The sequence below is a fragment of the Mirounga angustirostris genome, unplaced genomic scaffold (assembly GCF_029215605.1).
Source record: "Mirounga angustirostris isolate CCGP_5_RB_7025 unplaced genomic scaffold, mMirAng1.0.hap1 SCAF_1, whole genome shotgun sequence".
In the NCBI taxonomy this organism is placed as follows: domain Eukaryota; kingdom Metazoa; phylum Chordata; class Mammalia; order Carnivora; family Phocidae; genus Mirounga; species Mirounga angustirostris.
In genome coordinates, this window is record NW_026991709.1 from 93,153,563 (window position 1) to 93,225,651 (window position 72,089).

A 72,089-nucleotide genomic window follows, 5' to 3' on the forward strand; every position below is an offset into this window, starting at 1 on the left:
ATAGGGTAGCTCTATTTTTAAATTTTTGAGCAAACTCCACACTATTTTCCAAAGTGGCTGTACCAACTTGCATTCCCACCAACAGTGTAAGAGGGTTCCCTTTTCTCCACAACCTCTCCAACATTTGTTGTTTCTTTCCCTGTCCATTTTTGCCATTCTAACTGGTGTAAGGTGGTATCTCAGTGTGGTTTTGATTTGGAGTTCCCTGATGGCTAATGATGATGAACATTTTTTCATGTATCTGTTAGCCATTTGTATGTCTTCTTCAGAGAAGTGTCTGTTCATCTCTTCTGCCCACTTTTTGACTTGATTATTTGTTTTTTGGGTGTTGAGTTTGAGAAATTCTTTATAGATTTTGGATACCAGCCCTTTATCTGTACTGTCATTTGCAAATATCTTCTCCCATTCTGTGGGTTGCCTCTTTGTTTTGTTGACTGCTTCCTTTGCTGTGCAGAAGCTTTTTATCTTGATGAAGTCCCAAAAGTTCATTTTTGCTTTTGTTTCACTAGCTTTTGGAGATGTATCTTGAAAGAAGTTGCTGTGGCCAATGTCAAAGAGGTTACTGCCTATGTTCTCCTCTAGGATTTGGATGGATTCCTGTCTCACATTGAGGTCTTTCATCCGCTTTGAGTTTATCTTTGTGAATGGTGTTAGAGAATGGTCGCGTTTCATTCTTCTGCATGTGGCTGTCCAACTTTCCCAGCACCATTTATTGAAGAGACTGTCTTTTTTCCATTGCATGTTTTTTCCTGCTTTGTCAAAGATTATTTGACCATAGAGTTGAGGGTCCATATCTGGGTTCTCTATTCTGTTCCATTGGTCTATATGTCTGTTTTTGTGCCAGTACCATGCTGTCTTGGTGATCACTGATTTGTAATATAGCTTGAAATCGGGCAACGTGATGCCCCCAGCTTTGTTTTTCTTTTTCAACATTTCCTTGGAGATTCTGGGTCTTTTCTGATTCCATACAAATTTTAGGATTGTGTTCCAGCACTTTGAAAAATGTCATTGGAATTTTGATTGGGATGGCATTGAAGGTATAGATTGCTCTGGGTAGCATAGACATTTTAACAATGTTTATTCTTCAGATCCATGAGCATGGAATATTTTCCCATCTTTTTGTGTCTTATTCAATTTCTTTCATGAGTGTTTTGTAGTTCCTAGAATATAGATCCTTTACCTCTTTGGTTAGGTTTATTCCAAGGTATCTTATGGTTTTTGGTGCTATTGTAAATGGAATCGTTTCTCTAATTTCTCTTTCTACAGTTGCACTGTTAGTGTATAAGAAAGCAACTGATTTCTGTGCATTGATTTTGTATCCTGCCACATTACTGAATTGCTGGATGAGTTCTAGTAATTTGGGGGTGGAGTCTTTTGGGTTTTCCACATAAAGTATCATGTCGTCTGCAAAAAGAGAGAGTTTGACTTCTTCTTTGCCAATTTGAATACCTTTTATTTCTTTTTGTTGTCTGATTGCTGTTGCTAGGACTTCTAGTACTATGTTGAACAACAGTGGTGAGAGTGGACACCCTTGACCTGTTCCTGATCTTTAGGGAAAGGCTCTCAGCTTTTCCCCATTGAGGATGATATTCGCTGTGGGTTTTTCATAGATGGATTTTATGAGCTTGAGGAATGTTCCCTCTATCCCTATACTCCGGAGAGTTTTAATCAGGAAAGGATGTTGTATTTTGTCAAATGCTTTTTCTGCATCAATTGAGAGGACCACATGGTTCTTCTACCTCCTCTTATTAATGTGTTCTATCACATTGGTCGATTTGCGAATGTTGAACCACCCTTGCATCCCGGGGATAAATCCCACTTGGTCGTGGTGGATGATCCTTTTAATGTATTGTTGAATCCTATTAGCTAGGATTTTGTTGAGGATTTTGGAATCCATATTCATCAGGGATATCGGTCTGAAATTCTTTTTGATGGGGTCTTTGCCTGGTTTGGGGATTAAGGTAATGCTGGCCTCATAGAATGAGTTAGGAAGTTTTCCTTCTGTTTCTATTTTTTGAAACAGCTTCAGTAGAATAGGTATTATTTCTTCTTTGAATGTTTGGTAGAACTCCCCAGGGAATCCATCAGGCCCTGGACTCTTGTTTTTTGGGAGGTTTTTGATCACTGTTTCAATCTCGTTACTGGTTATTGGCCTATTCAGGTTGTCAATTTCTTCCTGTTTCAGTCTTGGCAGCTTATAGGTTTCCAAGAAGGCCTCCATTTCATCCAGATTGCTCAGTTTATTGGCACATAGTTGTTGATAATAATTTCTAATTGTTTCTATTTCCTTGGTGTTAGTCGTGATCTCACCCCTTTCATTCATAATTTTATTACTTTGGGTCCTTTCTCTTTTCTTTTGGATAAGTCTGGCCAGTGGTTTATCAATCTTATTAATTCTTTCAAAGAACCAACTTCTAGTTTCGTTGATCTGATCTACTGTGTTTCTGGTTTCTAATTCATTGATTTCTGCTCTTTCAATTATTTCTCTTCGAATGCATGGTTTAGGAGTCGTTTGTTGCTTTTTCTCTAGTTCTTTAAGGTGTAGAGTTAGTTGGTGAATTCGGGATTTTTCTATTTTTTTGAGTGAGGCTTGGATGGCTATGTATTTCCCCCTTAGGACTGCCTTTGCAGTATCCCATAGGTTTTGGACCGATGTGTTCTCGTTCTCATTGATTTCCATGAATTGTTTAAGTTCTTCTTTGATTTCTTGGTTGACCCAAACATTCTTAAGCAGAGTGGTCTTTAGCTTTCAAGTGTTTGAATTTCTGCCAAATTTTTTTTTTTTTTGATTGAGTTCCAGTTTTAGAGCATTGTGGTCTGAGAATATGCAGGGAATAATCTCAATCTTTTGGTATCAGTTGAGACCTGATTTGTGACCCAGTATATGGTCTATTCTGGAGAAAGTTCCATGTGAACTTGAGAAGAATGAGTATTCTGTTGTTTTAGGGTGGAATACTCTGTAAATATCTATGAGGTCCATCTGGTCCAATGTATCATTCAAAGCTCTTGTTTCCTTGTTGATTTTCTGCTTAGATGATCTGTCCATTGCTGGGAGTGGAGTATTGAGGTCTCCTACAATTAACGTATTGTTATCAATATGACTCTTTATTTTGGTTAACAGTTGGCTTATGTAGATGGCTGCTCCCATGTTGGGGGCATAGATATTTACAATTGTTAGATCTTCTTGTTGGACAGACCCTTTAAGAATGATATAGTGTCCTTCTGTGTCTCTTATTACATACTTTAGTTTAAAATTTAATTTTTCTGATATAAGAATTGCTACCCCAGCTTTCTTTTGAGGTCCACTGGCATGGAAGATGGATCTCCATCCCTTCACTTTCAGTCTGGATGTATATTTAGGTTCAAAATGAGTCTCTTGTAGGCAGCATATGGATGGGTCCTGTCTTTTTATCCAATCTGCAACCCTGTGCCATTTTATGGGAGCATTTAGGCCATTCACGTTGAGAGTGATTATTGAAAGATATGAATTAATTGTCATCATGTTGCCTGTGAAGACGTTGTTTTTATAGATTGTCCCTGTAAATTTCTGTTGTAGATCACTCTTGGGATCTTTCTCCTTTTATAGAACCCCCCTTAATATTTCTTGCAGGGCAGGCTTAGTGGTCACATATTCTTTCAACTTCTGCGAGTCGTGGAAGCTCTGCATCTCTCCATCCATTCTAAATGAAAGCCTTGCCAGATAAAGTATTTTTGGCTGCCATGTTTTTCTCATTTAGTACCCTGAATATGTCTTGCCAGGCCTTTCTGGCTTGCCAGGTCTCTGTGGATAGGTCTGACGTTATTCTGATGTTCCTCCCTCTGTACGTAAGGAATCTCTTCCCCCAACTGCCCTTAAGATGGTTTCCTTGGTTCTAAGATTTGCAAGTTTCACTATTACATGCCGGGGTGTTGGCCTGTTTTCCTTGATCTTAAGAGGGGTCCTCTCTGCCTCTAGGACTTGAATGTTTGTTTCATTCCCCAGATTAGGGAAGTTCTCAGCTACGATTTGCTCAAATACATCTAGTCCTCTCTCTCTCTCCACTCCCTCCGGGATGCCAATTATTCTGACATTGGAACGCCTCATGGTGTCACTTATTTCTCTGATTCTATTTTTCATGGATTCTGAGTTGTTTTTTCCTGGCCTCCTCTTTTCCCTTTTTATCTATTATACTGTCTTCCAGATCGCTTATTCTCTCTTCTATCTCAGTTACCCTATCTGTTAGATTATCTAGATTGGATTGGATCTCATTGATAGCATTTTTAAGTTCTGCCAATTCACCTTTTATTTCTGCCCTTAGAGACTCTATGTTGCCATTAATTGATTTCTCCATTCTAGCCATTGTCTTCACAATTGCTAGCCTGAATTCCATCTCTGACATCTTGGTTATATCTGCATCCATTTGTAAATCTGCAGCATAAGTCATAACCTCTGAGTCTTTTCTATTTTGGGGATTCCTCCTCCTAGTCATTCTGTTGATGGGTGTTTGAGGCAATGTATAGAGTCCAAATTATTGACCAGAACCCAAACAAGATGCACCTGTTTTCTTGGGACTTTAGTGTTGCTGGCCTCTTGTTTTCTCAGCCTGTCTTCTCGGGGAGGGGCCTGCCACTCTGTTACTCAGGCAACCCTGTTTGGGCGGAGTTGCCCCGCGCCCCTGTGGTGGGGGATGGGCTCAGCAGGAATCAGTCTTTGGGGCTTTTGTTCTCTGGCGGCTTTCGCTGGCGGCTTTCCTTGTCTCTTCCACGAGTCAGAGCAGAAGAGACCGTTTCCAACCCTCTGCCTCAGAGCAGAGAGACTGCAGTCTGTTCTTCAGTGAGCTTTCTAGGCCACACCATCTCCGTTTCTGTGCATGCTGCTATAAACTGCAGCGGCCTGGGTTGTGCGCCCCTCTGCAGCGCTCCCAGTCCTGCCTCCAGGTCAGGGCACGTCTCTGCCCTTTGTGCTTCTAAAACCACCAGCTGCTCCCAATTCGTGCGCGTGAGACTCCGCGGCTTGGGGTTTCCACCCCCGGGGGCTGCAGTTCACCAGCGCGACCCCGGCGCACCGGGTTTCCATCTCAGAGGCTGCAGTTCGCGTGCGCGCGACCGTCGCTCCAGTTTCTGTCCCGGGGGCCTGCAGTTCCCGTGCGCGCGACCCCGTCTGGTTTTCCACCCGGGGAGCTGCCCTAAAGTTCTTTCCCGATGCTACCGGTCTGCGAGTCTGTGCCCCGTCCACAGCGCGCGAGGCTGTCACTCACCGGCGGTGTAGGATCCCCACGTCCAGGCACCCTCCTGCCTCCGTTTATCCTCCGATATCTGCCCACAGAATCATGGCTCTCCACTTCATACCTCAAAACCAACTGCCTGCAATATTCTGTTTGTAGAGATCCAGATCTTCTTACATCTCAGGCTGGTTTCCTGGGTGCTCAGAGTGGTCTGGTAGATATCCAGCTCAATTCCGGGGACCAGTTGAAATAGGGTCCCCTACTCCTCCGCCATCTTTCCCCCCTCTAACTGTTTTCAATAACAAACATTCAGCATTGGCTATTTCCTCTATTTTTTAAATACCTCATGGATCTCATGCTTATATTTTTGTTTTCCTTCCTTCTACTTACTCTAGATCATGGGTTTGCAAATTACATCTCACAGGACAAATCTAGCCCACTTTTTGTTTTTGTAAGTAAACTTTTATTGAAATAAAGTCATGCTCATGCATTTATATTTTGTTTATGCTTTAACTTGAGTAGCTCCGATAGACAGTGTATGGCCTGCAAAGCACGAAGTATTTATCGTCTGGCCTTTAACTGGAGAAGTTTGCAGACCTCTGCTATATATTTACTTTGCCTTTCTTTCAGTAGCATAAGGTGGAAATCTATGCCATTGATTTAAAATTTTTCTCCTTTTCTAAAATAAACACTTAAAGCTATCACTTTTTTCTCTAAAGGTAGTTTAACTATAGCCCACACATTTTAATATATTGTATTTTTGTTATTCAATTTAAAATATTTTTCTCATTTTCCTTGTTTTTTCTACTTTAATCTACAGGTTACATGCAAATATCTTAATTTCTAAACATTTTCTGTTTTTAAATATATCTTTTATTTATTTATTTATTTATTTATTTATTTATTTATTTTTAAAGATTTTATTTATTTGAGACAGAGAGAACGAGAGAGAGAGAGAGAGAGAGAGCACATGAGAGGGGGGAGGGTCAGAGGGAGAAGCAGGCTCCCTGCCGAGCAGAGAGCCCGATGCGGGACTCGATCCCGGGACTCCAGGATCATGGCCTGAGCCGAAGGCAATCACTTAACCAACTGAGCCACCCAGGCGCCCTTAAATATATCTTATTGATTTCCAATTTAATTCCACTAAGGTCAGCCAATGGTTTTGGAAAATTGATCAAGCATATTTTGGATGATGATCAATGTGTACTTGAGTTTAATGTATTCTACCAGTTTGAGGTTCAGCACTCTAAAAATGTCCATTAGATCAAGATGGATTATGATGTTCAGTTACACCACATTCTTAATGATGCTGTGTCTATTGTTTCATATATCGCCGAGAGAAGTATTTTAAAATACCCAACTATGATTGTAGACTAGGCTATGTATTTAGTTCTGCCAGTTTTTGCTTCATGTATATGACTAATATACACACTTAAATTAGATTTTCCTAATGATTTGATCCTTTTATTATTATGCAATGTTTCTTTTCCTTTGGTAATACTCTTGTCTTGAGGTCTACATTATCTAATATCAGTAAAGCCACTCCACCTTTTTAATGCTTACTGTTTGACTGGCATCTTTTTTAAATCCCTTTATTTTCAACCTATATGTATCTTTATTTTTAAAGTGTATCTGGTAGATGGCATATAGCTGGGTATGAGAGTCTCCAGTCTGATAATCTCTGCCTTTTAATTGGAATGTTTAATCCATTTATATTTATTGTAATTATTGATACGGTTAAATTAAATCTCTTTGTAATTTTTCCTATTTGCCCCCATCTAATTCTTTTGAAATTGATGACATATATTTAATCTAACATATCCAAAATATCATTTCAACATGTAACCAGTATAGAACATTATTAGTTTATCTTCTTTTTTTCAACTTTATTGAGGTATAATTGACAAATAAATTGTAAGAAAATTGAATTGTACATCATGATAAGATGATATACATATACATCATTCTGAAATGACTCCTTCCTCTAATTAATTAACATATCCATAATTTTTCATACTTAGATTTTTGGGTTTTTTTTTTTTCTTTTGGTGAGAACATTTAAGTTCTACTCATACAATAGTGTTATCAACTGTAATTACCATGTTGTACATTAGATCCTTAGACCTTATTTATCTTATAGGTGAAAGTTTGTACCCTTTTACCAACTTCTCCCTATTTCCCCACCCCCCCATCCCCTGGCAAAAACAGTCTACTCTGTTTCTATGAGTTTTTGATTCCACTCATAATAGAATGTAAATGCAGTATTTGTCTTTCTCCATTTGGCTTACATCACTTAGAATAATGCCCTCGAGGTCCATCTGTGTGTTGCAAATAGAAACAGTTTGGGGTCTTATGTTCAAATCTCTAACCCATTTTGAGTTAATGTTCTGTGTGGTGTAAGATAGGGGTTCAGTTTCATTTTTTTGCATGTGGCTACCCAGTTTTTCCAATACCAATTGTTGAAAAGATTATCCTTTACCCATTGTATATTCATGCCTTCGTTATAATTAATTGGCCATATAGACATGGGTTTATGCTGGCACCTTCTCTAGTCCATTGATCTATGTATCTGTTTTTATTCCCATACCATAGAGTTTTGATTACTATAGCTTTGCAATATAGTTTGAAGTCAAAAAGTGTGATGCCTCCAGCTTTGTTCTCGTCAAGATTACTTTAGCTACTTGGGGTCTTTTATGATTCCATGCAAATTGAAGGAGTTTCTCTTTATGTGAAAAATGCCATTGGAATTTTGATAGGATTTGCATTGAATTTGTACATTGCTTTGGGTAGTATGGCATTTTAATAATACTCATTCTTCTAATCCATGAACACAGAAATATTTCCATTTATTTGTGTTTTTCTCAATTTCTTTCATCAACATCTTATAGTCATCAGTATACGGGTCTTTCACCACTTTGGTTAAATTTATTGCTAAATATTTTATTATTGTGATGCAATTAGAAATGGATCATTTTCTTAATTTCTCTGATAGTTCATTGCTAGTGTACAGAAACACAACTATTTTTCTATATTAATTTTGTGTCCAACTTTACTGATTTCATTTATTCTAACAGTTTTTTGGTAGAGACCTTAGGGTTTCCTATATGCAATATAATATCATCTGCAAATAGAGATAATTTTGCTTCTTTTCCAATATGGATGCCATTTATTACTTTTCTTACCTAATTTCTCTGGTTAGGACTTCCAATACTATGTTGAATAAAGGTGGTGAGAGTGGGTATCCTTGTCTTGTTCCTGATTTTAGAGGAATAGCTTACAGCTTTTCACCATTAAGATATTAACCATGATACCACAATTTTCTCATCTATTAAGTCTTTATACCCCCAATCCCTTTGCCTAAAATGCTCTTTCCAAAACCCTCCTCATTGCCAACTTCTACTCATTTTTCTCATGTCAGATTGATATATTCACTCCTAAAGAAGCAGTCTTGAAATCTTTTAGACCTGTGATGTCCAATGTGATAGCCACCAGTCATAAATACCTACTGAGCACTTAAAATATGAATAGCCTGAATTGGGATGTGCTCTACACAGGAGATTGAAGGCTCAGTTTAAAAAATTATAAAATTATCTTATTAATAATTTTATATTGGTTATATATGAGATATTTTGGATATATTGGGTTAAATAAAATATATTATTGAAATTTATTTTTATCTCTTTTTTAACATTTTTAATGTGGCTACAACAAAACTCAAAATTACGTGTGGCTTACCTTATATTTCAGTTGGACAACACCTAGACTAGATGAGGAGGAGACCCTTTTTTCAATACCCTGTAGTTTTTTCTTTAGCAGTATTTATTTTATGTGTTAAAATTGGTAAATTGTATCCTGTAGTAGCCCGCAAGCACCTAATGAACAAGGGGCTGTCTTGATCAACATGGTAATTTCAGTGCTAAGGGTACTAAAATAAAAACAGTGAATCCCCATTATTCATAGACCTCATATTTGTGAATTTCCTATGCATTCAATTTACTTGTAATCAGTACTAGCGCTGCTTTCAGAGTCATTTATGGACAAGCACAGAACAGCAAAAGATAGAAGCCATCCAATGCATATTTTCCTAGCTGAGGTCAAACGAGGTGATGTTCTGCCTTCTTATTACAGCTTTCAAATTAAACAAGTGTTTCTTTTCAGTCTATTAGTGCCACTTCTCACATTTTTGTGACTTCTGTTGGTGACATGGCTATTTAAAACGGCCCTGAAGCATAGTGCTAAAATGCTGTGTAGTGTTTCTAAGCACAAGAAGACTGTGATGTGCCTTACAGAGAAAATACATGTGTTAGATAAGCTCCCCTCAGGCATAATTATAGTGCTGTTGGCTGTGAGTTAAATGTTGATGAATCAATATATATTAAATAAGGTGTTCTTAAACTAAAACATACATAAACTTATAAATTGGTCAGTTGACAAAAATGTTGTGACCAGAGGCTCACAGGAACCTAACTCTGCATTTCCCTTAGGAGCAATGGGTCAGTATTTGCTGATTCAGTATTCCAGCAACTTCACTAGAATTGACTGTATTTGTTGAATGAATGAAGCCAGATCATTTGATTCCAAATCCAAATCTTATGCAAATGCAGTAATGATGGTAGTTAAAGCAGTGATTGTGGACCAAACTGCCTAGAGTTCAATCTTGGCTCTCTGATTTGCCAGCTGTGTGATTTGGGGCAAATTACTCTTCTCTGCTTTTTTCTCACAATTAAAAATGTAGATAAAACAGTAGTTGTTAATGGTTGCCAAGGGCTGGGTGTGGGGGGAGGGGATGGCCACAAAGAGGCAGGAGGAAACTTTTGGAATGAGGCAAATATTCTTTGATTATTGTGGTAGTTACATAACTGCCTATGTTTTTTAAAACTCACAGAACTAAAAAGGGTAAATTTTACTTTGTATAAATTATAACTTAAACTTGAGGTTAAAAAAAGAGTAACAGTTAAGATTAAAGGAATAATGCACATAAAACATTTAATGCCCTACCCACTCACATAAATGCTAGCAATCATTCTAATAACATTAGATAGGGAAAAGTTAGGTGGTATAAGGAAAAGCAAAGTGGACTCATGAACCAGGGCTCTAATTTGACTCTTTCAAATAATAGCTATGGGCTGAATTCAGTTTATGGGAGTTCTCTTATTATAAAGGTTAAATTCCATGTGTGTGAAATATCTGTGCAAACGGTAGAGCCACATAGTAATGTGAGAAAGGGGACTAACTATTCATGAGACAGCAATACAAAATTACAGGAACACATAAACTGGGGAGTGTAAGTCACCTCTCCAAAGTAGAATGTAGTGCATTGTGAAATGGATTTCTTTTAAGAACCTTGGTCCTTAATCCTAGTCAAGTCTCTATTGGCTCCTGGTCGATTATGAAGACAACCAACTGCTCTAATGGATTATGAAAATACCTCAAACTCAAAGGAATGCCAGCGCCAAGAGGAAAGAAGAGCCAAGTTTGTCAGAACTGGACTGGTCTGAGTTTCTGGACGGGATTATGCTGTAGGAGTCGGACACCCATTCACCTCCAACTCCACAACAGCTTAGTGTGAGGAATGGGCTGGGTCATTTCACGCTGCTGTTTGGTTCTGGGATGTCTAAGCAGTTCCCACCCCTGAGGGCACTGCTGACCCTGCCCAGACACCCAGTGGCAACTACTGCCAGAATCTCACGGATGTCTGGGGTGCCGTGAGTCGGTGGGGGCTGAGCCGGTAATAAAATACTGCACTTGGGCTCTTCCTCGAGGAACAAGTGTGGTTTCGACCGCCAACCTGGGCCAGAAGTTCGACCCCAAAGTTCCCTCCATAACCACGCAGGACACCCATTGAATTCGCTTGCCTCGGGCGGCCTGACAACAGTCACATGACAACCACCAGGCACCTGAAGGAAGGGCCACCAAGGGCGTGGTTTGGTTCTCGTTTTAACTTCGACTGGGACCAGAGTGCAAGGAAACCCAAAAGTTTGAGGTAGCAAGTTTCCTTACCATTGAGTTCACCCTCGGCAACAGGACTCCAGAAAGTGCTCTTCACGCCGGAAATGCACTAATCCGCAGCACGTGGGGTTGCCAGGGCGCGCTTCACGTGACTGGGCGGGGCCTCATGAACCTTGTAACCAATGGTAGCCCGAGAGGGCGGTGCCTGTGACGCGCCGGGACCTATCCCGGAAGTGGGGCTGAGGTGGGGGCGGGAAAGGGCGGGGAGGCCGGGGTGTGGAAAGTGTGGCGGCCCCGCCCCGTCTCTTGGAACTGCCGGGGCCGCCACCGCTGTCGCCGCCGCAGCTGTAGGGGACCGGCGCCGGTGCGCAGGCGAGAGAATCTCTTCCCCTGCTGAAAGGTGAAGACAGGGGAAAAGCTGGTGGGGCCGGGACCAAAGCGAGGCAGGGCCGGAGAAGGCGGCGGGAGAAGGCGGCCAGAGCCGAGTCCTGAACGAGGGAAGGAGGAAGGATGGATGGGGGAACGGAGGCGAGCGCGGGACCCGCCAGCGCTCAGGCCCATGCGGGGCCGGGCCCGGCCGGGCCGGGGATGCCGGCAGGACAAGGGGGCGCCTGAGAGGCCGGGCGACGGCGCCGCAGCCTGGAGGGCGGAGTGCAAGCCCGCTGCCCGAGGGCCAGGTGCTGTTGGCCAGGTCCCGTTATCCCCATCCTTCACGGGGACGTGCGGCCTGGGCTGGGTCCCCCGCAGTGGGATAAGGGCGGCGGCGGAGGGCCGGGTGGCGCGGCGCGATGCGGGAAGGTCGCCGGCTCTTCTTGCGGTGGGACAATGGGGGTCAGGATTTGCTGCCTCCAGCGCGGGTGAGTGCCCAGGGCGGGTATATCCCCCACCCCCAGCGAGCTCATCTGCGACTTCCCTCCCCATCTCCCCACCTCCCCACCAATGGTTGGAAAAGTTTATAAGGAGGCCGGAGTTAGAAAGTGCCCACTATTCTTGGGTGGGTGTTTCATAAATGAAAAAAATCTATTGATCCGTGATGCTTGGTACGTAACCTGTTCGAAATGCGATGTTTCCCTGGCTGCGTTCCCGTTGTTAAAAAGCAAACACAAACTTTTTGCGTAGTTCCCTCGGAAAAGCTACCATCTCCCCAGCCCACCATGGCGGATGAAATTGATTTCACTACTGGAGATGCTGGGGCTTCCAGCACTTACCCTATGCAGTGCTCGGCCCTGCGCAAAAACGGCTTCGTGGTTCTCAAAGGAAGACCATGCAAAATAGTGGAGATGTCAACTTCCAAAACTGGAAAGCACGGTCATGCCAAGGTAAGTGCCCTTCCAGATCTCTCTTTGCGTTGGGATTTTGATCATTTGCATTCCAGTACAGAACATGAGATTTCCATATTTATAACTTTGTTTGTAATAATTACATTTTTTTCTTACCACAATTTCGCGGTGACCAGCTATTGCTTTGAATACTGAAAGGTAGCATTTCCTTTTGGGGCCTTTATAATGTTTCATTAGCTGGTAATTGAAAATTACCTGAATCGTAGTGACTTGGAATATCCAATTTACAGATGAGAAAACCTGTTCTAACACAACTTCATTTCTCTTATGCACTCTTATAATTGAATTACTGGGCTGTGTATGATATTGGGTCTTGATATGTCATGAAATTGTTTAGTTGTTCACTGCTTCTCAATTCTATGACCGCTGCATTTTTTTTTTTTTAAGAAAATAAAATTAGATGACCTTGGAAAGAGAAAGAATCTGTCATGATCAGCTTTGGTATTGTGCTCTTGTGTATATAATGAGTGATATACTTGGCAAAGATTAAGCAGGTTTCCTGTTCTCCCTTCCTTGTTAGGTTCACCTTGTTGGAATTGATATTTTCACTGGCAAAAAATATGAAGATATTTGCCCTTCTACTCACAACATGGATGTTCCAAATATTAAGAGAAATGATTATCAAGTGAGTACTAACTTCCTTTAAAATGCTGCTTTGTTTCCTAAAGTTGCAAATACATTCTACTATCAACTGTAATTTAACAAAACCTGGTAGTAGTTTTGTAGATTTTTCTAACCAAATATTAGGCACCACCTATCTTAGAAATTGGAAAAATAGTGATATTTAACCCTTGAACCTTATCTAGAATTATGGCTAATTTGCTGGGGGTTTTTTTTTAACATTTTTGCGTTTTTAAAAAGTTGGACATGTCTTATTATTTCTCAGACCACATGATTGCATATTGTGACTGAATAAGTTCAATGTTTACTGAAACAGCTATTCAGTTTGTTGTAAAATATTTCCAATTTAGATAACTCCCTCCTGGATGTTTTATTTCTTTTTACTTCTCAAACCTAAGACTTTTAAGAAATCTTTGGAATTCATGTTCCACCAACCAAGTTTGTGTATTAATGAATGTGAATCAGAATTTGATATTCTTAAATAGGGAAGTAAGTTGAAAGCCATTAATATAAAGAAAACATATGGCCACTACATGTGGTTAAGAAAATGCAAAACTATGTAATTGTTTTATTTACATTCAGTGACCATGCTGTGACCTTTAGTTGAATTATAGGTATAGACTTCCAACTTGTAGCTCCAATTATGCATTTGGATAGGTCATGTTTAATGATAGCATTTTGTTGTTTTGGAGTATTGGTGGTAACCAAACCATTGACCTCATAGGATGTGGGAGCTCAGATTAATCATAACTAAAGTCTTTCTTGTAAGTCTTTAATCTCACTGTTAAGCATACCATCCGTAGAATTCTGTTCGTTTTACACAGTGAAAAATATAAGTGTGACACTTAGATTTTTTTAATTCATTTTAAACTGATTTCTTACTATACCTTTTATTGTGTTATATAATTTTTCAAGCATGTTATCATCAACTGCAATTAACATATGATTTCTTTTACTTTGTCCACATGTAAAAATATTTTTACATAGTTTTAATCTAGTAAGCAGTTTTGTATTTTCACTTTCCCACTTATGTTTTCTAGGTTGCTTTGGAGTCTTTGTAGAAATTTGAATTGTCTTATTATGATAATAGCATATGGGTTTTTTTTAGTCAGGCAGTTGGGTTTGGATCTAGTTCTGTCAATTTCTACCTGGATGACCTTATTTAGACATGGCTTATAGTGGGTGCTCAGTAAACATTTGTTAAACGCATACGGCTAAGCATACACTTTTCTTGTGCCAAGAATGGATTTCTGTTTTCATCCTTGACATGTGAATGCTTTGAATGTTCAATATTCATTATATACATTAATATGCATTCAATATAGAACGCTTTTGTCTTTGAGTGTTTCAGAAAGATAGTATCAGTGATTCATCAGTAATTATTACTATGATCAAATTAATCATTGATTGGAGCTCAAGATTTAACATAAAGGAAAAATTTGGTTTGGGTTTTATTTAGGGATATAGCAGGGTGTAGGGGAATGAGGTAAGTGAGCACAAGATTTTAAATAAAAACAGGACCACTAACAGTGTCAAGTCACATAAGGAGCCTTAGGCAAAAAGGAAAAATCAGTAACTCAAATTCTGTCTTTATTTAAAATTTTGATATTTTGTTCATCATGGAATTTTTGCATTGATTCTAGTTTTAAAATACTTGTTTGATCACTGATGAATTTTTTTGGTGCCACCTTAAATTATGCACTCAAAATTAGTGCCTCGCTTGCCTTATCCCGTCTCAGCGTTTGGTATGTAGTCTACACTGTATCATGGATAAGAGAATAACTCAAGCCAGACAGGCTGGGTCCCAATCCTTACTTTAACACTTACTAATTATGTGACCTTAGTTGGCAGGTTACTTAACCTCTCACCTTTTTTTCTTTATTTATAAAATGAGGATAGGAATAATAAACTCCTCATGGGATCATTGTGCGGTTTAATTAGTTATTACTTAGAGCAGTGCCTTGCACAGTAAATACTCAGTAAGCACACCTCTTTGTTATCAAGTCAGCCTATAATACTTATTTCTGTTCATTTAAAAAATTTAGCTCTGTGAGCCTTTTCAGTGATATTTATTGTGCTGTGGTGGTCTTCATGCACCTATCCACACCAAATAAATACAAGGTATGAACCTGGAGTTGGGAGGAAAAAGTTTCTATCAAAGACAATATTGGAACAGTTGGCAAATTTGAATGGACTATATATTAAATAATATTTTAGCAATACTGTATTTTTTAATTTTGAAAAATAAGCTGATTATATAAGAGTTTGTCTTTCTTAGGAAAATACACTGAAGTATTTATTGCTAAAGAGTCATGATGTTTAAAACATACTCTCAAATGGTTCAGTAAAAAGAAGAAAAGAATAAGAATGTATCTTGTATGTATTTTATGTATTCCTATACACAGAAAGAGAAAAAATGCACATGTACTTAAATGTTAACAGTGGGTGAGTCTGGGGAAAAGATATGGGATTTTGATGTATTATTTTTGCAACTTTTCTGTATATCTGAAAATTTTTAAATAATTTATGTAAGAAGATAAAATAATTTTCATTATTTAATTCTATTTTTCTATAGTTTAGTTTTATTTTTGAAAATTTTAATTTTATTTCACATAGCAATTTATTTTAATAAGATGTTTAATTTTTAAAATATGTTGTTTTACTAGATGTTTTATATTGTCTATACATTTTTTATTTGAAATGCTTTTTCTTTCATCCCACAGTTTAACTCATGAATTCTTAACTCTTTAGAAATAAAAACCACCATTATATAAATAAATACCAAGTATCAGTATTATTATTTGGCTTTTATGTTTCAGTCACTAATGACAGTGGAACTTTTAATTCTTGAAATAGACAAGTTCTACTTCAGGGAATTGCTAAAAGGGCCAAAATCAAAAAGATCTATCTTGTAAGCCTGCGGCTAGTTGTTTAAAATTATACAATAAATGGTGTTGGGAAAACTGGACAGCCACATGCAAAAGAATGAAACTAGACTATATTGCACCATACACAAAAATTAACTCAAAATGGGTTAAAGACTTGAATGTAAGACCTGAAACCATTAAAGAAAACATTGGTGGTAAGCTTCTTTACATTGGTCTTGGCATTAAGTTTTTGGATCTGACAACAAAAGCAAAGGCAACAAAAGCAAAAATAAACAAGTGGGACTGCCTCAAACTAAGAAGCTTCTGTACAGCAAAGGAAACCATCAAGAAGATGAAAGGGCTGTCTACTGAATGGGAGAAAATATTTGCAAAACACATATCCAATAATATCCAAAATATATAAAGAATTCAACTCAATAGCAAAAAAAAAAAAAAAAAAAACTGCAAGCAATTTGATTTAAAAATGGGCAGAGGATTTTAATAGACATTTTTCCAAAGAAGAGATACAGATGGTCAACAGGTACAGGAGAAGGAATTCAACATCACTAATTGCCAGGGAAATTCAAATTAAAATCACAATGAGATATCACCTCATACCTGTTAGAATGGCTATTATCAAAAAGACAAAAAGTAACGAATGTTGGAGAAGATCTGGAGAAAAAGAACCTTCATGCACTGTTTCTGGGAATGTAAATTGGTGCAGCCACTATGGAAAACAATATGGAGGCTCCTCAAAAAATAAAAGTAGAACTACCATATGATCCTGGTATATCACTTCTGGGTACTTATATGAAGAAAATGTAAACACTAATTTCAAAAGATATATGCACCCAGAAGTTCATTGCAGCATTATTTACAATAGCCAAGATATGGAAACAATCTAAATGTCCATTAATGGACAAATGGATAAAGAAGATGTGATATATATATATATATATGTATATATATATCACTCAAAATTAGTGCCTCAAAATTAGGCATATCATACATCATATATACATACATACATACATACATACATACACAGTAGACTACTACTCAGCCATCAAAAAGGAAATGCTGACATTTCCAACAACCTGGATGGTACTTGAATGTATTATGCTAAGTGAAATAAGTCAGAGAGAGAAAGATAAATAGTAGTATATGATTTCACTTACACATGAAATGTAAAAAACAAGTGAACAAAAGCAAAACAGAACTTATAGAGCAGATTAGTAGTTGGTTATTAGAAAGGAAGGAGGTGAGAGATGAGTGAAATGGGTAAAGGGGGTCAATTGTATGGTGACAGGTGGTAACTAGACTTATTTTGATATCTATATACATAGTATGTACACTTTGTAGTGTACACAAAGATTGGTATGATCAAAAAAAACCACACTTCTGCCTCAACCTGCTTGTTTCTCACTCCTCTACCAACCACATTACAAATGTTTGAGTGGTGTAAAGATGAATTAAAAGTATTTGTGGTTGCTTTGTAGGGTAGTTTTTTGTTTTTGAGATTTTAGACATATGCAAAAGCTGAAATCTCTTGTTGGGGTATCTGTGGAAAGCCATAGCCAGATTTGGTTGGTAGTGCCATAGAAGAGAGCTTTGAAAACTATCTCTATAGTATGCTTGTGTTATGTCATAGTAATTATAGGGAGGTAAGGATCATATCTTTGACCCCTTTTGTGTTTGTCAATGTTCTGAACAACTGCCTTTTATAAAATCTGTTAGAATTATAGGCATACTGATGGTGTACATGCTTTGAGAATAAATGAGTATGGCCTGGCCATTTCCTCATTCCTATAATTTAAAAAAATTGAGTGATATCAAAACTGTGCCTTTTTGAAGGTTAGACTAGGTTTGTCTCATTAATACCATCAACAAGCTAGTGTTTGTCTTTTAAAAAATCTAATGTTGTTAGTAGTGAACTGAAGACCAAAAGTTTTCCACTGAAATTTGTTCATAATCAAATTATAAAACACATTGTAATCATAGAAAACTAAAATTAACTTTATGCCCATTAATGGGAAAACAGTTAAATCAGTTACAATCTATCTATGCAGTTGTGAAGTGGTTAAAGAGACTAAAGTAGGTCCATAGTTTCCAAGTTGGAAAGATTTCTAAGATGTATTGTTAAGTGAAAACAACTTGCTGAAAAATACCTGTAATGTCCCATTTATTTTTGTTCTTTTGTCTCAAAAAGTACATTTATTCAAAGAAAAAAATGACAAGATGTCCATCCCATGGCTCCCTTCCCTCCCCACTCCTACTTCTCTTCAGCTCCCCATGGACTGAACCCTGGGTAGGGCTAGATAGCAGGGCAGCCCCTCAGATGAGGTCAACAACATTGAGGGGCATCTCCTCAATGGAGGTGTTGTAGAAGGTGTCGATGTCTTGAAGAGTTCTCTTGTCATCTTCTGTCACCATGTTAATGGCCACACCCTCACAGCCAAGTCATCCACCACGACCAATTCTGTAGATATAGTTTTACCCTTTGGTGGGAAGGTCATAGTTGGTGATTAAAGAAACCTGCTACCCATCAATCCTGTCCTAAGGGAGAGGACACCTTCAGCGTGTGAATGAGAAGAGGGCACAATCTATCCAGAAGGGATTGAAGTATATGTGTAGGTAGCCAAAGGAAGGCAAAGGGAACAAACGTCCCCTCTCCCCCAACAACCTAAGGCATGCCAGATTTATTCCAAGTTGATACTTTCCTGAAGAGGGGCACGAGCAGGCCCCTTGGAAAGGGAATCACTTTAGATTCCCATTTATTTTTTTTAAAGCAACTATATTTGTATTGTGTACATAAATGTGAATTCTTCAGGACATACTATGTATATAGATTTGGGGGAAGGTGGTGTGCAGGAAGAAGTGAACTTACACTTTTAGTCTATACATCTTTTATACTTTTGTATGTTTAGTATCTTTAAGCTCTAAGAGTATATTAACGTATTACTGTGTAGCTGTACAAATTAATGTGGATTGCAACTTAACTATGTAAATATTACAAAGAGTGAATATAGTCTAATCAGTGCAAATGATATAATTTCTTTTAATAGCTAATATGCATTCAGGATGGTTACCTTTCCCTGCTGACAGAAACTGGTGAAGTTCGTGAGGATCTTAAGCTACCAGAAGGTGAACTAGGTAAAGAAATAGAAGGAAAATACAATGCAGGTGAAGATGTACAGGTAAAGACCTATGGGAAGATTGCTTTTTATAAAAACTGTGGCCTAATCTAGTTAGCAAAAAATGCCAACTATGAAATGTAGTTCTTAAATACTGCTGAAATTGAGAATGATCTCTATAAGACAGTTTTCCCATGATACCCGTAGAGACCCATTACCGAAGAAAATATCAAAGTTCACTTTTTGCTAGATAGACAGTGCCAGCCCCAAATTTGTTTTGAAGATGAGCATATGAGCTATTAAGTATGAGAAAGGGTGTTATGGGACTACTAAAGCGTGAAGGTGATTTACTCCATTATAACTCTCAGAAGTATAATATCTAATAATAAGTATTGAGGCATTTATAGCTCTTTTCTCCCTGTTCCCTGGAAGTTATCTTAAAAACCACAATTTGAGAAATTTTACTTCAGAAAACTGTAAAGAAAGTAGATTATCTGGACTTAGGATACCTCTTTCCAAAGTCAATGTGTATAAAATATCCACAAATATCCAGTACATAATAAATTAAATATATCTTATATATGTATTGCTTTCTGAATAACTTTTTGTCTGCATTTTTCCCTTCTAGGTGTCTGTTATGTGTGCAATGAGTGAAGAATACGCTGTAGCCATAAAGCCCTGCAAATAAATGGGAACATCAGGCATGAGCAAAATGTTTAGGTCTGGATCAACCACAGATCTAAAGTTTGGTTCTAAGTTGTCACCAAAGCTATGGCTTTCATAAGCAACCTCATTTCTTTTTTAATTGTTTTGAAATAACTGTACTGAGTTAGTTTTGCAGGCAATTGGTAATTTAAAATAATCAAGCTGTGTAATTCTGTTTTTTTTTTTTAATTTTGTAGATGTCTTCCTTATAACTTTCTTGTGGTTTTCAGTGAGTCCAAGAAACAGATAAGATGGCTTTAGCAGATATGATTTGTCTGAGCAAATCATTCCTGAATTTTAGTTGATAATAAACCAGGGTTTTAAATCAGACAATGTAGCATCTAGTGGTATTGAAGTACCACATTTAAGTTGAATTGTTCTGTAATAATTTCAGACTTAATATAGAATAAGTAGATTATGGATTGGAATTGTCACAGCTTCAGCCTGTGTGTGGCAAGCACAAATCCTTAAACAGAAATAATGTTATCAAAAAGTGTCGGTTATCTTAGTAGGCATGTGCAGCCACCTGTATTACCTCAGTCATACTTTTCTTTGCCAAATTGTTGGAGGACTAAACATAACCTTCTATGTAGTGATTTTGATACTTGCTTGTGGTTGACAGAGAGGCATTGAACTGTCGGGTGACTATTCTTAGCTAGTCAGATTGTAAAGGAGTCTGCAAGGGACAGTGGCACAGGGGTTGGTTAGAGCTATTGGTCTTTACTGGAGGCCTGTGTAATCGGCATAAAAATAGGAAGTTTCTTTCTAGTTATGTTTTTGCTTTTTCCTTTTGTTCTCTCTCTGTATTTAAAGGAGTGGCCTGCTTTCTAGGGTACTATGCAGTGCTTTTTATTACTTACATTGAATAAATTGTTGGTATTTATAGTAGTCCCTCCTTTCCAACCATTTTTAAGGAGATTTTTTTTTGACATTAAAATATTTAGTTGTCAGACAAAAACTGGAAATTCTTACTTTAAATTGATTTGGAACATTTGTTAAATTTATGTATACTTTTTCTAAAGTGAAATGAAAGTAAATCATGGAAGAAGAGTTACTTTATGTGATAAGTATTATTTTACTTATTTTAAGAAGTACATGTATTTTTTCTGATTGTTATGTGCTTAATTCAGTTACTGGTATGAAACATAACTAGGAAAGAATTCTACAAACCGAATTATTTTAAAAACTGTTTTTGGAGACACAGCTACATTTCTCTTTAGTCTTTTGGATCATATATATCTTATTTCCAGGACTCCGGACATGGTCACAGGGTTTGTGAGAACCTTTGACTTAATAACAATCATATTGAAATGAAACTTAGAACAAAATCACTACTTCAGTAATACCTTCATTCTCTAAGACTGAGTATGGGACCTTTCCCATCATCTCTTGATCTCTGAAAAGCCTTTGTTTCTATTATCTAGAGGAAAACACATATGATGCTGTAACTGATCTAATCAGTGACTGAATATAGCATTAGGAATAGAAGATCCCAAAGGTTTTAGTTACTTAATTTGTGCACATTTTTAAATCTTGTATTGGCCTCAGCAAACCCATTTGGAAAAGAAACAAGAAATGCAAGGAGAATTCTAAAGCACAAGAAATACTGAGATTGTAGTCAATAATTTTAGTGTAACATTTTAGCTTTTGCCCATCTAAAGCACAATTAGGAATTAGGCTAAATTCTTTCCAGTATTCCGTTTAAATATCTACTACATACTGCTCTAGTTTTTTAGTACTCTGTACTGTGTGTTTTACTTGTTGCTGGTTGCATTGTTACCCACAGGAATCCCAGGAAGTTCTCAATCTGTGCTATTTGCTGGTCACTCATATGACCCCGGTTAACCATATTAGTGTTCTAGTTTACTATGAATTCTGGATTAGCATGCCCTTGTTGTTGTTCCTAACTTGTCAAACTTCACATAAATACATGTTCAATTGTGAGGTAAGCATATGTAAATTATAATAATGCATCTCTATCTTCATACCTTGAATGGCAAAAGCTTTTATGCATAAATATTTTAAGTACGATAATGAAGTTTAAATACTCTTCTGATATATAATTATAAGTATAGATTTTAAAGATATGGGACTGTTTATTTTCACATAAGTCAATACATGTTTCTCTAGAATAAAATATTTCCTTTAGTAAAGCTTTATAAATTATATTAAAAGGAAGCAGGTAAACATATTTTTTAACATAGAACAGAAAGTGACTTCATTCTTTTTTGACATCAGAAATATTAAAAGTTCACTCCTAGTATTTGTTGTACTTTTTTGTAGCAAATGTTAAATATCACAGGTTACCATGTATAGAGTGTAGACTGTCCTGTTGATACAATGATACACCATTTTTGTCTGCAGGCATTTCACCAATTTATATACAATATTAACAAATGGAATATTTGTTTCTAGAGCAAAGTATTTTATTTCTACTGTGAAGACTTTGTTATATTTTATTTGCTACTACAAAGTTGTATACCCTCTGAAATAGATCACATCATTGCTACTTTGACTTAGCATTTGCATCATAAACATAATTATGTTTCTTTCATTCTCCCGACCAAGGGCTGTCTGTCACTTGAAATTGTTGCTAACCAAGCTCTTGAATCCGTTAACCGTTTATGGTACAAAATTCTGTGCCAATGCTTTATAATGATTACCAAAACTCTCCTGCAGCCAGAGCGTGATATCTTTAATAGGAGATGCTATAATAAAATGTTTAGGCTATAAAATTTGGGGACACAATTTTTCATTATAGCACAATGTGAGTGTGTGCATATGCACACATAGCTTTGTATGTTTATTCTTTTTACAAAGTCCTTCCAACTCTTAAAAGTACTGTAGTCTGGTAGTGCCTCAAATGTTGGTAACTTTTTTTTTTTAATTTACAAATTTTCCAGAATTTGTTTTTGTAACTTTAAAGTTTCTCAATTAGATTATTTCTAGTTGAGCTGTAATTTGAATGCATTGTTCTCAGGGCTGTTTGTGCTAAGAGCTGAAGTTGCATTATTTTAAAGCTAACTGCCTGAAAGTATATTGCAAAATTTTCCCAAATTGTAATACAATGATACATGCAAATAAAAAATCCTTAATATCAACATACTTAACCTATATGCTAAGTATTAAAGAAAAAAATGGGAACATTGGTAACATCTATACTGGAATCTTGCCATATTTTTTTCATTTTAGAATAGAATTTGGTAGTCTTATCTTAGAACTCAAACCTTAATGATGTATCTGAAAGCATTCCTTTGGCATGGACCCCAAAGATAGTTTTTAGAGCCAGACAAAGATGTAGTTGTTCTCAAACATATTTAGGGACAACAGATAACAAATTCATAATGCTCTTTTGTGTACCTGAAAATGTTTACATACTGAATTCTATAATATGAACTGGAAACAAATTTACTATGAGAAAATGTGGCTCTTAAGCAGTATAAGAGCAAACTATAAGCATATTTCCATAAACTGTATGTTATACTGAACTGATCAACAGTTTAAAATTTTCTGACTTAGGCATAATATTTCATAGTTTTTAAGCCTTTTTTTCTCCTAGCATTCAGACAAGTAATAGACAACAAAGGCTATGAAAAATTTATTGTGGAAAAATCTTAAAATTGAGAAAATTCAATCTATTAACTTTAATCTATTAAATTTTTTTTCCCTGAATTGGATATATGGCATCATTATTTGATTTTAGCAGGGAACATTTGGATTTAGCTTATGGAACACAGATGTTCTGTGAGAACATGACTTGAAGTCACTGTGTAATGTTTCTCCATTAAGTATACATCTGGACATCAACTTAAGTACCAAGTGAGGTCAAGTGCCTGAAAAGTGCTGCCTACATCTAATTAGCATGTTTTCCTTATGTGAAAGATGCATCTTATAGCAATGCATATCAGGCTTTCACCTGCTAGAAACATACTTGTTGCCAAACTTTACCAACCACCACTCTTCCTCTCGCCTTAGAATTGGGTGAAACTCCTATTTTACAATTGAGAGAAAGGTTCTTTTATTTATATGAAGTCCCTAAAACTATTTCTTGGCATTTGTAGACTTAGATTTATCTTAGTTTGAGATTGTATTTTTTAAAAACTCTAGACATTAAACTATATTCAGTGATGACTGTACAGCTTGTCTTAAGTCATAGTTATGATCTTTCTTGAGAGGAATTATTATGGTTAATACCTAATAAATAAGCACTCTTGTGCTTGTTATAAAATATAATGCAAATTACTAGTTCTATGCTAGTATAATGAAAGTGACTAGTTCCATACTATTATGTACCTGTGTGCTCTCCAAAAAGGAAATAGTTGAAATGGCATTGTCTAATCCAGTGGCACTTTATTAGTAACACATTGTATTTGTTTTAGGTATAGGAGAATTCTTGCTTTTATCTACAGAGACTCATGTTTTAGCTAAAACTTTAAAATCGTAAGACCTCTAGTATGGATATTATAATTGTGCATTTTACATTTCAGAAATGGGTAAAATTCAAATATTGTCTTTGGCTATACTAAAATGTTGAAATTCTTTATATTATAGATAATGAACATCAATTATAACTTTTTGTTACATTAAGATATATTTGTCTGGTAACTACATCAGTTATATTAAATAAAAATAAAGTTAACTTAATAGCTTGCCCTATTCTTGTACATATACATTCCTAAAACCATCTTCATACTAGAAAATAGTATGGATTAATGTGTTTAGCACTATTAAAAGAAAATCTAACTTGTTTTTACCATGTTTTCATAGTCTAGATCCTTACTAGAAAGCACCCTGGCTTTATGGCTGAGAATGTTAATTTTTAAATTTTTAAGTTTTTAATAGTTTTAAAATATGTAAAATAGTCCCATGGTTCAAAATTCTGTAATTACAAGAGTAAAAACATATCGCCATCTTCATCCTTTTCCTTCCATACTTCCAGAGACATTTAATGTAAGAGCAGTTAATGGTCCCTCCTCTACCCCTGACCTGCCACACTCAGGTGTTCTCTACCAGCATTGCTGTTCTCTTTCCACAGTGATATGAATGGTGTGATGAGTCCCTGAGCAAACCCTTCCTCCTTTTTCCAATCCTATGTGTAATCAACACCATCTGGACATTTTCATCCCTAGATGGCTCAACCATTTCTTCCTTTTACACACTGTACCATTCTAGAACATCTCCCACTCCAACATGTGAGCCATGCCAAAAGACTACCATGGCAGTTGTGACCTCATATCCGTGGCCAGTTTATTGATATCCATACCCTTCCAAATCCAGTGAGATAATTGTGTAATACACAAAGTACCAGATTAGAGTCTTCCAGCTCTTAGTCCTACTCTTTTTGCCATTTGCAAATACCAGTAGCCTGGTCTCCCAGAGGGAGGCATGGGAGGAAAAAGAGTGAAAAGACTAATTATTTGTTATGTGTCAGCCTGTCTTAATCTCCTCTCCTCCATCCACAACCTTATAATTAAGCATTCTATCCAAATAGGAGGTGTCCTGTGGAATTGCCACATTTAGAACTCCTACTGTCTGTCTAAAGTGGGTGTTCCCCTGGGAATTTAAAACATCTATAGGCATACCACAGAGATATTGCAGGTTTGGTGTCAGACCACTGCAATAAAGCAAATATCAAAACAAAGTGAGTCAAATGTTAATTTTTTTGTTTCCCGTATATATAAAAGTTACGTTTACATTATAGCGTGCAGTCCCATTGTGTTTAAAAAGGCATTGTACGTACGTGAATTTAAAAATACTTTATTGCTAAAAAAAATGCTAACCATCATCTGAGCTTTCAGCAAGTCATAATCTTTTTGTTGGTGTAGTTTTGCCTCGATGTTGATGGCTACTGACTGGTCAGGTTGAGTGTGGCAATTTCTTAAAATAAGGCAACAATGAAATTTGCTGTATTAGTTAATTATCCCTTTAATAAACTATTTCTCTTCTCTTGATAGCATTTTACCTAGTAGAACGTCTTTCAAAATTGGAGTCAGTCCTCTGAAACCTCAAACACTGCCGCTACAGTATCAACTAAGTTTATTTTATATTCTAAATCCCTTATTGTCATTTCAGTAATCTTTACAGCATCTTCATAAGGAGTAGATTTCATCTCAAGAAACCCACTTTCCTTGCTCATCCATAAAAAGCAATCCCCAATCCATTAAAGTTTTATGTGATTTCAGCAATTCAAATATAATAATGAAAAAGTGAAATATTGTCAGAATTATCAAAATGTGACACAGAAATATGAAGTAAGCAAATGGTGTTGGAAAAAATGATAGGTTTGCTGGACTCAGCTGCTATAACCTTCAATTTGTTAAATTGAATTTTGTTAAAAAAAAACAAAACCCAAAAACCAATACCTGTGACATGCAATAAAGCAAAGCACAAGATGAAGTATGCTAGTATTCCCATGATACATTCAGCAGGATCAGTTGCAACCACTGAGTGTGTTTTGGGTAAAAAGGATCACCTACAAGGTTACATCAATTAATTGTCCGATTTGAGATTTATTTCTGGATCCAGTCAAAATAATTTGGGGGCCACACCCCTGGGCAGGTCCCAGCATCACAGTGACTTGTGTCCTAGTGTTTTGGAGGGCCAAAAAAGCTTGGCAACCTCAGTTGCCATCAGATCCCTAGCACAGATTCTAATTAGCAGAATGAAAGCTCACCTACCTAACACTGAGAGTATGTCTGCCCTTCTTTGTTCACAATTATGTGTATGAGTTTCACTTAAAAAATTGCTGTCCTCTAGTTCATTTTAATTGCTGTGCAATCAATGAGATAAATCTTTTGGAGATATTACATACGTATCACTAACACCCTGATATTAGGGAATATACCTTCCTTTCAAAGGCAAATGGAAATTTCATAATAAAGAATATTTAGGGCACAAAGAAAACAGTAGTTTCTATAAGGTAGAAATATTTAAAATAACACTCTGATACCAATTCCAAGTGAAATTAAAAACAAAATTGAAAAATAAGAAAACTCTTCTACCTGGAAATTTAAGGACCTGTTACACAATTCTGTGTTGAAAGGGAACTACAAACAGAAGCAATTCCTGAAAGACAATGATAGTGAAAACACTATATATCAGAATCTATATAAAGCAGTAGAAAAAAATATGTAGCCTTAACATCTATATCAATAAAAATGAAAGAATGAACATAAGTGAACTTAAAGTCCTAAATCAAACTAGAAAAATAACAGCAAAATAAACCAAAAGAGAGCACAAGGGAAGAAATGATAAAGATAAAAGCAGAAATTAGTGAGGTGAATAGAAAAATAGCACATTAAAAAATAAAATTCTGGTCCTTTGAAAAATTAACAAAACAACAAATCCCTGGTCAATTTATTTAAGGTGGAGGAAGAAAACACAAATAGAAAAAATGAGAAATACTAGGTGGAATGACTAATAATGCAGAGGAAATAAAAATAAAACATTTTATTCAAATAAATTTGAAAACCTAACTGATATAATTTCTTAGGAAAATGTGGTTATTAGAATCAACCTCAGTAGAAATAGCCTAAACAGAACAATTTTAATAAAGAAATGAAAAGGTTATCAAGAAACCATCCCACAAAGATTTATAGATGTAGATACAGATGGAGGGAAAGAGAGGAAAAACAAATGATAAATTAATGGGGCAAAGTGTTAATAATAGGTAAAAATATGAATAAAGGATATATAGATACATGTATGTATCTTTATATCTTTTGTCCAGATTTCATGTATTTATATGTATGTGTGTGTTCTTTGAACTATTTTCATAATTTTTATAATTTTAGGTACAGTAATTATTTCAAAGTTTAATTCAGAAAACATGTATAGTACCATCTAATTTTTATAAATGAAGGTAATTGTGTAATCTGAATGATTTATATTTATACATACACATTCACAAACATGCCCACAAAGCATTAGCTATTTCCAAACAAGTGGGATTTTAGATATTTTTATGCATTTTTTGTTTCTCTGTATTTCTTTCCATGAGCATTTCTTTTGACATAAGATACTAATTTTGTTAATTAAGAAGTTCCTTGGGGCGCCTGGGTGGCTCAGTCGGTTAAGCGGCTGCCTTCGGCTCAGGTCATGATCCCGGGGTCCTGGGATCGAGTCCCACGTCCGGCTCCCTGCTCAGCGGAGAGCCTGCTTCTCCCTCTCCCTCTGCCTGCCACTCTGCCTACTTGTGCTTTCTCTCTATCTCTCTGTCAAATGAATAAATAAAATCTTTAAAAAATAAAAAATAAAAATAAATAAAAAGAAAATAAAAAAAAGAAGTTCCTTAAAGCATTGTTTATAATAGTGTAAAAGTAGAAATAATTTAAATGGCCACCAATAGATGAATGACAAGCTAAAAACAAGAAAAAAATGACAAAAATTAAGCAATTACAAAAGATACTTATTCTCATTTTAAAGTTTGATCAATTATTCAGAATTCCTGTGGCACTAACAGGAAAATCTTACTTCTGAAATTGCTATTGTTAGAAATAATAAGAACAAATTATCACTAAAGTTTTTCCTAAATACACACTGAGAGAAAAGATGCATTGAAGCAAGCATAAATTTTTAATGATAGTTTTAAATGCTTTCTAATCAAATTAGTAAAGGAAGGACAAGCAGCAGTGATTTCAGTTCCTATTTCCCCTACCTGGTGCTCTTAACTTTCATTTATGAGTATTTGACAAAGAACATTCAAGGTTGGAGGAGTTAAAAGCAATATTCTTCAGTGGTAATGAGTTTCTCTCAGTGCCTCATTGTTTGCACAGTTGGGCTGAACACATACTTTGTCAAAGCTGTGCAGTTTGCTTCCATAGGACTGTTTGTGCCATAATGTCATTTGAGTATTATTTTTCTGGAGATGGGTAGTGCTTTTCTATGTTGCATTCTAAGTAATTTCCCATTCACTAATTTTTTCTGCAGCTGTGGCTACTCTCATGTTTAACTCATCCACTGTTTCTGAGGTTTTCTATTTTTAATTTCTATAACTTATTTTCTTTTAGTCCTGGCCAATTTGATTGTTCCTGTTTCCCTTAACATATTTTAAATACTTTTAGCTTTTAAATATGTTCAAGACACTTATTTTATATTTTGTCTAATTCCAATGTATATTGGTCTGATTTCATAGGTTTTGGCAGGGTTGATTTTCATTCATAGTGGCTTGTTTTCCTGTGTATTTAGTGATTTAAAAAAATTGTCAGTTCATACTTCTGTAAGTTTATCACAGGGAATCCTTTGTGCCTGGATCAAAAGTGCATTTCTACAAATAGCACCTGCATTTGCTTCTGCCTAGCACTACCAGTCCAAGCACACTTTAAACAACATTTTTAGATTGAAGCTTTTCCATGCTATTTGAGCTGAGCTCATCCTAGTTCCAAACTTATATGAGCATGCCTTGTCATTTCTGCCTCCAAAAAATTTTTACTTTCCACCAACTTAATCATACATTAGAAATTATAAACCTGTGTTTTAGCCCATTTTTCAAGGTGGCTACATATGGAGGGGTTTCTCCGTGAACCTAATCTGCCATATTGTCCTTCTATATTTTATTTTATTGACTTATTCAAGCTCCAGAATCATGTAGATCAAATGACTGAAGTTTGTATTAGAAATATATCTCATATGTTACAGTATTTTATATTTGAATAACTGGAAAGGCAACTTCTCCTTATTCTAAATTGTATTGACTCTTTTCAGACATTTAATTCATATGTTTTAGAATCCATTGTCAAAATTAAAATATCTGGGCGAGGGGGGTTGACAGGCATTGTGTTCATACTGTATGTATAAAATTTGGGAAGCACTATGTACAATATTTAATCTTACCATCTGCACACTTCTAGTTAATATTCTTTTTAGGGTTTTCTCCCTAATTGGGAGAAATCTTTTTTTTTCCACTATAGTTTCCATCTAGTTATTTTGCGATTACTAGCTATTTTGAAACACATGTTTTTAATATCTCCTTTGTACAAATGACTTAACAGTTCTTTAGGGGTTTTTTTTGGTTTTCGTCATAACATGGAAGTCTGCCAAAAACAATGGAAATAAAATAGTGCCTCAATTAATGGCTTATTTTCAAAATACCCAATAGTGCATGGATCATTTCTGCTCTGCAGCCTGAGCAGCCCTTGAGGAGAAAATGCCAACTGCCTTTTTTCCCCTTAACGTTCGGAAAATAAGTGGAATTATTATGGTTCTTGAGGTAAACAACCAAAAAAAAAAAAATCTTCTTGAAATGGATTTCTCCCAGGAATTCAATACCTTTATTCAGACCCTACACATTATATGCTTCATTAAAGCATAGCTTCCACTATTACTAACCGCTGTCATAAAAGATATATGCAGTTGTCACTTTCTAGGGTCAGTCTCCAAATTAACAACAAAAGTCCACCCCATCCCTACCCCTGGCCCCCAGTATGATAGTTTCACCTCCCTATAAAAAACTGCAAAACATTGAGAAGCATATCACTTTTCTGATCTGATGTCAACTTGCAATTCTTCAAAGTTCAAAAGCTATTTTTTCCTTTTGTCATCTAAACTGTCACCACCCCACATCCACCCTCGTGTGCTTTGTCCATTTTAGTAGTTAGGTCTCAGCAACCATTCATTGAATTTTAATTGGGAAGCATTTTGGATGGAAGTCAAGAGTCCTGGGGTGTCATGAGCACACTATAAAGGTGCACACATGAGTTGTGTCTTCCCATAATGGCAGCTTTATTCAATCATAAAGCAAGGTTAACATAATTATAAAGCAGGTTCAGGATTCCAAACTCAATGACATTTCATTAGTGTTTAACTTGTTTTCTTACACATCACACATATTAAAGCACAAGAGAATCACATAACAAGATAAAACAAGGGGTAGGAAGTAAATGAACCAAACGCAGTCATTTTGTGAGTGTGCAGTTGATATAAGGCCTCCCTTCGGTCTAAGCTCTCAGCACTTGCTACTTAAATATGTTCAAGCAGTGAAGATCTCTGTTCTGTCCCAAAACCATTTGGGCAGGGTCTTCAGGGCAGTTGCCTTTTTGATGTGGTCAGAAACGAAAGGGTCAGCATCTGGAAAGTCTTGACAGTTCCCTGCAAAAATCCTCCCTTTAAAGGAATTCAATCAGTCTAGACCTTTGTAGACCTCGTCTGGTTCTGCTGGTTATCAGTTTTTGGTATGGTCAGCCTGTGCTGGCTTCCAAGACATCTGGTCTTAGCTGCAATGCCCTTGGCTGCTTACATCACTGCTTGACCTAAGTTCTGCTTCACAGGAGTAACTCCATCTTAATTTCTACACAGGGTTAACTAAAACCCATGATAAAAGTGAAGCAACAGTGAACTCAACAAGTGAACAAGTAAGCAATACTTTTTTTTTTCTTAAGAGTTTTTCCTCGAGAATCTAGTTTATTTTGGCTCCCTCAAACAGTTATTTCCCTCAACGGTCACTCAGAAAACAAGACTCATAGACAAAACCCAAATAAAGAAGTAACCTCGCCGTGGGGTCGTAATTACAGTGTAAGACAGGAGATCCCAAAGCAACCTGAGAGCCTTGCCCTGATTGGAAAGAAGATCTAGGCGACTAGTGAAAGATGATTCCTCCATCCCTCGGTCGTGTTTATCTGGGAACCACCTCCCGAAACCGCGGAGACCTTTGTAGTCAACAGACGAACGTCGTCATTGGCGGAAAACCCTGAATCACTTTACTAAGGCAGCTAGCTGGCGCGCTCAGGCAACCGGACCGCATCCGAAGCCTATCCTCCGCCGATCACGCCCGGGTTTCCTGGGCTGCGGGCCTCCCCACGCTCTCTTCCGGGAGGCGGCGAGCGGACGCTCTCGGCGCGTGACGCAGTACGTTTTGGTATAACCACGTGACGCGCGGCGGTCGCTTTCTCTTTGATCGCGCGACCGCCTTTCAAGATGGCGCCGGTGAGTGAGGGTGGGATTTTGGTGGGAGCATGTTACCCCAGTGTAGATGATTTTTGCCATCTAGCGAGTTGGGGATCTCTCATTTGAGATAAAGGGAGGGTAGAAGTGGAGACTGGGTCAGGAACACAAGCACGATGGTAAGGTTCTCCGTTGTTTTTCGAGACAACCTGGCGACTGCCATGCGATCTAGTGGAGTTCTAGGTGGGCCCGGAGTTCGGATGAGTGGCGCCGGCAGCTCAAGGAAGGAGGTACAACGACGAACCGGACTAATGGGACAGCATTGAGCTATTTCTTTTCACTCTCGCTTCTAATAATGCCAATGCTAGCCTATTCGTTTGCTCTAGGAAGGAGATTGGGTAATCGGACCGGTCTGATGGCCTTGCCAGAGCGGAGGGAGCTCCGAGGCTACAAAAGTTTCAGAGAACTTTAGAACTAAATTGGGGAAGAAGTTTCTTTAATACCTCATGAAGAAACTTTTTAAAAGATGAAAGTCAAGACTCGCAGATGTAAAAGGAGCGTGCACCAAAGATTTTATGTTGTTAATTAATTAACAAGGGAATCAGTAAGATATTTAAACCAATCCAAAGAGCATTTGAAAAGGTAGGTATATGCGACAATTTACCAGTTCTCAGTTTTGGATATTTGGGGGGCGGGGTACAAGTTACTCGGCTACCTAAAACCAAACTGGCATTAGTACTTGGTGTCCTTTTGGGTGGCTCTAATTTGGAGATGGCATCTTCTGATAAATACTGATTTGTCTGTCTTCAGTATATTGTCTGAATGTAATTGATAGTAGCCACAGCAGCATTTTACTTGGATAGCCCGATTATGTGTGTTGGTCTGAGTGTTGGGTATGAAAAACTGAAGTTACGTAATTTTTTAAAATTGAAAGCCTTTACAGGACCTAAGGTCCCCCTCCCCTCTCTCACCTTTAACAACATAAGGATTTAATTCTCTAGACTTGAGTGGATAGAATATCCTCTTCTGGCACATAATTGAGGTTGGGCAAGTGTGTACTACCTGTGTCCCATAGGGCCTGGCCTGTAGTAAATAGTATCTGATAATTTAAAATTGAATGTCAGTGGTCTGGAAAATATTAAAAGCCCATAAAACTTAACTTGGTGATTGGAAAAGAATGGGCTTCATTAGACATTCAGTGGGTTTCAGTTTTAATTTACAATAGAAAGTAAGATTGATCCTTGTATTAATCTTTTCTGGTTGTAAATACAGGATTCTTTGGAATTTACTGATGAAGGGAACTAATAGTGGCTTGCCGAATGCTTCGAGCTTTCTTGAGTTTCGCACTTTTGAGACACTTGCATGGTGGGCAGGGAAAATTCCTTTGGATTTTACAAAAACTCCGTTTAAACCAAGGAGTGTACCCCTTTTCACACAGCCTGGCTGAGAAAAAGGGTATATCCAATAGCTATGAAGCAATTTTTTAGAATTTTGGACCATTTCATATAACATCACAGTACATTGTACATTTTTGGGCTGCTACAGATTTTAAAGTTTGTATATAAAGTGAGCAAAGTGAATAGTTGTAATTATGTGAACTATCTGTAGCAGAAAGACAAGAAGCCTAAGAAGTCAACCTGGAAATTTAATTTGGACCTTACCCATCCAGTAGAAGATGGAATTTTTGATTCGGGAAATTTTGTAAGTATCACTCTCCTCAGCTTGTTTTTATCATTGTAACAGAGTTCTTAATGATTAAAGTATGTAATAGTTGATTTTAACCTAAGCTCTATTCCTAGGGTACCTTCCCTAGTGAATATCTAGGGTTTTCTTCCCTAGTTTTGCATGTTTTCTGTTTTAAAATAGGAACAGTTTCTACGGGAGAAGGTTAAAGTCAATGGAAAAACTGGAAATCTGGGGAATGTTGTTCACATTGAACGCTTCAAGAATAAAATCACAGTTGTTTCTGAGAAACAGTTCTCTAAAAGGTTGGTATTTGTTTCCCATAATACTTTAGGGAAATTATGGTAATTGTGAATATTTTATAGAATACATAATCCTTGTGTTTTCATAGGCAGGAGTAGATGTGTTGATGATAAGGTCAGGGATATACAAACAAGTGTTTTGAGCGTATTAATGGCCTATGTGAATGGAAAATATGTTCAGTAACTGGGCCAGTTGCTTAGGCTGGTTGTCAGTAAGCATAATTTATTGCAGGAATATAGGCAAGTTATATACAGGGCTCCTGTCCAGTGCATGGTAGTCTCTGAAACCCAAATTATATATGAACGGTAACAATGTTAAATGTTTTAATATTAGAACATGTTGCAAGAAGCATGTCTAATGTGTAACATGAAAGTAATGTCCTGAAGTAATATAAATGTTTTCTTATACGTGTGGTTTTAAAGTTTTGGTGGTTTATTTAGTAGAGGCAGCCAGTCAAAGGTAAAGTCTAACGTTTTGCCAGTTTTAGTTCGTTTAATTTACTTAAATACTAAGTATATGACGGCACTCTTGTAGGACTGGATAGCCAAGTAGGCAAGTACCTACCACTAAGGAGCTTAAATTCTAGTGGAAAGAGACGATGAAATATTAAGTAGTTGATAAGTGCTGTGTAAATGCATAAAAAGGATTTCAGGGTTGATATTTTTAGATAAGGTGGTCAAGAAAATCTCATCTAAATGAAGTGCTGGAGTGAGACAGGCAAATTAGGGAATTCCCAATTGTGGCTGAAAAAGACTGGTGGTGGAAGCTGAAGACTATGAACCTGTTGTGAGAATAGGTGAGCCGGTGGTGTTTTGGACTTAAGGAACGGTGCATGTTAGCTGTGGTTATGAATTCATCACTAGGGATTTGGGGATGAAAGATAATGTTCTCAAGGATCTTAGAGACATGAACATAATTATTATAAATGCAATCCTGTAATTGGCTGTGTTGAAGGTAAGAGATAGGACATAAGAATTTGCAGAGAACCTGAGATGGAATGAAGTATTCCTAGCAGAGGGAACAACGTTAAGAAAGGACAGGGAAGCTCAAGTACTGCTTGATAGTTCAGAATTGATGTAAAGTGTAAATGAAAGAGAGTGGCTGGAGTGATGAAATTAGACCATGTTCAAAGCTTTATATAAGGACTGAGCCGTATGTTAGTTGAAAATGTGTCGATAAACTTGTAAATGGATTCAGCCCTGTTGATAGGTTTCCTTTTGTTGATCATGGAACTGAGGTTAGGGAGGTTGATAGTAGTGAAAGGAATGTTAACAATTTAGTACATAATACATTTAAGGAATAAAATTGTACATTAAAAGGTAATCTGGTTATGGCAGTAAAACTGAAGGGGAAACTACTATTGCTCTTTTTAGCTTCAGCATAAAGGATGTTTATTTTAGGGATATGGGAGAATAGGGTTTTTAGGGCATCAACCTATTGTAATTGGGGTTGAATGGCCACCTTATTCTTAGATCCCCAACAACCTTGAACAATGTTGGATACAAATGAAATATTTTGGAGGGAACATTAAAGATAAATGAATACAACTGCATTATCTTCTATATAAGCCTTTGCATAGTGGATAATTGTATTTCTTAATGAAATTCATGTCTTTATTTTAAAGGTATTTGAAATATCTTACCAAGAAATACCTTAAGAAGAACAATCTTCGTGATTGGCTTCGTGTGGTTGCATCTGACAAGGAGACTTACGAACTTCGTTATTTCCAGATTAGTCAAGATGAAGATGGATCTGAGTCTGAAGACTAGATGAAGCTGCCCCTTAAAGGGTTTTGCTTGTTAATAAAACAAATGAAGCATGGAAAAGAAAGAAACATCTAGAAATGGACTTTTAGTTTATTCATAAATAAAAAGCATTGTACTCTGTATGTTAAGTTTCTGCCTCTTTTATTTAAGTATATGCCATTTACATGATTCTGGGCTTTCCTTTGATGGTTTTTATAAGCAGTATTTAAATAGCCAATAGCTGGTAGAAATTTTTCAGAATTTCTGAAATTCATCCTTTTATGGGTGTCCTCAAGTTAAAGTATGTAGTGTTGTATAGGAAATACTGAAACACTGTATTGTGTATGACTTTATATAGTGAAATATTTAAAATTCTCTTGACAGACTTAAACATTTTTATAGTGTGTAAATTGCAATTCTGAGTGCCTAGAACAGTTCTTACACATATGCTTTTATTGAGTCACTCCTGCCCTCTGCTTCAGAGGATGCTGACTCCTAGTTAGTATAAAAGCTATGGGTGAGCATGGTACTGCTCTAAACCAATGTTTAATTGCCTATTAGACATCTCCAACCAGATGCCTTGTAGGTACTATAAATTCAAAACCTTCAAATCAGAACTCTTGATATCTTACTCACCAAATCTCCTGTGTTCCTTGTCTGTCCAACTCAGCCAGTTGGAATCTCATCTCCTTTCTCAAGCTTCTCCCTGCCGGTAATTCTAAAAGTGGCCGTCATCTGTTGCTTAGTTCTCAGTGGATGGACCCTTTCCCCTAAATAAAGTAGCCTTTGAGCAAATAGAATGGTTTGGCAAAATCCAGATTGTGAGAGAGAGAGAATAATGGGAGAGAGGTACTGGAGCTGTATCAATTTTCTTGGTTTTCCAGTAGTCCCAAGTAATGTGTCTCTTTCTACTTTTAACCTGAAAGTGGTGTCAGTACCTCAGATACTTGGGCCACAGGCCCTGATAGCAGTAGAAATAAAATAATGACTATTAGAACCTAATGTACAGATTTACATAATTGGTTTGGGGAGTGTTGGGAATAATTTCATCAAGAGTGTCAATTCCCTTGACCATCAAGGACTTGTTGAGGTGCTCCCCAACATTAATGTTCTGCTCTAGTGCAGCAACACCTTCGTTCATTCCTAGCTGTAATAAGCCCTTAATGGCCCTGTTTGAATAGTTCACATCTTCTACCAATAGTTACCAAGATCCTCCTGTCATTGTTTGTTGAGCATTGTGAATACAAGGGAGTAAAAACAGCCTACTCCTAGTATGGTTAGGGAAACACCAAATAATGCTATACAAACTGTTTCAAGTACAACAAAGGAGAGGAGTTTCTAAAAGCAATTTGATCTAGTAAAGGTAACGAAGTATTTGAGCTGACTTAAAACAGACATGGTAGTAACTGGGAAAAGGGAAAAGGGTGTTTTGGGCAGAGGTAAAGTTCTCAGCACTTTGAGAATCTGGTTGGTATAGAGTACATTTGGAATAGAGTGGTGGTTATGAGGAAAATTTGGAAAGGTAAGGTGGAAACCAGCCCATGCAGGACAGAAAAACGTTTTAATCTTGAGAGCAATGGGAAGCTACTGAATTTTAAGTGAACAGTAATGTGATCCAATGAGATGTGCATTTTGAAAAAGATGTACGGCTGCATTGTGGAAAATCGTTTTCAGAGGGGTCATAGTAGATGCAAGGAGACCGGAAGGTATATGGCAGTATCCTGTGGCTATGGTAGGTAGCATTGGGGTGTTGGAGGAGATGGGGAAAAGTGGACAGATTTTAAGAGATTTCAGAAGATAAAATCTGGGACTTGGTGGTAGGGAGAAGAGTTGAGGGTGACATAATTGACTAGAAGATTGCATATGCTGAGTTTGGTCACAATAGGGGAAGGCAGGAGTAGGGGGGAAGTTCATTTTAGGCCAGGCTGAAGTTGAGGTCCACAAGATGTCCTTCTGAGGAAGGGTCTAAGTGAAGATGTCCACTAGTCTGTGCATAGGTGATAATAAACAGTGGGGAGGAGTGAAATTGCCTGTGGGGAGTGTAGAGTGAGGATTAAGTGTTGCAGACACCAAATGCCTCTATTCATCCCCTAGAGTGATCCTTCCAAATGATCTGATTGTGTTATTCAGATGTTTAAAATTATTCTTCAAAGTTAATTTAACATTAATGTGTGTTCAAGCCTGTGTACACTAAACCTTTAAGGAGTTGGCGGGTTAGTTGAGACAAGCGAATTTATTTATTTAACAATTTATTGAAAGCCATCTGCAGAATGCAGTATCACAAGTAGAAACACTTGTCTTTGTGAAGCTTATACTCCAGTGAGGAAGACAGATGGTAAAGTAAAATGTATGGTACATGGTAAATATTATGAGAAAAATAAGGGAGATAGGGAAGGTAAGGCGGAGGGAGTGTTGCACTTGTAAATAGGGTCAGGAAAGGCTTTACCAAGAAGGGTTCAGCGTAAAGACCTAAAGGAGCTAGTGGATCCAACTAGATACTTATGGGAGAAGCATCCAGGCAGGCAGAAAGACTAGCAGAACAAAGGCCCTGAGGCAGGGGTGCCTCTGGTATATTCAAGGAACAATAAGATTTCTGTGATCCGAGCTGAATGTGTGGTGGAGAGTAGAAGGAGGTGAAATTAGAAAGGTGAAAGGGGTATGTGTGTGTGCTTGGCAGAGGGTGGGTGGGGAGTGGAGGATGGGGTGTATGAGTTCCATTAAGCCAAAATGTAGCTGCTTAAAACTGTCAACTTACGGTTTCTGAGGGTCAAGAACCTAAGAAGCAGCTTAGCTGGGTGGGTCTGATTGAGGATTTCATGAAGTGAAAGGCTGTGAGCCTTGGCTGCAGTCATGCAAAAGTTAGCAAACTACTGCTTGTTTTTGCAAATAAAGTTTTATTGGAGCTGCAGTCCTGAACATTATTTTTCAAATTGTATAAAATGGCAGAAGTGAATAGTTGCAATAGGGACTATAGGACCTGCAAGACCTAAACTATTTACTATCTGGCTCTTTAAGAAAATCTTTCTTTTGGGCTTGACTGGAGCTAATGATCTACTTCCAAGGTTGTTGGTAGAATATGTTTCTTGCCAGGTGCATTCTGCATGGAGCTGCTCATGACATAGCAGCTGGTTTTTCCTAGAGTGAGTGATCCAAGCCAGGAGGAGAAAGCAACCAAGACAGAGGTTCCAGTGTTTATAACCTAATCTCAGAAGTATTATGCCATTGCTTCTCCTTTATTCTATTGAGCACACAGACCAAACTTGGAAGAGTGAGAAGGGATTGCACAAGAGTTTGAACACCAGGAGGTGGGGATCTATCCAAGGCCATCTTGGAGGCTGGCTACTACAGGAGATATCAAGTAGGGAGAGCTGTGCAGGCCATCTGCTTCAGCTATTTTCCTGAGTACAATGAGGAACTACTAGTAGACTTGAGCTGAGAAGTGTTATCTGACATATTTTAAATGAATGATTACAGTGGAGTATTTTGTTAGTCTATGGTAAGAAGCTACGGGAATTCAGAGAATCTTAGACTAGGCATTCTGACATGTGACTTCACAGTTTGGAAGCTATGAAGAATAAAGTCTTTCTGAAGGGCTAAAAGAGTCTCAGATGTTCTTTGCCTTGCAGCATCTCTACATGAACTGAAAAGTTTTTTTTTAACTTGATTGGTTTTTGTTTTTTAATTTTTTTAATTGGTATATATTTTTCCATTCAATTCTGCTATATGTATTTGTATCCATAAATAATATATAACATTGTTTTGTGTCATTTTATAATTTGCAAAGTGGTCCCAACCTATGTATATCCTTTTGAATTTATACACTGAGTACAATTGTTCATGAGATTTGTGTTGATACGTACAGATCTGGTCAGGTTTTTTTTTTTTATTTCTATGTAGTTTTCCATTGTATGAATATTTACATTCCCTGTGATTACCAGTATTATATGAATTTATTTTTACTATTTTTATTTTGTGTTTTTCCTGTTTATGCTTTTCCCTTCCTGCCCTTATTTAGGGGGAAAGGGAGTATCATGTGTTCTTCTTCTTCTTTTTTAATGGTTAACCTTATCTCCCAACCCCTACCTGCTGGCCCTCCACACATACAACCTCTGGCAACCACCAGTCTGTTCTTCATATCTATGGTCTTGGTGAATATATATTACATATATATTATATATATTATATATATAATATATATTCCACATATAAGAAAGATCACACAGTGTTTGTCTTTCTGGGACTTATATTTCATTTAGGATATTGCCCTCGACATCCATCCTTATCAAAAATGTCAAGATTTCATTCTTTTTTATGACTGAATAATATTCCATTGTGTGTGGGTATCACAATGTCTTTATCCATTGATGGACATTTATGTTGTTTCCGTATCTTGGCTATTATAAGTAATGCTGCAGTGAACATGGTGGTGCATCTATCCTTTTGACTTAGTGTCTTTATTTTCTTTGGGTAAATACCCAGAAGTGGAATTGCTAGATCATATAGTAGTTCTATTTTTAATTTTTTGAGGAATCTCCTTACTGTTGTCCATAGTGGCTGCACCGGTTTACAGTCCTACTAATAATGAATATCTTCACCAATACTTGTTATTTCTAGTCTTTCTGATAACAGCCATTTAACAGGTATGAGGTGATATCTCACTGTGGTTTTGATTTGCGTTTCCATGATAATTAACGGTGAAGAGCATCTGTTCATGTCCTTGTTGGCCATTTGTATATCTTCTTAGGAAAAATGTCTATTCAGATCTTCTGCCCATTTTTTAATTGGATTCTTTTTTTTTTTTTTTTTTTGCTATTGAGTTGTATGAGTTCATTATATATTTTGGATATTAACCTCTCATTAGGTATATGATTTGTGTATATTGTCTCCCTTTCACTATGTTGCTTTTTCACTTTGTTGTTCATTTGTTGTTTATTTCATTCATAAACTTGTTTGTTTCTCTAAATTTTAGTGTTTAAAAAATAAGGACTCTTAAAGCATAACTATTCTACCATTATCACACCTATACCAAATGAACAATATTTTCTTATGTTATTCAATGTTCAGTCAATGCTAAATTTCCCCATATACCTCATAACTTTTAAATTGTGCAAATCAAGGTTGTAATAAGATCCAAGTGTTACAATGAAATGATGTCTCTAAAACCGCCTTTAACCTAGAGATTCTGACTCTCTCTCTCTCTCCCCACCCCCTACTCCCCAATTTATTTGTTGATCAAACTGAGTCATTTGTTCTGTAGAATTTTCTGCAATCTGAATTTCCAATCCCAGTGGTGTCATTTAACATATTCCTCTGTCTGCTGTGTTTCCTGTGAATTGCTAGTTAGATCTAGAAGCTTGATCAAATATTAGATTCAAGATTGATTCTTTTTTGGCTAGAATACTTATAGCTGTCATTGTGTACATCTATTAAGAGTAATATAATGTTTGCTTTCCTCTTTTGTCATGTTTGCTCCGCTGATGACCACTGCCTAGATTCATCATTTCCCTAGAAGATGTCAAATGGGGAAACTCTTAATTCTATCATTCTTTTTTCATTTACTGGCTGGAATGCACCTAAAAGAGGTACTTTGCCTTATCAACCCCAAGGTACAGTTCCTTCCTATAAGGAAGATAGGATAAGTACTTGCTTCTTTTCCGTTATGTACTAATTTTTCAAGTTAAAATATTTGATATGTTTTACCCATTATAATTACTTTTATTGATACTCAAATGGTCCCATATTTGACCAATGGGAGCCTCTTCAACTTGGCTCCTGAGTCCTGTGACAGAACCTCATTAGCGTTTTATTGCTTCCTTGGTCTCTGGTATAAGATATTCTAGCTCTTCCAAATTTCCTTCCCCAGATCTGGAATCATCCATTTCTCCAAGGAACTCTGGATCATGTTCTAGGTGCTAGACATGTTCATTGCTATTGTGTTGGTCATTGTTTCTCGGCCTTTTCAATGGACAGAGCAAGGAAATAAATACATGTTTGTTTTTCAAAATATGTAAGGAATTTATACTGATACTTCCAATTCAAATTTAGCATGACAGAGTTTTTACCTCATCTATTGTATCATCCTATTTCCTTTCTCCATGCTGAAAATTTCAATGGCACTAACATAAGTACTTGCTTTACCTCATAATACGTACATAATAGTCCCCCAAAAGCAATACCAATATTACTTCCTGTAATATAATTACTTTACAATTAAGATTGTTTTGCAGTTCTTTTTGTCCTTATGGTATATCCCACTAGGAATGAACAAAGTCCTATGTTTGAAAGCCACTAGAAATGATTCATCTCTCTCTGGTTTTGGCACAAACTTGATATACAGGTTCATTTGTTTCATTTTACTTTGGACTTTTAAAAGTTTACTTAAAATCTTTTTGTATTTTATGATTCTGTAATATATTTACAAGGTTCCAAAGCCCAAAACAAATTATGTTCACAGAAGTCTAGCTCCTTGTATTAGTCCCCTTCATTCCAGGTCCTCCCTCCCCCTGCACATAACCATTTAAGAAGAAATTTATGGTTTATCCATCCACTTTTTTAAAAGGTATATGCCATTATTTAAATGATAACCTACTGTACATTACCTTTTTTCACTTCATAATGTCCTGGAGTCAGTCACTTCTGTGTGGATATAGCATAGTTTACTCAATCAGTTCCCTACTAATGGGCATTTGAGTTGTTTCCAACATTTTGCTATAATTAGTGCTGCAGTGAAAAGCCTCCTGCACATGCCTTTTCTTATTTTTGCCATTAAATCTCTGGAGTGGATTTGTAGAAGTGAGATTCCTAGGTCAAAAGATAAATGAATGTGTAATACGTATTGCCAAATCCTACCCCCCACACACACACTATCCTTCCTACCAGCAATGTATGAAAAAGTCCCTTTTCCTGTGGACTTACCAACAGATTATAGTGTCCATTTTAAGTTTTTTGGTCTATCTGATAGATGAGACGTAATTTTCAGGATAGTTTAAATTTTCATTTCTCTTAGGAGTGAGAAGGAGTGCCACTTCATAAATTAAGGACCATTTGCATTTATTTTCCTGTGGGCTGCCTGCTGATATCTGTAGGACATACATGGGATTCTTGGTCTTTTTATTCTTTATTTTTAGAAGCTCCCTCTAGAGTAAGGCTATTAAACCCTTGTCTGTGATGCTTGTTGCACATTTTCTTTTGTCACCTGTCTTTTCCCCATATTGATGGTGTTTATTTTCTCTCGTTGCTTTAGAAGCATTATTTTTATTTTTATGTAATTAAATCTATTAATCTTTTCCTCATTACTTCAGGATTTTGAGCCATGGTTGAAGACTTCATTCATTTTCTTCCAGTGCTCATATGGTTTCACTTTTAAAATTTAAGTCTACCTTCTGTTTTGAATTTATCCTGGTTTACAGTTTGACACATAAATCCAACTTACATTTCTTTTTCCCATGTAGCTACCCACTTACACTGTTAACCCTGATTAAAAAGTTCTGAGGAAGCTCGAATTAGCATTGATTTTCCTACTCTTCTGGAAATCCTTGTTTGTGGTTATGCTGAGGTGGTTGCAGTATCTACATTGACAGCTTTAGTGTGCCCACTCTTTTACAAGCTGGATGATTTAAATGCCGGAAGGGCCACTCTTAAATGATACGTTACCATTTATAAAGGCTTCTTTTCTGATCTTTCAGCAGCCCTGGGTGGCATGATATTATCTTCCCCACTTTGCATATGAGGAAATGAGTCTCAGATGAACTGGCTTGCCCAAGATCACACCATGCCATCCATCTCTCAGTCCTAACCCAGTGCTTCTCCCATCCTGGGGCTGAGCTACTTCTTCGCTGCTCAAGGCCATGGTCAGGCACGGGGCAGTGGAGGACCCAAGGTCGAGACCCTGCCTGTGCTTCCTCCTGGCCCTATAACCTTGGCCTGAGCTCTTTGCAACCTCAGCTTCCTCATCTATATGTAAAGAAGTGGTTGCAAATAGGCCATTGTTTATCAGAGTTTAGGAACCCTGCCTCCTTTTGATAAATGGATACTTTGTGTTGCCCTGCTGGTTCTGATTGCCCTCCCCATGATATGACTGATGCATAAATATGCACACCAACCAAGGTTTTTTGGGATTTCTATTCCAAAACACAGCAAAATAATGTTCTTTAAATTTCCCAAATATAAACTTACAGCGTTAAATAAGTTTTTTTAAGACATGCATGCTCCTTGAGAGTAGCATATGCCCCCTCCCCAGCTTGATGTGGTGAAGTTTTTCCCTGCCCTAGGTTTCTATGATTCAAAAAAACGGACTGGGAATCAGGGATCTACTAGCTCAGTTATGATTGATTGGATATGTTTTCCCCCAAGGGAGAGATCTATTTTTTTTTAAGATTGTATTTATTTATTTGTCAGAGAGAGAGAGAGCAAGCGCACAAGCAAGGGGAACGACAAGCAGAGAGAGAAGCAGGCTCCCCACTGAGCAAGGAGCCCCATGCGGGACTCAATCCCAGGACCCTGGGATCATGACCTGAGCCAAAGGCAGACGCTTCACCAACTGAGCCACTCAGGCATCCCAGGATCTATTAACATACAAATACTCTCTCCGTATCTCTCTGAGGCAGGGTGGTGAATTATACAGATCCCAGGCATGTCACAATTGTGGGGTCATTGATTTCTGTTCTGCCAGGCCCTGTCCTGAGAGCTTATGGGTGACTTAAGATATGTTCTCTGTACTCAAGGAGTCTGCAGTTCTAATGGGGGAAGCAAACATAGGAACAAACAACCTTAGGTAACTGTGGTTAGTGCCATGATAGAGACATAGCAAGGTGCTTTGGAAACACCTATACCATGAGCAGTGGGAAAGGGAATCCAGAATAGCCTTCTGGAGGATGTGGCTTACCCTGAGCTGTATTTAAGGAAGGACAGGAATTAATGGAACAAAGAAGAACAAAGGGATTCTAGGCTATGGAGGGGTGGTGCCAGTGGCTACTACTCACTGGGGGCCTTCTCTTTTAGAATCTTTATATCCTACATCTCATTTAATCTCTCTAGCCATCCTGCAAGTTAGCTATTACTTCCCTTTCAAACAAATCAGAAAAGCAAGGGCTGAGAGTGCTAAACACCCATGGTCACACAGGTTCCAAATTAACACCTCAACCCAGGCCTGCCTGAGTTCAATGCTCATGCTCTGTAAATGGCTCAGTGTAAACATGTTTCTAAACGTCTCTCTGCCAGGTAATCCTTTCTCACAGTGATGCACATTCAGCTGGCTCCATTCAGCTTCTTGGGAGAACCAAGTTTTGTTGTTGTTGTTGTTGTTGTTGTTTTTCCCCTGTCTGAGACCCACAAATTGGCTTGATAGAGGTTGTCTGGCAAACATGTTTGTTGTAATAAAATCAATCATGGGAGCTGGCCCACTGCTTGGAAGGAACAGCAGGGAAGATTCCTTACTTCATCACCCCTATACTTTTAGGCATGAAACAAGCTTTTACAATGGGACTTTTTCTCTCCCTTTTCAGCTGAGGCCCCAAAAACTGAGAACAAAACTAAAGGTGCCAAATATGCCCACTTTCCAAAGTGAGGTGTTTACAGTCCCTGCAGAGCTTACAAAAGAGCTGCTCCAGTTCCAGTTTTGTAAGCCTTAGTTCACTACCTACATGCAGGACATATGAGAAGTTGAAGACTCCTGGATGTTTGACTCACCCTTGAGAAATTAAGGCCAAAGGCAGTGACTAGAGCAGTTACCCTACAATGGCAGAGTAATGAGAGGTGTGTTTCCACAAATGCAGGGATAAACGAGTGTTTCTTCTGGAACAGATGTGGTCCATAGGGAAGACCAGGCCTGGGTCAAGTTTTCGTCCACCTAATAGAACTACCTGGAAGAAAGACGGATCCTCAAATGAAAGGAATCTGTATAGAATGGGCCACCAAATACTCAGGGGCTACAGGTAGTAAGTGAAAAGTCTAGGAAAATGCATTGCCCAGGTCACAACTGTTGCAGCTAAGGATTCGCAGTGATAAATCTTTGAGAAATTCAGAAATGTATCCTTCAAGAGAAATAAAAAGCCTTAAACTTCTTGTCCAGAGATCCACACCACCAAACCATAGCTCTTAAATCAGAATTTTTCTGCTCCTTCCTTTTTTCTGTGGCCCCCCCCCTGCATTTCCAGCCCAACCCTGGAGGAGCCAAAGGCAGCTACTGAGGTTGGGGGAGGGGCACACTTGGAACCTGGCACACAAATTAATCCCACCACCTTTTTCTCTTTGCTCAAGCTGCAACACAGGTGTGCTAACACTTCGACAGAATTTTTGGTTTACTTCTTTTCCTTCCTCACTAGACTGTGAATACTTCAAGGTCAAATTGATCTCTGTGTGCATTTCTGGGTAAACTCCTAAAACTACAAATGGATCCCAAGTCAACTAATTAACATGACTTTTTATTCATAAATGTGGAAGGATCAACCAAGGATCACCCAAAATGAATAAAACAAACAACATCACAGAAAAACAAATGAGATGAACAAATTGAAACAACTGACCCAGAAATGGAAATACAAGGGACAGAAGAATTCCTCAGCCTAAAGGAAACTTGAATCCGCACACTGCAAGGGCCAACTGTAAGCCAGGCAGGATGTTCATGTGGAAAACCTCATATTTAGATACATCTTGAAGAAATTTCAGAACTCCAAAGGATAAAGAGAAAATCCTAAAAGCCTCCAGAAGGAAAACAAAACAAAGCAGTTTACCTATGAAGAAATTATCTTGAATGGGACCTACCCAGGGTTTCACTAAGTTTAGCAGCAGGAACATCTGGTTTTAATTTTAAACTGTAGCCCTCATCAACCACAAGAGTCCTTTGCTATTCCTGGACTTCATGTCACAAAGAGCCTACACCAGATGATTTCTGGGGTCTTTTTCACCTCAGATCTGCTGCCGATTCTTGTTGCTAAACTCCAGAGCTGATCTTGCCATTGGAGTTTACCTGATGAACCCCACCAAGCCGCTCCACTCCATCATTCTACAACATGCACAGCTGAGTTTTTTACTGCCTTATGCTTTAAAGGAGCATGTGCATTTGCTTCCTGAACACATGCTGATTCATCAATTCAATCTTTCTTGAGAACAGAAACAGTAGTTTAAAGTATAGTACTCTGTAAATAGAAAACACACAATAAACATCTGTTGGATTAATCTACCAACAAACTCCCATGAGCATCTGCAGTGCGTCTTGCACCACACAACATCGCAGAACTCAGAAAAGACCCTTCAGATCTCCTCCCAGAGTTTATCGGACTGTGTAAAACAGGACTCTAGTTCCAAGTGAATGTAATAGGTAGTACAACAACAACAAAACGCACAGAGGAATGCTCAGTTAAGCAAAATTAAACAACATTTCCTCACTTGGGGACTTTTCAGGTCTTTATTTGTGAGCCTCCATGCATTGGTTTACAAAAATGTACAGCATTTCCTCAACATACTGCATGATAGAACATTTTTACTTACCAACTCAAGAAGCATATTCTCTAGATCTATCTACTGGCTTCCAAGAAATGCAGTGGATAAAGAACATGTTAAATCACACCAGGATTCAATCAATTAGCCATATCTAGAATGTGAGACATTCTACAAGATAAATGACCAGTTTCTTCCACAACAAAGAAGTAGCATTAACCAAAGGGGATGAGGCTGTTGCAAAATAAAGAGACTTAAGAAAAAAATCAACCAAATATAATGTGTTGGATTATGATTCAAACAAATCAAATGTAAATGGATATTTTTGAGACAGCAAAGAAAATTGAACATGAACTGGGTATTAAAAAATGTAAGCATTACGCATTTAAAAACTTAACTGTTGCTAACTTTATTGGGTTTGATAGTGGTATTATGGTTATGTTTTTTTGTTAAGAGTCAACCAAAATAAAAAGGTAAACTGAGGCAAGCTTAAATTACTAGTAATAGAGTTTATTGGGGGATAGCAGAGGAACTGCAGTTTGGAAAATGTATGCTCTAGAAGGTACAGGTGAGTCTGTTTGGGGTGGACTGTATTTATGGGCACAGAGTGCAAAGAGGGGGAGTCTAGCCAGAGTCCACACAGTAAGTTTATTGGCTTGAGGAGGGTGCGAGTGTCTTGGTGGATGTTCATTGGTCAGGAGATAAGTGTCAGTCTTCTGTAAATCAGGCATTTATAGGAAATCAATCTCTCAGTTAAGTGTTGTTTTCCTGAACGTGCATATGTGAGATCATTTCCTCTGGTTCCATTTTAGATTGCAATTCTTTCACAAAAGATACATACTGAAATATTTACAGCTAAAATGATAAAATGTCTGGGATTTTCTTTTAAATAAAAACTGGTAGTGCTTTGTTCCTCCATATGAGTTTTTGTTACCTGGATGTCTTAACTTTGTAAATATTTGTTGTCCTTTACACATATGACTTGTGCACTTTTTGTGTGTAAGTTCCACTTCAAAAAATATTACGAAACATTTAATCTGTTGGATTTTTTAATTTACAAATAATACAAATAGATGGTTAAAAATTTAGTTCATACATAAAAGGGTATACAGTGAAAAGTATGTCTTCTTCCTCACCCCTGCTGACCGGTTTCTTCTCTCTGAGGCAACAACTATTACCAGTATTCATCTGGAGGCAATTTTATATTTGTATAAATATATGTGCAAGCATGTCTAGGACAGAGAAATCCATGTCAGTATGCATAGATTTTCTAGCTTTTAGTAGTTACACGTTATTTCCTTGTGAGTATTAGCACACTTTATTTGGCGAGTCACCCAGTGCTGGGCATTAGGTGGCTTACAGATTTTGTGACTTCACATACTGGTTGTACGACTCTCCTTGCCTACAGATCTTAGTACTTATGGGTTTTTTAATGTTAATAGATGTGGCCAAATTGTTCTCCAAGATGTTTGCACTATTTAACCTCCGTTTCCACCCACCGGTATCTAGCTGAGTGCTTGTTTACAATCTACTGATGCATAAATAATAATGCCCTCAAGAGGGAGCTATTTCCAAAATGAATTGACCTTTGATTAGAACAGTTCTTATTCAAATACCTTAAACAAAGAAGACGTGGCTTATTTATATATAAAATTAATGCTGAGAAATGTCAACTGAAGTACTTCCCAAATAAAAGGTTTTCCCTTCTTAATGGTGTAATAAATAAATATAAATTTCAGAAAAATAAAATCAGTAAGAAAACTGAATTATCCTTATTTAACAAGAAAGCTAATGAGATAAACTGAAAATTTTGAAAGGATGGCTTTTTTACTTTGATGCCCTTTATCTCTGACCCTACCTTTTAGTCCCTGGTTCCACCTCTGCTAGATCATGCTGTTGTTTGTTTTAAAAATGCATGTGAGTTTGAGCCCCACATTGGGTGTGGAAATTACTTAAAAAAAAAAAAGCTTAAAAAAAAGAAAAGAAAAAAATGCGTGTAAACCTCATGGGGCAGGCTCTTTCTTGTAGACAGTGAATCCTGTGTTTGGTTCAGGCTCAATATTTAAGTGCTGAGCCCAGCAAGCAGCTCAGAAGGTACTTCTTGAATAGGGTTAGTTTGTGGTCATCTGGGAAAAACAGTGGAGCAAAGGTGACTAGTCCTTGGGGAGAAGTAAGTGGCAGTACAGGAAAAGCTTTGTAACCTGTAGTGTTTCATGGGCTCCTTTAATAAGGATCTAAATCTCTCTCCAGAAAAATGCACACATTCAAGTTACACAATATTTTGCATGCAATCTTTAGGGGAGGAAAAAATTTTCTTTCTTCCCTTCTAGGTTCTTTAGCTAATCTAATACTTAAATTGACATAGGACAGGTTAACAGGAGAAAAACAAATTTAATTTTGCATGCACAAGAGCCCAATTTTTCATAAAAATACGGAAGTCAAGAAGGGACCAAAGCAGGAAGCTTTTATGCCTCTTAGACAGGGAAACAATGAATTTGTGAAGAATTGACAAAGCAAAGGGGTTTGGGCTTGGGGTAGCAAATTAATAAAGAAGTAACAAGATTTGTTTATGCAGCCTTCTCAGCCCTAAATTCTGTCTCTGGTGATAAGGATCCCTCCTTACCCTCCTGGTACAATGAAGGTGACTTTCACATGGGGAATTTATTTCCTACTTTCAGGGGGACAGAGGACGTTCTCATTATCCTTGCACTATTTCCCAAGTAATTTTAATTCGGGATAATCTATATGCCAAAGTGGCATATTTTGGGGTGGCATATTCTCCCCTTCAAATTCATAAGGCTTTATAGGCCCCTCAAGCCCTTGGCCTAGAAGGCTTACACAATTAAGTGCAATATATATATTTATATGTATATATATATGTATATGTGTATACATGTATATATATGATGAAATAGAGTATGAAATATAAATACACTTATGTTTTTATGTTTCAGAGTCCAAATCTAAGGAAAAGAGCAGATCTTGCAAAAGCTATGACTACGTTACTTTTGGTTCCTTTCTGGCTTAAAAAAAAAAAAGAGAGAGAGAGAGAGAGACACAGAGAAGAATCCACTGTGTGTGTGTGTGTGTGTGCATGTGTGTGACTGTGTATAGTCTACACATGCTTTATAGTTTTACTAACACTCATGGAAATATTCCTAGCTTCATGAAGGGCTGTAGTTGGATATTTTTTCCATTAGATGGAGCTATATCTTTGTTACAGGAGAATTTCATGAATTTTATAAAAGGAATAGTTTTATAGATGAAGAATTTTAAGGTGGAGCAAGAAAGAGATGCAAATTAAAATTGTTTTTGGAGTGGCCATGTTATTTCTAACTTTTGAAATATCTTGAGTTGTTAATATGGGTACATTTGCACAGGTCTTATGTTTTTTACACGCTACTGATATAAAGCATATTTTAAAAACTTTGCTTTATGTGACCCCCTTCAAAAAGGCCCAAACCAAATTTTTCTCCTAGAACGATGGCTGTTAATAGTATTTCAATTAGCATATTTCTACATACAGGTCCACAATCAGTTGTTTGTGATTCTGAAATCCAAAAACCAGATTTTGCAAATAAAAAACCCAAGAAATTCAGCTAAATTTGAATTCGGTATAAAACACTAAATAGCATTTCTAGTGTAAGTATGTTCAATGCACTATTTGGGACATATACAAAAAGTTATGTGTTGTTTATCTGAAATTCAAATTTAACTGGGCATTCTGTATTTTGCCGTATAACCCGTTCTGAAAACCAAAGAGTTTTGTAACTTATTTGATGGGAAAATATAGCCTATACTGATGTGAGGCTATTTATGGTCTTCTCCTCACTTAGTGTGAATGTTTGTATTAATCACTCCAGAAATAGTAACATGTTTGATTACGGGTACTGCCCTAGCTCCATTGGAGGTATCGCATAAAAATGGTATTTGTGCCATGTTATCTTTTCAAATTTAGAAAACTACTGAATTCCAAAATACAGCTATCTCCAAGGTTTTTAGAGAAGAGATTATGAATCTAGGGTAAATTTTTTTTTTGGAATAAGAAAAATAATTATGCAAAAGGTTATTTTTGAAGGTACTATGAGAAATTTTAAAAATCCAAAATTAGTTCATTATAGGTAATATAACTAGACCTTCTAATTTCCTTTTGAAAAGTACGTCTTGGTCTTCTGCTGTCTTTAAGAAAGTCAGAAAAATAACGTAGAGGACAGTGTACCTACAATTCAAACTACAGAGAAGGTGGAGAAATCATGTGGTCCTCTCTGGACAAAACAAAATCACCTTAGCCTCTGAAAGAGAGGTGGTCATCTTTACTTTCCTTCAAACAAAACAAACCCTATGGAAGGAGACTGCCTAACTTCCTTGGCATTATGTTCCAGAATGCTCTGACTTTTGCTACTTAGGAAATGCTTTCTAATTTGTCTTAAATTTGTCTGCTTTCTGTAGATATTTAATAGAATACCTGTTGATTTTCTTCTCAGATTTCTATTTCCAGTTTAAATAATCTCAGTTCCCTTCAAAATTCTTCCATTATAACCATTTACCAAACTCTATTATTACTAAACAATTAACCTTAATCTTGTATAGATACAAAATTATACACACACACACACACACACACACGAATTATGCTCCAGAGCAGGGTCAGTGTTTATGTTGTATTTACTAGGTCATTTCCTGCTAGGTCTTTTTTATCACATCAATTTCTTCTACTGACTTTGAAAATAGGTTTTTGCTCAATGAACTACCTAGTGTTCCCTTTTTCTTTTCCGTATCTGTATATACTGCATGCATCTTCATAAATGCTGGAGGTTAAGAATGTGTGGTTTAGCATTCCTGAATCCACACTTCTGCAGGAAGCCACAGCCAGACCGCACTGGAACCCTGTTGACAATGAGGTCACTGTTTAGAGCCCTCAGGGGAGGATTCATCAAATTGAGAATGCAACAGAAGCTGTCAGACAAGGTTCAGCCACAGTTGGTCTGAAATCAAAACCCCATGCAGTGCTGGTTGCATTGAAGAGAGCACAGTCAGAGCTTGCAGCTCATCAGAAAAAAATTCTCCATGTTGACAACCATATTGGTATCTCAATTACAGGACTTACTGCTGATGCTAGACTGTTACGGAATGTTATGCGCCAGGAGTGTTTGGATTCCAGATTTGTATTTGATAGACCTCTTCCTGTGTCTCATCTTGTATCTCTAATTGGAAGCAAGACCCAGATACCAACGCGACGATATGGCCAGAGACCGTATGGGGTTGGCCTACTTATTGCTGGTTATGATATGGGCCCTCACATTTTCCAAACCTGTCCATCTGCCAACTGTTTTGACTGTAGAGCCACGTCCATTGGAGCCCGTTCTCAATCAGCTGGTACTTACTTGGAGAGACATATGTCTGGGTTTATGGAGTGCAATTTGAATGAACTGGCTAAATGTGATCTGTGTGCCTTACAAGAGACACTTCCTACAACAACCTTCCTAACAAAGGTTCTGTCCTGGAAACAAAGAATGTTTCCATTGGAATTGTTGATAAAGACTTGGAGATTACGATTTATGATGATGATGATGTATCTCCATTCCTGGAAGGTCTTGAAGAAAGATCACAGAGAAAGGCACAGCCTGCTGAACCTGCTGACGAGCCTACAGAAAAGCTTGATGAACCAATGGAACATTAAGTCACAAACCAACCAGTCTATATGTGCATTATCAAATATGTAAGAATGTGGAGCACGTACTGATGACAATAATCTATACTTTGAACCAAAAGATGCAAGGAGGTCTTAAGGTATGTTTTAGGAATCAGTCCAGATGTGTTTTTCCCAAGCAACTCATCTGAAACCATATAATGGTGTGCATTTCTCTTTGAGAGGGTCTATATAATCATTTTCTAGAAAGTATAGTTATCTGTACTAATGTTTTTATATGAAGAACATAGTGTCTTTGTGGTTTTAAAGACAACTGTGAAATAAAATTGTTTCACCTGCCTGTGGAAAAAAAAAAAAAAGAATGTGTGGCTTATTGTTTTCTGCATAAATGCTTGATGCCTAAAAATGATTTTTTTCTTCTTATGTGACTCAGGTAGGGAGAAAACTTCAAAGTTGGATTTGAACTTGAGATCATTTCCTTCATTATTAAAACAAAAACATAATTCTGTGGGGGTTTTTTTTTCCCCTGTCTTGCATTATAAAAGCCATCCCTGATCTGTAGCTGTCTGGATTTTGATTTGGGTATTTCACACTCATTTATGCGAGGGTTATACAGACATCTTTTGATTGTACAAGGATATAGACATTGTATAGTAGTTTAGAATGAAGCTCTGGAGAAAACCTGGCTTTGTCCCAGGGGCCTCCCTCAGTGTAAACTGGGGTGCGGAAACCCATTACAAGGGCTTGTTGTGGCCACTTAGTGTGAATGTAACAGGAGAAAATAAAATCGTTATTCATAATTCCCCTTCACTTTATAAAGAAGCCTTCTAATTTGCTGGGACTGGTATACAAGTAGGCAGGTCAGGTTGCAGGTGAGAGACTGGAGGAAGGAAAGGCACTAGTGGGGCCAGGGGCTCTCTGAGGGATGAAGGGTGAAAACCCCTGGAAGGGCCAGGGAGAGTTAGCTCTGATTTGGATGTTTGCAGCAGTTTGCTGAAAATGTGGAATGTAATTCAAACGTTTCTCCTTTGAGATCTGTAGTAAAGTGTATTTAAAAAAAAAATCTCCAAATGCTGGGAATGACTGTGTTTCTTGTGTAAGACAGGGCAGGGGCCTAAGTCCGAACTGGTGTGGGGAGAAGACAGAGTCAGCCTGTAAGGATGAGTGACTGCCTATATGTACATGATAAAGGAAAACACTTAGGGCACTGCCTGGCTGGTCCAGGGGTCTAAAAACCCTTCTGCACCCATTGTCTGAGAGAGAAGAAGGTGTTTTCTAACAGGGAACAACAGTGGACATTTATGTCATTCGAACAGAGTTGTATCTGCAAAGGTCTGTGCTACAGCAATTAGAGATGAAGTAGCTGGCCATTAGCAGTATAATAATTAAAGAAGACATTGTTTCTTAAAGTCTGAGACTTGAACAATTGGACACAGAAAGACTATGACTTCACACATAACATAACGAAATGAAATGCTTGAGTGAGGACTCAGTCTAGCATGTGATCTGGTTCCACGAGGGGCACAGAGGGGTAGCAGTGGATGACATGGAACAAGGCTATGAGAATACAAGAATCTAGATGGGACAAAGACTTCCCTAGTAATTTCTCCAATTGCTTCTGATTCGCAGTTTCTTCTGAATTGAGAACAGTTTGGGCATAATACAGTTTTATTTGTACACTATTTATATAGTATTGTTTTTGTTTTGGCCTTCATTTAAGTGTTTATTAACTTTATCACAAATCATTTCTTAGTGTGAGATTGGTTCTTCTTAATTAAATTTTTTATAAAATTCTTAGAAAAGATGCTTAGATACCTACCCTAGAGAGATACAAGATTACATTTATGGCTATGTTTCTGAATCCTAGAAGGTAGAGTAGGTAAGTAGTTATCCTTAAGAAAATCTGTCTCAATAAAACTCATTTCTTCTTTGTTGTGCCATGCACTTGTGAATTGCACTTGGTGTGTGTTGGATTTGGCAACTCAGGATTTTTTTTTCAATATCCTTTCCCCAATTACAAAAGTAATAAGCATTCTAAAAACAACACAATATAGGAAAGCATAGAGAAAAAAATGAAAATCATACTGAATCTCACCACTTAGAAATAAAAACTGTGGCCTACCATGTTTAACTTGGAGTTTTGGAAATTAGGCTGATGAGCTCCATAAAGAACAACTCTGAAAAAAAAAAAAAAAAAAAGAACAACTCTGGAAATCATAGATTTGATCTTAGTCAAGCTTGAAGTATGTATGTCCTTTAAAAATTCTTGAAATTCACAGGAGAAATCTTTAGTTTTTTTTTCAATTGTTCCTTAAATATCCTAGGACTTAGGTATTTGGAACTGCAGAAATGAACATTTGATGTATTAAAATCATCTTTAACCAATCACTTTTTTGCTTAATTTGCTTAACTACCAAACTAGAAATATATTAATTGCTCGAGGTGTTCTAGCATAGCCAATGCATGTGTGAGAAGGAGCAACAAAGAAAAGCATCCATTCTTTCCCTTATTATCATAGAAAAAGGGGACTTCTTTTCTCCTTTTACTATGACATACCTTTTATTGCAAGTGCACCGTGTATTATCATGTCTTAACCTCTTTACATGTTGTCTGTGCTGCTTTTCTGATTTTACTCAAAGAAATGAGATGGAAATAAATGAAGAATTTTAAATAATCAGGACTTGATATCCTAATTATTATTACTACCTATCTCACTCTGTAGTAATTTAAAAATTATTAAATTCTACAGTCAAGTTCAAAAACACTAAGCCTTCGAAAGCATCTGTATACATGTCTACTTTAGGATGTTTGGTATAATATTTTGGTAATACAGGAGGACTTGCCTAGGAAGATGAAGTTCGGTGAGAGCAAGGCTTTCTGGGGATGTGTTTAACCCCCTCTAGTGGAGAGAAGAAGTGTAAGGAAAATTCTCGAAATATTTTGATTAGCCTGTAAAATTTATCTAATTAGATGATTTTCTATGAGCACATTAGACTTGCTAATTAGTCTTCACTTAGTTAAGCAAGAAAAAGCTGGCCATCAATAAAAAAAAAACCTCTCATTCTCTACACACTTAGAAACTAAATCATCTTTACAGAGATATTTAAAAATTAACTAAAATGTCATTAGCATATTTCATTTCTGAGTCAAACCAAACAGGACAGATCCCTGAAAGAGAAAACACAGCTACTTCATCTTTAGAAAACAACAACAAAAAATCTATCTTTGGCCAGATTTCTCCTCATATCACCATTTTAGGACAAAATCTTATCATTTCTAATAACAATCATCCACCAAAGATGGAAAAAATATCTGTGATCCTTGCTACTGCTGTGTTTAAGAAGAAAATTGCATCTTATTAAAGCATCTTCAGCTGGCATTTGTCATGAATTGATGGACATCTGTTCAACTTGGGCTTTGTGCAGCTCAAAACACATTTATTCTCTTAGCATTCTTAGGGGGCTCTGTGCATTCGCTGGGTGCCAAAGATAACATCTAGATCAGCAAGTCCTCATAAATCATTGGAACATGGAACATGAAACACAAAGAAGAAATCAGGAATTCAATAATAAATATGGCAAGGTGCACAAACAAGAGAATTGAAACCAGATGAAAAGGAGCCTTTCAGTACAGAAGGTCAAGGAACGCTTTTCCCCTGCTCCCTCAAAGCCTTAGAATAATCCCTCTGATTGTGCTTTCCATCCAGCCATCAGCTTACTGCTCTGAGTTGGTTTTGGAATATTTATGTGGCGGATTTAAGGCTTTAACATACAACTGAAAAATTAGTGTAGTTTATTTTAGTTTGCTCAAGGCCCCAGGCCATTATGCAGTCAAGAGGAAAATAGTGTTTAGTGTACTTTAAGGAGTCCTGTGCCCACATGCCTTGAAATAAATTCTAGATATGTGTATATAAATATAACTCAATTTATACAATAGATTTTTTAAACTTGAAGTTACATATGTGATTAAAAAAAGTAATGTGACTAATTTTGTTTATAAACAAAATGTCAGAATTTCTCAGGAGCCATCTTAGGAAGATATACTTCCTCTAACAATGTTGACATTACCAAATATGTTATAGGAATCGCTCTTTGAGTCTTGAAAAGCTTTAGTCTATTTTTAACACAGCCTCTGTAGTGGCAAATCATCGTTTGTCAGTGGGTTCGAACTTTTAGACACATAGTCCTTTGGTGACAAGTATGGTAAATGATGTAGGTGAAATGATTTTTTTTGCTAAAAACAATGTAGAATAATAAATTAATAGTAAAAGTGGTTTTGAAAGCATTTCCGAGAAAAAGTTACAAAAGATGACCAATGTCTCCTTACACAATTATTTATTATACACACTGAGTATTGAGACTTTTGGATTCTGTTTCATCTTTTAATGAAGAACTTTATTTTACTCTTATTTTTAATATTTTAATTTAATTTGATTTTAAGTTCATGATGAGAGCTCACTTTTAAAGAGCATCCTACATTAAGGAGGGCACGGGATGTAATGAGCACTGGGTGTTATATAAGACTGATGAATCACTGAACTCTACCTCTGAAACTAATAATACACTGTATGTTAATTAACTGAATTTAAGTTAAAAAAATAAAGAGCATCCTAAAGCAATCATTACAGACTAAAGAAATTATTTATTATGTGAATAAATAAGTAAGTAGTTGATCACTTTGCAAGCTTAGATGTATAAATATTTGTATGTTATTGTTGTTTCTCTTTTTAAATCCAGACATTTTCATGGCATATTTTGTTATTAAATTATCTTTAAAGTACTGAGTTGATTCATTTTGGTCCCTTGAAGTTCTCCTTAAAGTTATTTGTTTACCCTTGATTTCAGTTTCCCATATCAGCCTTATCAGAACTGAAGCCTTGCAACACAGGCAGACAACTGATCTTGGACCCACCTCCCTCAGTGGCCCTCTGAGCTACTTTCAAAAGATGACTTCTTTCCATGCAGAGAGGCATTTCCCTTCTGTGGTTGCCATAGGAAAAAAATGCCTAATTCTGTTTTGTCTTCTAGGTTTCTTGATACATAGGTAGGCACTGTCACTTGTGGTTAAGCTTGTAGGTATAGATAGAATACCCGGGTCCAAGTCCCAGCCTTCCACCTGCCAACTGTGTGATCTCATCCAAGTTGTTTAATTGCTCTCAATCTCAATCTTCTCATGGGCAAATTGGGAAAACTCATAGCTCCTAATCTATGGGGTTGTAGTAAGGTTTAAATGAATTAACATATTTAAAATGTCTGGTACATGGTGAGTCTCAATGAACATTTGCCATTATTGTTACATTAAAATAGATATACAGAGTGAGCCTTTTTGCTATTATAATTTCTTTTAAATTTGGAAATTTATGGAGAACATTTTCTCATGCCTGTAAACAAGTGTGATAGCTCATAGTATTTTAGCTTACGGATACACCATGATTTACTCATTAATCCCTTGTGTTTGATATTTAGATGGTTTCTATTTTTTTTTGCTGTTTTAAATAAGGTGATAAATTTGTTTATCCTTGTTTTCTTAATAAGGGTTTCTGAACAATTTCATAGGGTGTGTACATTTTTAATCCTTTTGATATTTTTTTCCAAATTGGCCACAGAAATATGTCACCTTATATTCAACATCTGTAGAGATGATATGGATCTCTATATCCGGCTGTGCACACTTCCATCTGCCTGTCCAGTATAATCCCTCCTCTACTACTTTAGCATATTAACCACCTCTGCACATTACTGGAAAAGAAAATAGCTTTTACTGGTTCGATCATTCAAATCATGATCAATGATGAATATATTGGGGATATATGTATCCCAAATGTTGTTAGTCCTTTCACAATGCCTTTGTCTTTAATCTTGGGTCCATTTCTCCTGTCTCTACTTGTTCCTTACCTTCTGTTTATATATGTCTCTGCAGAAAGATTCAAGTTCCAACCTCGGGAACGTTCTTCAGACATGCCATCACCAAAGTCCTTAGAACCTTAGGGTCACTGTGGCACAACGATCTGATGGTCCTTTAAGCCAGATGAAATGTAAGAGGAATGGAAAGAAGGCTTAGAACCAAAAAAGCACAGAAAAACCATAAAATAAGGGACAAAACAGGCAGAAACAGAAGGAACCTCTATTATGGGGTGTGATTTTAAGGTAGGGATCACATATGGAAAAGTCCTTTATATACTGAAATGAAAACATATTCAAGAGACCTTTTTTAGCGTAAAAACAAGGCATAGAATGGTGTGTGTCGAATACTTTGTTCCTGTTGGCATTAGAAAATAGGGCTGAAGAATTATGTGTGTTGCTTGTGTATGCATAATGTCCCTCTGACAGAACACAAAAGACCCTGGTGGCCCTAAGGAAACCCTAGAGAAGAAAACTGGGGCGCGCTGAACAGGGGTATGTAGAGAGTCTTTCACTCTCTGTCCTTTTGTACATTTGAATTTTGAACTACATGAATGCATTGCCTATTTGAAAGTAGGAAAGTAAAATATGTGGAAACTTTTCTCTCATAAGTATGTTGTGTCACTCCTAACTTCCATCATGGTGGTATTCTTTTTAGAAGCTACTTCCTTCCTTTAGCCAAAACTGTCACATTAGCACACGTAATAAAGATGCCCTGAAACTAAAAGACATTCTTCTGACAAAATTATTAATTGTAAATTTCAATTACCACAGACTAAATATGACAAATCTCTGTCATAGAAAATATTTTCTTTTTCTTTTTTTAAGTAGGCTCCACACCCAGCATGGAGCCCAACACAGGGCTTGAACTCATGACCCTGAGATCAAGACCTGAGCTGAGATCAAGAGTCAGATGCTTAACAGACTGGCCACCCAGGTGCCCTTCTGCCATATAAGATCTTTGCAGGTCATCTTCATTTTCATTTTATGTTAGGAGAAAACTAAGGAGTTCTGGGTCTGGGGGATAGCAATTATTTCCAGGTTTCATAGTATTAGTGGCAGGCAAAAGAACTAAGCTTTCCTTTCTCCTTTCTTTCTTCCTTTTCCTTCCTTCCTTCCTTCCTTCCTTCCTTCCTTCCTTCCTTCCTTCCTTCCTTCCTTCCTTCCTTCTTTCTTTCTTTCTTTCTTTCTTTCTTTCTTTCTTTCTTTCTTTCTTTCTTTCTTTCTTTCTTTCTTTCTTTTTCTTTCTTTCTTTCTTTCTTTCTTTCTTTCTTTCTTTCTTTCTTTCTTTCTTTCTTTCTTTCTTTCTTCTCTTTCCCTCTCTCTCTCTTCTTTCCCTCCCTCCCCCCTCCCCCTCCTTCTCTCTCTCTTTCTTTCTCAAAAGAGGAAGCTCATTATGTTTGGCTTCCACAGCTATATATTCTAAAAACATTCGGCTTTTTTTTTTTTTTTTTTTTTTGGTGGTACTTTAATCAAACACAACTCAAAATGATTCACTTAGGACAAGTGGTCTTAACAGCAAGGAAAACAAACACTTTATGAAAACAACATCTATAAGCCTAAGCCTCCTATCTTTTATCTTTACTATTTTCTCTGAGTCTGGCATGAAACACACACCAGCCTCCACAGGGGGTTAAACAGAGAACCATCCAAACATCATAAAGTGCTGTCCAGAATTTTGATGACTTCCATTCCCTGACTCTGGTGCACAATGCCTGGCTCGTGGTGCAGAGACCATGATGTCCTGCCCCAGACAGATACTTGGAGTGGGTGCCAGAAACAGCAGTTCTCTCTAGCCCCCCAGCACAAGATGCACACATCTTAGAACAAGCCTCCATCCCTTTTCTAGGGAACTGAGCATAAATAGCTTGTTTTACATCTGGCTTAGAGTCACTTCTGCTCCATCTTAGAGGGGCGTCTTAGCTCCCACTTCATTTTAGGTTAGCTTTTAGCATTTATTGTTTAATTCACTAAGCTCTTATTTCTGGGTATTATCATACATAAGGATGGAGGGAGAATTAAAGGATCTGGACATCTGCTTTTAGAGGGGGAACAGAATAAAACTGGGGGCTAAGGCTTTGGTTCCTGGGTTTTCAAATCTCAGAAAAAGGAAACTTTCCTGGAGCCTGAACTCCATTAGAGACCACAAAGTAGCCTTTAAATCGGGTCTTACATAGGGGGAAATACTCTGCGGAAGTACACTGAATTGAGTGGAGTTGTGGGTATTCCTTTATTCTGCTTAATAAATTTTTATACTTGTCAAATTTCCTACCTTAGTAGGTCTGTAAGCAAGAGGAGTGATATTATCTCTCTGAATCTCTCTCTTTTAAAAAGAATCTTTAAAAGGGAGATAAGAGTAAACATGCTTAGGGCTTGAGGTGAAATGAGACCACAAGCATACAGTGCCTGACTTGGAGTCATTGCTCAGGGAACACTAGTCTCCTCACCATAGTGCTCTTCACGTCCTCTGTTCATTACAGAATCAGTGGTTTAAGGACCAGCAGGCAGGGTCACTTCTGTCAGAGAAGATCTGTCCACCCCAGTGGCTCTCAGATTTTAGCATGAGTCAGAATCACCGTGAGGGCTTGTTCAAAACAGACTGCTGGGTGTCATCTCTAAAGTTCCTGACTCAACAGGCCTGAGGTGAGGGCTGAGACTTTGCATTTTTAACCAGTTCCCGGTGATGCTGCTGCTGGTGGTCCAGAGGGCCCACTTTGAGAACTGTGGCTTTACAGGATGCCCAGCAAAGGTTAATTTCAAATTATTCTGAGTATAAATATCTGATCTCTGTCTTCCCTCCCTCCCCACTCCTGTTTCATTTTTTTCATATTTGGAGGTTATAGAAACCACCAAACTCTGGGTTTCCCACCTCTGTATTTTTTGTCAACAGCTCAAGTCTCTTCTTATGTCAAAAAACCAGGAGGGAGCAATAATGTTGTTATGCTTTAAGTATCTTGTTTCATTTAGATACCAAGAGAAAGAGAAACAAGCATTCTCTGGACATTCACTAATCTCAACTGATACTGTCTACTAATAAAAGATAGTCTCTTTGATGACTAGTGCCTAAAAAAAAAAAATTGGAAACTCTATAGGCACCCTGGTGCCAAGAAACATTTTAGACATTTAGGACTTGTTTAATCTTTGATCAATATAAATATTTGAAAAATAAAATGATCAGGAAATGGCTAAGGAAAACATTTCAGGTCAGTGCTTGGAATAGTAGGTCATGTTCAGTTTGGAGCCTGTAAAAGCCCTCTTTGTCTTCCTAAACTCTGTAGGATAGAAGTTCTTTGCTTGGGACCCTGACGTTGAATGCAAGATGGAGTATTTGCTTAGGTGCCTTTTTCTGGGAAGAAATATATAATGGATAGTGGAATATATATAATGGATAATGGAAATGGAAAATTATAATGGATAGTCAAAGGGATTTTGACTCAGAAAGGGTTAATGCTGCCGTGGAGACTTGCTTGGTCAAAAGCTACATGTTAATTTCTTGGTGAAGAAAGCAAACTTCTAGCAAGGGAGAAGGAGCTGGTAGCATGGGCTGGTGAGTGGCCCCTTGCAAGATGAAAGAGAAGTGAACTCTACCAATGAACTGTAGCAAGGAACCATTTTTATTTCCCTCATCTGTAACACAGAGGTAATAAAATACTTACCTAGCAGAGTTGTTGTCAAGTTCAATGAGATATTTGCAAGGCGATCAGCGTAGTATCTGGTACATGGTGGATGCTGGATAAATGGTAGCTAGTAGCAGTAAAAGTCCTAGTGTGCCTTACGGCGATCATTACATTAGCACCAGAAGCAAAGAACTCCAGCACGTCTTTGGGTCCAACTGAAGGATCAAAGGTCTCCTTCTGTGAGGTAGTGTTAATTACCCTCATCTTACCAATTAATTACCCTCATCTTACCAATAAAGAAACCGAGGCTCACTTCCGAAAGGACTTAGGGCAGGTTCTTATTTTATGCTATATCCATGTATTAGAGCCATAGTTTCTTTTTTTTTTTTTTAAAGATTTTATTTTTTATTTATTTATTTGACAGAGAGAGACATAGCGAGAGCAGGAACACAAGCAGGGGGAGTGAGAGAGGGAGAAGCAGGCTCCCTGCTCCGATGTGGGGCTCGATCCCAGGACCCTGGGATCGTGACCTGAGCCGAAGGCAGACGCTTAACGACTGAGCCACCCAGGCGCCCAGAGCCATAGTTTCTGCCAGTAAAATTGTATCATATCATTCTGTAAAATATATAAATATTTCAATTCACTGTGCTTTGTGCGGAGCACTGTGATTTCCAAGCACTCAACCTGTCAAACAAGTATGAGAAGCACTGGCCAAAGTGGCATTTTGGAAAATAGCCTGTGAGAGGCTGGGAACCTCAGTCATCTGGTTCTGAACCCATGATCTACCTACTGCACCACTCCCCTGGCTAGGAGCAACGCTTGTCCCCTGTATCATTCTCCTTGGAATGAGTTTTGTATTTAAGCAAAAACTTAGCTAAAAAAAAAAAGGAAATATAATATAGATCGACACACAACAACAACACACTCATTCTGAAAAAGGTGATAATGGACTTCAAGCAAGATAATATTTTTAAAAGATTTTATTTATTTATTTATTTATTTATTTTAGAGAGAGAGAGTGCAACAGTGAGGGGAGGGCAGAGGGTAAGGTAGGAAGAGAAATCAAGCTAAGCTCGGAGCCCAACACGGGGCCTGATCCCAGGACCCTTAGATCATGACCTGAGCCAAAACCAAGAGTCAGACGCTCAACCGACTGAACCACCCAGGCACTCCAACAAGATAAAATTTTCACTTAACTTAGACTCTGCTGCTGATAACACTCAGCAGAAACGCTTGCTATTACTCCCAGGTAATGAATCTCTTGTGTTTTTACAGTTCCTTCTCTTAGCAAAGGACCTCACAAATGAAAGAGTTAGGTTCTTGCTACTCAAAATGTGGTCTACACACCAGTAGGATCAGCATCCCCAGGGAGCCAGTTGGAAATGTCAATTATCTCAGGCCCACCCAGACCTGCCTAATCAAATGTACATCTTAATAAGATCCTCAGGTGATTCATATGCACATGAATATTTGAGAAGCTTTTGTTTAGGTAGCCAAAAAGTTTCTTCTGGAGAGTGTGAGTGCATTTCCAGGGTGTGGAGATGGTTTCTATTTCCTGCCTCTCTTCTTTCCAGCATGTGTGCAAGTCGGTACCAGGTGTAGCTCTTGGCTCTCTGGAACTGCTCTCTTGTTCTCCCTTGGTGGCTTCCGGCTTATGCTGCATATGAGGATGCACCCCACTTCAATCAGTCTTATTTGCCACCTTTTCTCGAAAAGCCCAGAGCCCAGAGGATCAGAAACTAGGCAGAAGCGGGCGCCTGGGTGGCTCAGTTGGTTAAGCGACTGCCTTCGGCTCAGGTCATGATCCTGGAGTCCCGGGATCGAGTCCCGCATCGGGCTCCCTGCTCAGCAGGGAGTCTGCTTCTCCCTCTGACCCTCCCCCCTCTCATGCTCTCTCTCTCTCTCTCTCTCTCTCTCTCTCATTCTCTCTCTCAAATAAATAAATAAAAATCTTTAAAAAAAAAAAAAGAAACTAGGCAGAAGCAATCCTCCAGTTGACCAAAACGCTTCTGGTCGGGCACAGTGTTCAGGCTGCACTCCCCAGTGACAGAACTGCTAGAGCAAGTTTTAAATGACTTAAAATGAAAGAAATTGCTACTGAGGACTCTAACCCATGATAATTAGGAGCTTACTGAAGAGAAGGAGAGGTTAGGAAGTGATGAGTGGAGAGAGAGATATTTAAAATTGAACTATTGTTTCAACTCTTGGTTTTAACCCCTTGCTGGGGTCCTGCTCTAGCTGTAGGTGAGCCATTTACCTAACAGAACTTCTGTGTTTGGTCAAAGCGCTTTACCCCATTTTCAAGGGTGCTGATTTTCAGGGAGCATGTTTGCATCGATTTTCAAGGGTGCTGATTTTCAGGGAGCGTGTTTGCATCGGGGAAGCAAATCTGATCCTGCTATTGGCCAAGAATAAGCTGACCAAGTGGATTCTGGACCTGTCATTTCAATGTCAGTATCACAAAGGAGTTAGGAATTTATTATTATTATTATTATTATTATTATTATTATTATTATTATTATTGAAATGGTCCCCAAACTTGGGGACCCCAAGGGACAGAGCGGAAGATGGCAGCTCCCTAAAGGGAGAGGAAGAGAGAAAGCAGATGTAGGCTTTGTGGGTGAGAGCCAAGAAAGATGACCCTTTGGGGGCCAGCCTTTAACAGGATGAGGACCCCTGGCACTCTGCAGCAGAAACCCCAATGTGGTTTGTTAGGCTTGGGGAGCTTACATGGTTTGGTGGAGGTCACGGTGCTAGAAAGAGGCAGAGCCGGGACTGGAATCAAATCCAGTGGGTTCCCTGGCCTGGAGAAGTCCAGGCTAGGGAAAAAAGTTTACTTCTCAAACTTTAGCTGCCTCAGAATCATGTGGAGGGCTTGTTGAAACAGTGCTGGGCTCCACTCCAGCATGTCTGACTCAGTGGGTTTGCAGTGGGGTCCAAAGGACTGCATTTCTAATAGATTCCCAGGCAGTGTGGATGCTCCTGGTCCAGGGGCCAGACTCGGAGAACCACTGTTCTATTAGTTCCCTCTGCTAGAAGGACAGTCCTGACATTGCCTTCCTAACAGGCCCTTATTATGTTCCTAACCTCCTAAGGTGGGTTTGCCTGCTAAACTATAGCAGAGAAAAATACTAATGCACAGTGGGGACAAGAATGATCAGTGTCTACACTTTCAGATTTCTCCTCCCTTTTAACGTCCCTGCACCTCTTCCCCTTCCCAGCTTCTCAGTGGGTGAAGCTTCTTGCTTGATGGGCAACTCCTGGGTTCTTTTCTATCATGCTGAATCCTGGAACTAGACAAAACTGAGACTAAAGGAAGCCTGAGAGGCTGAACTCATGTACCGGTAAAGTGTTAAAGAAAGGGAGATGGAATAAGAATCCACTTTGGCTGGGCACTGGGAAGAGTCACAGAGGAGAACAGAGAGCAAGGGGCTTTAGAGAATGAGGGGCTCCAGAATAACCATAGGAGCTGAAAGCAGGAGTGGAGGAGGGCAGAAAGGCTCAGCGGGCCATGGGCCAAATGCCTTTCATGTCATCCAGCAGACACAATTACAGATCGAAGTGTTTTTTTTGCTCCTAAACTATTTATTTGAATGTAATGCCACATGAATCTGGGCCATGTGGGTCCTGGGGTTGATTTGGGACACAGACTTGGTCTTGCAGTAGTGATGATGGTTCTCTTCTGACTAATCCACATTGCATCCTCTAGTTCTTATAGTACCAAGCTGGGAAAGGATGCCCAAGGAAATTCAAGAACACTGATGTTGCGTATCTCAGTTTGAGTTATTCATTAATCTGTGCTAGGATTCCTCTCTGTTACCTCCAAATATTCAGTACAAGTCTATTACACAAAACAGCGTTGCCTTGGAGAATGAGGAAAAGGGTAGTATATCCACCTTGGGCACAGAGTGATTGTGGAAAGGACACAGCTGATGAGAGCAGTGATGAGGAATGCAGAGGGGATGGGAATGAGAAGAGGAGGTTTGGAGCGAGAGGTGACAGGGGAGTACCAGGATAATGAGAGTGCTCCCAGAAAATTTGTAGAAAGCGCTGGGTTTCTTAAAATTATAGTTATTTTGTTCGGCTATTAAATGCAAAGATAATCCCAAAGGCTGGAGAATAGTGGTGCCGCCTAATGGTGGAGAAAGTGGTTGTATCCTTTATGCAATTTTTGTCAACTCCTATGACTAATTTAAATGTACATCTGACCCGCCTTGAAACAAGGGGCCATTATGCTAAGAGACAAGTCGCTGGGAGGGCTCTGACTTCATAGGAGCCGGGATGTGATGAAGAAAGAGAAAAATCTCACAGGAAAGCTGCATTTTGATATGTTCCCAGATCAAAGAGATTTGGACATCTGGATTAAAAGAAATATTTAAAGAACATTGGTATTCTCAAAGGACCCCAGAGCCTGGTTTAATGTAACCAGTTAGTTATTAGACTAAAACTCATCTGCCTGGCTCTGAAAGACTTGGAGAGCAATTTTACTTTCAAGGACACTGACATGATATCAGATTCTTGTATTTTTTTGAGGCTCAGCTTCCCCTAATTTCAGTTTTGCTGCCCTCATTGAAACCTTACTTTCCAGACTGAAAAACTGAAAGAAGTATCCTATTTTATGATATGTTGTAATTATATTCTTTATTCTATCATTGTCATATCTATCATTATTATGTATCAACTATATGTCATAAAAATAGCCTGGATCCATAGTCCAGGATGCCTACGCAAGCCAAAATGTGATTCTGTTTGCTTCCCACCCCCCACATTCTCCACTTTCTTTTGTCTTCTCCTCTGCACATCTGCCCTTCCTTCTCAGCTCTTCTTTTCACACCCACAGAGAACCTGATTCCAGTAGTGAGAAAAACTTGTGAAACAAATATTTGGGTTGTATTACAAATCAGTTGTCATTTGTTTTCCACTTCCTCTATTTACATCTGCCTCCCTGCCTGGGTTTATTTGAAGAGGAAAATGCACACTCAAGCCTTAGTGTACCAACCAAAACGGGATGTCTCCACAGCACCACAGCATGCTCAAAGTGTTTACTAGTAAAAGATTTTCATTTTGGCAATATATTTGTAACCTTTTGTTTTGTTTTGTTTTTAAGATTTTATTTATTTATTTGAGAGAGAGCAGAGTGAGAGAGAGCAGAGGCGGGGGTTGGGGGGGAGGGAGGGGCAGGGGCAGAGGGAGAAGAGGGCTCCCCGCTGAGCAGGGAGCCCAACTAAGGGCTCAATCCCAGGACCCTGAGATCATGACCTGAGCTGAAGGCAGACGCTTAACCGACAGAGCCACCCAGGCACCTCTATTTGTAACCTTTTGAAGCTTGCTCCCTTAAGGAGATATGAGTACAAATGGAGTTCTGTCAGTGGCAACCAACTTTGTAATGTAACACATTTTACAGTCATTTGAAGTATTCAGAATTTTGAATCACAGGGTAGATACCATTTTATGTCTTACTTTGTTTTACTCAATATTTTATAATATAAATTATCTTGTCATAAAATTTGTTTGTAGAGGAAAATATCCTTAATGGTTGCTTTATACTCCAGTGTACAATGTAGCAACATTTATGTAATCACCATCCATTTTGTTGGGTAGTTAGGTAATTCCCAATTTGTTACTAAAATAAACCATGCTGCAATGAACATCTTGGTGAAGAAAAGCACCATCTGCATTTGGGACACTTTTCATGGGATTGCCACCTTGAAATGGAATTCTTTGGCCAAAGAATATGAAGATTTTGAGGGCTCTTGATGCCCTCAAAATTGTTTTCCAGAAAATCTGTGCTATTTACTACTCCATATCTGCTGCCGCTGCCCCTGTCTCCAGCCTCCACATGAGTACTGTAAGAGCAAAATGTGAAATGCTTGGTATACAGTACTTAGTACCTGGTAGTGACTCAATCAATGGTAGTTGGTGATGATGTTGAGGACGTACAAGTTTATTATCACTCTTGCTTCTCCCCTCCTCTTTCTGACTCTTCATAGAGGTCCAGAGTTCCTATGGTGCTGTAGGCTTTTCTCTGTTGTACCTCATCAGAATGTCCAGAATCATCTGTTTATGTCCCTTCCTGCAGTGCACTGTGAGAGACTGACAAGCTAAGGTGATAAATTTCTTGAAACTGGGGTTGTTGGAAAGAAAATTATTTACAGTCTTACCTGCCCTGGATTTTCAGTAGGTGTCTTAAAACTGTAACTATGTGGTTCTGAGCTCAGGCTATACGACAGAGTCTTTTGGGAACTCTGTAAACAACACCAGAGCATGGCCTTAGTTGGTTGAGGTTGGGGCCTGGACATTGGCATTTTAAAAATCCGTCTCAGATAATTCTAACAGAAGCAATGGATGAGAATCATAACCCCAAAGATGAGTGGTTTGGACATTCCAGGCAGCACGTGGCATCTACCGACAGACTTATTTGGAAGCTAGCTGCCTTTCCTGGTGTCTCTCAAAAATTAGACCAAGAATATGGGATGAAATCCTAAGAGGCCTCAATCTTGAACATGTTAGCAAGTATTTAGTAACATTCTGCTTGCTTAAAAGGCCAGAGAGATCAACTAACTCCTTCTAGAAAAGTTGTGTTTTTCTCTGCATTCGTAATAACTTCCATAGTACCTCATGAGGAAGAAAGTGAAACTCAAAGTGCTTAATTAACTTGCTTGTTAATCTCTGCTAACAAGAGGCCAACTGAGAATCAAACCCAGGACCCTGACTCCCATGATTTTTCTACCCTTAAAAAAATTAATGTCATCTCTTTGTGCTCATGTAACCAATTTTGATTTTAATTTTTTGCTGTGTGCAGCCAACTTGGTTCCTCATTTCCAAAGAAGCTTCCCTATAAAAGTGCCCCCTCCCCCAACAAACAACAACTGTATTTTGATCAGGTACTATGGGTGTGTTCTAGACATAGCCAAAGAGGAACGTAGCTGTATCTAGTCATCACTTTATAAATATTGATGAAGAGCGGTACAAATGTTTTCAAGGAAACTCTATCTGAAGGAGTGCCTTGGAATTCAGCTGTTTCTTTTCACGTCTTTCAGACCTCCTACCCCTGGCACTGAAATCCAAACAGCTAAGAGTGGGCCACATCCCAATGTTTATTCACTACTGTGGCACCTGTAATTCTGTCTCTGGTAGGCTTCGGGACAGGGTGACGCCAGGGATTGCAATAGGCACATTCGGCCATCGTTCCTGAGCTGTGACAAATACTTCCTAACACAGTGGCCCCACAGGAGGAAGTACTGAGCTACAGGTCACTTTCTTCACTTCCTTTAGCCTAAGGATATGAGAAAAGAAACAGCCTATTTTATAGCAGACAAAACTGAGGTGAAGAACCATTGCTCAAGCCACCTGAGGGCAGTCACGCCGGCTGTGCTGGAAGGCGACTCATGCCTCAGATGGTTGTGCTCCTCTGGGCGCTTCGCCACCTTCATCATTTTCCTCCGTTAGTTGCTCATTTAAAAGTTGGTGACCGAGAAGTATGGCCAAAGGAGTTTATTGCTGCATTGGTTATAACAACAAAGTTGGAAACAATTTAAATGACAAACAAGAGGGGAATGGTTAAGAAAAAAATATGGCTTACTCATTGTCTGAAATACATAAATACTAAAAATAATAGTTAAGAAACAGATTTTAAATAACTTGGGAAAATGCTTCGAATAGAAATGATTTTTCTGGGTCTTCTTCATCTTCCTGACCTCTAAGCCTGTGGTACTCAGAATGAGGGTCATTGACCAGTGGAATCATCCGTGCATATACAGAATCTCAAGCCCCACCCCAGGCCTGCTGAATCAGAATCTACATTTTAACACCTCCAGGGGAGTCACACCACATTAACTTTTCAAAAGCACCTACCTGGGTAAGGAGTTCTCAAAGATTCAGTCCTCAGACATCTTCTCTACTCTAAATACATTTGTGCCTTGAGCTAGTGATCCGGCACCTGGTGGCATAGAAAGTTTTTGATCCCACTGGCGTTGAGCTATGGCCTTGGGGACTGGCACTTATATAAGCACCTTAGGTGTTTTAAAAACTCGGACAAGGTCGAGAGGTCCACTGTCTACATGATCTCCCCTGTGATGGAACGGTAAGCCGGAAAATGCATGATACCAAAGAGCATATTCTGTATGATATTAATTATGGAAAAACACATCAAGAAAAGACTGGAAGAAGATATACCCCCCAATTAACTGTGGTGCAATTAGACGTAGGGTTTGTTTGGGTTTTTTTGAGCGGGGGGAGTGGGTTTCTTTATATATTTCTCTATATGAAGGTAACAAACCTCAGGCCACAAATTCAGGTGTGCAAGAGATGTAACTTTATTTTTATATACTACAGATTAATTTCTACTTTGAGCCCCAATCTGCTTGTGATGAAAACTTTTCAGTCAATTCCGAGGGATCTCTGTCAAATCAAGTTTTGCTCAGTCCAGCCACCACTAGCCAAAGCAACACTGTGCCAATGGGAAAAGCTGCCCCCTTCAGGCCAATGAAGCCCCATCCTAGCACGTGCGTGACGGCAAAGCACCAACTTCATTTTGGCCTCTTCCTACTCCCCGGGGGGATAGTGTCTCAATGTGATGAACAACCTGTATTCCTGTGTATGATGGTCCTGGGCTCAGCTCATTTAGGACCCTACTTCTTTATCTAATATTTTAGGTGGATTCCAGAAAGTTTGGTGGTGGTGTTGGATTAGGAGGGAGGCAGGGAAGGCACGAAGGCTCATTCACTAACAGTGTCCTTGTTCAAGTGTCCTGATTCCCATCTGGCCTTGAAGAGAGTTGGTTGACCAGACAGATGCTGGGGGCTCCTTCCTGGTCCAAAGCTTCTGGAACTATCTGGCTGCTCCACGAGCCTCACGGGAAACAGGGAAGTCTGCGAGGCCATGTCAGCCCCAGCTGCCTGAGACCCCTGCGGCCATCCCCCGTGTTGCATTTGGGGTTGCTTTGTCACACCTGCTGCCCTCCTCAGCTCCACTCGCATATCCCAAACCCGCCTGTGGGTTTTGTCTCCCCTCTCCCGGGACTGGCTGGGGGCTGGAGCAGGAGTGGGCAGAACACAGAGCCCCTTCTCAGTGCAATTCTTTGTGTTTCTACCCAGAGAAGCTTTTGCTCCCCTGAAGCAAGCAGACTGCCTCTTGCATCACCTGCAGTGTTCCAAATCTATTGTTTATTCACGGGCTTCCTTCCTGGTCTAGGATTTACAAACCAAACTTTGACTTTAGTCACCAAAGGCATACCTTCCCCTTTTCTCCAGTTTCACCCTTACCTGGCTTGATAAAAGCCTCCAACTGAATAGAGGAGGGAGGGATTCTTCTAAGGAAACATGGGGGAAAAATATTAACATCTTAAAGTACTATCCTTTACATGTACTTTCCATATATATGTATGTAGGTCTCAACAAGAAGCCAACAAAATGAGCTGCAGGAAAAATCTTGCAAGAATTATTTTATAGAGGGGCACCTGGGTGGCTCAGTCGTTAAGCGTCTGCCTTGGGCTTAGGTCACGATCCCAGAGTCCTGGGATGAGCCCCGCATCGGGCTCCCTGCTCCGCGGGAAGCCTGCTTCTCCCTCTCCCACTCCCCCTGCTTGTGTTCCCTCTCTCGCTGTGTCTCTCTCTGTCACATAAATAAATAAAATCTTTAAAAAAAAGAACTATTTTATAGAGAAGTCTACACATTTTTAACAATCACTTTCTCTTTTATTCTTTTCCTGATGGAAGGACAGCTACTACTGAACACTTACTCTTTGCTGGGCACTCTCGAGAGTGCTTTGTATGTGTCAGCTCATTGAATCCTCTTTATGATATGATATTATTGTCACCAAGTTTGAGAGGAGAGAACTGAGACATGCAGAGGTGACGGAACTTGCTCCAGGCCTCACATCTCGCAACTGGGGACCAACACTCAGGATCCAAGGCCAGCAGCTCCGGAAGAGCCCTGCCTGAGACGTGAGGCTGCAAGGCTCTCTGCTCTTACCCATGTGTATGGTTTCCATGATCAAAGGTGAGAAGGTTCTCGATGGCCACCTGAAGTTCAGAGGCAACAGCCTTTGCTCCCTCACA

General features: G+C 38.2%; 2 protein-coding genes, 1 non-coding gene and 1 pseudogene across 5 annotated transcripts; 3 read left to right on the forward strand and 1 right to left on the reverse strand.

The window, feature by feature from the left end:
- The first annotated feature begins 11,412 nt into the window (after positions 1-11,412).
- Positions 11,413-24,117, forward strand: EIF5A2 (eukaryotic translation initiation factor 5A2). Of its 2 annotated transcripts, none has more exons than XM_045903392.3 (5): positions 11,413-11,553; positions 12,273-12,472; positions 13,014-13,118; positions 19,047-19,178; positions 19,744-24,117. In XM_045903392.3, exons 2-5 carry the CDS (start codon positions 12,308-12,310, stop codon positions 19,801-19,803), a joined length of 462 nt encoding a protein of 153 aa, XP_045759348.1. In that variant the 5' UTR covers positions 11,413-11,553; positions 12,273-12,307; the 3' UTR covers positions 19,804-24,117. The 2 variants fall into 2 exon arrangements, with proteins under 2 accessions (XP_045759348.1, XP_045759349.1); XM_045903393.3 differs by having other exon boundaries at positions 19,047-19,134.
- On the reverse strand, positions 18,608-18,749 carry LOC123835048 (small nucleolar RNA SNORA67). The gene has a single exon (XR_006788607.1). It is a non-coding gene; the product is annotated as a small nucleolar RNA SNORA67 (small nucleolar RNA).
- A 7,044-nt stretch (positions 24,118-31,161) lies between the features above and the next one.
- On the forward strand, positions 31,162-35,571 carry RPL22L1 (ribosomal protein L22 like 1). Of its 2 annotated transcripts, none has more exons than XM_045903394.2 (4): positions 31,162-31,739; positions 33,306-33,398; positions 33,564-33,685; positions 35,308-35,571. In XM_045903394.2, the coding sequence occupies exons 1-4, from the start codon at positions 31,731-31,733 to the stop codon at positions 35,450-35,452; spliced, it is 369 nt and encodes a 122-aa protein (XP_045759350.1). In that variant the 5' UTR covers positions 31,162-31,730; the 3' UTR covers positions 35,453-35,571. The 2 variants fall into 2 exon arrangements, with proteins under 2 accessions (XP_045759350.1, XP_045759351.1); XM_045903395.3 differs by having other exon boundaries at positions 31,630-31,739; positions 33,309-33,398.
- Positions 35,572-51,669: 16,098 nt separating this feature from the next.
- On the forward strand, positions 51,670-52,850 carry LOC123862890 (proteasome subunit alpha type-1-like; annotated as a pseudogene).
- Positions 52,851-72,089: the final 19,239 nt, after the last annotated feature.

Bases quoted from the DNA above. Each gene is read 5' to 3' on its own strand.
- EIF5A2 (XM_045903392.3), top strand. From the start codon at position 12,308: ATGGCGGATGAAATTGATTTCACTACTGGAGATGCTGGGGCTTCCAGC. The intron at 13,119-19,046 runs GTGAGTACTAAC...TTCTTTTAATAG, and splicing joins TTAAGAGAAATGATTATCAA to CTAATATGCATTCAGGATGG. The intron at 19,179-19,743 runs GTAAAGACCTAT...TTTCCCTTCTAG, and splicing joins ATGCAGGTGAAGATGTACAG to GTGTCTGTTATGTGTGCAAT.
- RPL22L1 (XM_045903394.2), top strand. The intron at 33,399-33,563 runs GTAAGTATCACT...GTTTTAAAATAG, and splicing joins TTTTTGATTCGGGAAATTTT to GAACAGTTTCTACGGGAGAA. The intron at 33,686-35,307 runs GTTGGTATTTGT...TTTATTTTAAAG, and splicing joins GAGAAACAGTTCTCTAAAAG to GTATTTGAAATATCTTACCA.